Source organism: Dasypus novemcinctus, chromosome 22 (assembly GCF_030445035.2).
Source record: "Dasypus novemcinctus isolate mDasNov1 chromosome 22, mDasNov1.1.hap2, whole genome shotgun sequence".
In the NCBI taxonomy this organism is placed as follows: domain Eukaryota; kingdom Metazoa; phylum Chordata; class Mammalia; order Cingulata; family Dasypodidae; genus Dasypus; species Dasypus novemcinctus.
This window is the reverse complement of record NC_080694.1, coordinates 65,013,202-65,085,290: the sequence shown is the minus strand read 5'-3', so window position 1 is coordinate 65,085,290 and position 72,089 is coordinate 65,013,202. Positions and strand designations below refer to the sequence as shown.

At 43.4% G+C, this 72,089-nt stretch overlaps 1 protein-coding gene and 1 long non-coding RNA gene across 2 annotated transcripts; both read right to left on the bottom strand.

The window, feature by feature from the left end:
- Positions 1-23,462: 23,462 nt before the first annotated feature.
- On the bottom strand, positions 23,463-29,931 carry LOC101413764 (saoe class I histocompatibility antigen, A alpha chain-like). Its single transcript, XM_004475327.5, has 7 exons — positions 29,810-29,931; positions 29,415-29,684; positions 28,891-29,166; positions 28,058-28,333; positions 27,836-27,943; positions 27,418-27,450; positions 23,463-27,050 (listed from the first exon to the last, which is right to left on the bottom strand). Exons 1-7 carry the CDS (start codon positions 29,871-29,873, stop codon positions 27,046-27,048), a joined length of 1,032 nt encoding a protein of 343 aa, XP_004475384.1. The 5' UTR covers positions 29,874-29,931; the 3' UTR covers positions 23,463-27,045.
- Positions 29,932-30,410: 479 nt separating this feature from the next.
- LOC111759641 (uncharacterized) lies at positions 30,411-64,112 on the bottom strand. The gene is made up of 3 exons (XR_002793563.2): positions 63,930-64,112; positions 44,932-45,104; positions 30,411-33,957 (listed from the first exon to the last, which is right to left on the bottom strand). It is a non-coding gene; the product is annotated as an uncharacterized lncRNA (long non-coding RNA).
- Positions 64,113-72,089: the final 7,977 nt, after the last annotated feature.

The window sequence follows — 72,089 nt, the reverse complement described above, 5'->3', positions numbered from 1 at the left end:
TCATGGCCGATGGGGTTAACTACCAGGGCAGATGGTCCCTCTTTGGAAATGGTGTTTATGTGTGATGAATCTGGACTCAGATGGGATCTCCCTTCATAAGACTTTCATGCTAATGTGCTGGAGGTGCAGTTAATGTTGGGGTTTAAGATATATTTAGGGGATTTGAATCTCTGGACTGACAATGTGATAGCCAGATCCTGAGCCTCAACAGACTCCAGCACCTACAATCTGATTTATTGGACTTACCACACTCAGCTAAGATGGAGGTGAAGAAGGACAACCACCACACCATGGAGCCTAGAGTGATTACAACTGAAAATGGGAGGATTGCATCCAGCATCCAGGTGGAATCTGAGCCTCCTCTTGACATAAAGGTGCAATGGACACAACCAATCCAGTGTCCACATAGAAGAGGTGGCATTGGATTGGGAAAAGTGGACATAATGGACAAAGGGTATGGGGAAAGGCAGGAAGAGATGAGAGGTGGAGGCGTCTTCGGGACATGGAGCTGCCCTGGATGGTGCTTCAGAGGTAATCACCGGACATTGTAAATCCTCACAGGGCCTACTTGATGGAATAGAGGAGAGTATGGGCCATGATGTGAACCAATGTATATGAGGTGCAGAGGTGCCCAAAGATGTACTTACCAAATCCAATGGATGTGTCATGATGATGGGAACGAGTGTTGTTGGGGGGGGGAGAGGGGGGGGTGGGGGGTGGGGTTGAATGGGACCTCACATATATATTTTTAATGTAATATTATTACAAAATCAATAAAAAATAAAAAAATTAAAAAAAAAAAAAAGAATTACATTGAATTTGTATATCAATTTTAGCAGAATTGACATCATTAAGATATTTAGTCTTCCAATCCATGAGCATGGAATGTTCTTTCAGTTATTTAGGCTTTTTAAAATTTCTTTTAACACTGAGTTGCAGTTTTCTAAATACAAGTGCTTTACATTGTCGGTTAAGTTTATTCCTATTTGAGTTTTATCTGTCCTATTTTATTTTCCCCACTCTTTTGACACTTTTGGTTTCTTTTACTGTTATAATCTTCATTTCTAGACTCTCTTCCAAGACTTTCTCTCCTGTCTTTTCTTTTTAGGCTCTAGCACACCCTTTAACATTTCCTGAAAATCTGATCTCTTGCTTAGAAATTCCCTCAGTTTCTGTTCATCTGTGAATAATCTAATGTCACCCTCGATTTTGAAAGATAGTCTTGCTGGATATAAGAATCTTGGGGGAAGCTGACTTGGCCCCATGGATAGGGCATCCGTCTACTACATGGGAGTTCTGCGGTTCAAACCCTGGGCCTCCTTGACTGGTGTGGAGCTGGCCCACGTGCAGTGCTGATGCACACAAGGAGTGCCCTGCCATGCAGGGGTGACCCCATGTAGGGGATCCCCATGTGCAGGGAACGTGCCCCTTAAGGAGAGCCGCCCAGTGCAAAAGAAAGTTCAGCCTGCCCAAGAATGGCACTGCACACACAGAGAGCTGAGACACAGCAAGATGATGCAACAAAAGGAGACACAGATTCCCATGCCACTGACAACAACAGAAGCAGACAAAAGAAGAACATGCAGCAAATGGACACAGAGAACAGACCACTGGGGCAGGGGTGGGGGGAAGGGGAGAGATATAAAATAAAAAATAAATCTTAAAAAAAAAAAAAAAGAATCTTGGCTAAAAGTTTTGCTCTTATCATATCTTAAATATATCATATCACTGTCTTCTTGCCTCCATGGTTTCCAGTGAGAAATCAGCACTTAATCATATTGGTTATCCCTTACATGTTTATTCATTGCTTTTCTCTCAAAATTCTCTCTTTGTCTTTGTCATTTGACATTCTGACTAGTATGTGTCTCAAAGTTGGTCTCTTCAGACTTTTTTCAGATGCAAGTATGTTGTGCTTCTTGGACATGGATATCTATGTCTTTCAATAGGGTTGGAAAATTTTCAACCATTATTCCTTCAAATATTCCTTCTACCCCTTTTCCCTTCTCTTCTTTTTCTGGGACACCCATGACAGCTATGTTTGCAATTTACACATCTTTTGCTGTCATTTAATTCCCTGAGACCTTGTTCAATTATTTTCCATTCTTTTGTAATTTCACTTTCAGAAGCCATTTCTTCAAGCTCACAAATCCTTTCTTCTGCTTCCTCAAATCTGCTATTATATGATTCCAATGTTTTTTTAATTTCATTTATTGTGTCTTTCATTCCCATAAGATCTGCAATTTATCTATGTATGCTTTCCAATTCTTCTTTGTGCTCATCCAATGTCTTCTTAATATCCTTAATCTCTTTAGCCATCTAATTGAATCTATTAAGGAGATTTGTTTTAATATCTGTGATTAGTTGTGTCAACTCCTTTATGTCACCTGGAGGCTTAGCTTATTCCTTTAACTGGGTCATATCTTCATGTTTCTTGGTGTGGATTGTAATTTTTTTTTGGTGTCTTGACATCTGGCTTACTAGAGTATTTATTCTGGGTGCAGTTTTTCTCTTTAGTTTAGGGCTTCCTGCCCTTCCTCCCTTGCTGGTTGTGCAGTAGGAGCCAAGCATATAGTTGGTGCTATAAGCTGTGTAGGCTCAAGCTATCCTCATTATGCCAGGGACCAATGAGGTTTCTCCAAACTTTCTCCTTTGTCAGGGGTAGGACAGTCATAGCTGTGTGGAATAATCCAAGTCATGCAAGTCTAGACTGTAGTTGCCCAGAGAGACTGATGAGGCTTCATGCCCCTTTCTCCCCTGCCTGGGGCAGGTATGGAGCACAGGTATTGTCATTAATCTCTACAGTATGGGTCCAAGATAACTGCAGTTGCCCCAGTACACTTCCAATTATTCAGTCTGTGCCAGCCAAAGGTACCTGCAGTTATCTGGATAGGCTGTTACAGGGCCCGCCAGCCCCCTCCCTGCCAGAGGTGGGGCTGAAGCCTAGGCTAGGGCTGCAGGCCAATCTGGGTGAAAGAAACCCGTTCCTACCTTCACTGTGATTTTCAGTTCTGGCTTCCCCTCAAGCTGGGGGCAGAGCCAAAATGGCAGCCATTGGATTCTTTCTGACTTGGACAGACTAACACCATAGTATTCCTAGGGTCAATCACACCTTAGGCAGCCAAGCCCACCAATCAGTAGCCAAAATCAGTGTCCAACCATTTTATCCTCCCCTGTTTTTGGGAAATAGAGCTTCCTATTCCAGCCACAGAATAGCTCCTGGGGCAGCTTGCACTGCCAAAGTAGGACAATCACCAGCCTCTGTGGCTTGGCTAGGAATTTCCCAGAGAGGCTGGTGCCAGACCCCCAGCTTCCTCCCTCCAAGAGGTGGGGCTGGGGCTTACACTAGAGCTGCAATCTGATCTGGATGGAAAGAAGCTGGTCCCTAACAGCATGTTGATTTTCAGTCTGCCACACTACCCCTCCTGCCAGGCATGGAGTTAAGATGGCAGCTACTGGCCTCTTTCTGACTTGGACTGCCTCAAACTTTAGCTGTTCTCAGGATTATACTGTAGCCCACTGAATTTAGTCATCAGTAGCTGAAATTGGTGCCCAACCATCTCTTCCCCTCCCATTTTGGGGAGGTGGAGCTTTCAATTCCAGCCACAGAACAGCTCCCAAAGCAGCTTGTTCCTCAAGTGGAGGATGGGCACCAGTCTCCATGGTGAGGAGTGGTCTACTTTTTAATCTTCTCTGCAGATGCACAGTCACCTCCTTCCATTCCTTCAAGGATACTCTTCTGGCCTCCTGGAGCCCACAAACAGGTGCTTCAGCTAGCTCCAGATAGCTTTGGGTGTTTACTAACTGCCCTGTAGCAGGAGCTGACTCTAGGAGCTCCTTACTCCACTGCAATCTTGCTGGTTTTCTCAGGACATTCCCTTTTAACAGACCAGAAGACTACTGTTAAGATGACAATTCTATCCAAAGCAATTTACACTTTCAACACAATCCCAATAAAAATTTTAACAGCCTTCTTTGCAGAAATGGAAGAGGTAATTGTCAAATTGATATGGGAGGATAAGAGGATCCAAGCTAAAACCATCTTGAAAAAGAAGAATGAAGTTAGAGGACTTACATTTTCTAATTTCAAAGTTTATTACAAAGCTATAGTTATCACATCACTGTGGTCCTGGCACTAGAACGAACACATAGACCAATGGCATCAAATTGAATGTTCTATCTATGGCCTCCTATCTATGGCTAAATAATTTTGACAAAGGTGCCAAGACCATGCAATTGGGAGAGAAAATCTCTTCAACAAACTGTTCTGGGATAACTGCACATTTATATGTTAAAGAATGAAGATGGACCCCCTACTTGACACTGTATATAAATATTAACTCAAAATCTATTAAAGACCAAAATAAAAGAAAAAAAAACATAAATCTCCTAAAAGAAAACAGGGAAGCATCTTCAGGACCTTGTGTTAGGCAATAAATTTTAAGACTTTACCCTCAAAGCATGAACAGCAAAAGAAAAACAGACAAATTTAAAGCTTTTGTACATCAAAGGGCTTTATTACCAGTTAAAAGACACCTACAAAATGGAAGGAAATATTTGGAAATTGCGCATCTTCTAAGGGTTAATATCTTGAGCAAGTAAATAAATCCTAACCTCAAGAATGAAAGACAATCAGATGTCCCCAGGGGCCTTAGTCACAGGTTGGGGGCTGCAGTGGGAGGGGTTTTGGAGAAGAGGTGGTGGGAAAGGGGGCCCTTGCCCATCTGAAAGGCTTTCTTTAAAACAACTTGTAGTTCAGTCTGATGACAATGAATTCTCTCAGCTTTTGCTTATCTAAAAGAGCCTTTACTGTATTATCTTAACAATATTGATTTTCCAATAGATAAGCAAGATCTATCCCTCCATAGCTTTAGGTTTTCTTTAATTTCCCTTTGCAATGTGCTGTAATTGTCAGTGCAAGGATTTTCATCCACTGTATTAAATTTATTTCCAAATATTCTTTCCACTATTAAATAAAGGTTTTTTTATATTAGAAGATTTTTTAATTTACCAAAAAGTTGAAAGAGTTAATATAGGCAGTTGCAGTTTCCCTTCACCCAGTTTCCCCTGCAGTTAGTATTTGCATAAACATTTTAAATTTGTTAGAGCTAAGAAATAATGTATAATATATTATAATTGCTGAACCTATAGACTTTCTTGGGCTTTCACCAGTTTTTCCATTAATGTCCTTTCCTTTTTCTGTCCCATGATCCAATCCAAGATACCACATAGTGTTAGGTAAGTATTTTGTAATATTTATAACTATTGATAAATAGTTATAAATGGAGGATTTTTAACTTTTTTTTTACCATGTTTATTTGACATCGTGATTTCTTAGTCTTTAAAAAGTTGATACAATTAGGGGAAATAAATATTCCCTTCCCTTTTTTGTTGCTTGTGTGTTAATAGGGGCAGGAAGAATGGAATACAAGAGAATACATAAAGAGTCTAAGAAATGGAAAGATGGAGAAAAGAGATGAGGTTGAAGATAGACAGTGTTTATATGAATGCCTGCTCTAAATAAGCAGTCTGAAGGAACAAAGTGCAATATTGAAAGCATGAGTGTTTTCTTCTCACATGGATTGCTGAAAATGTGAAACAACATGAGACACACTGGGGATACATTAACTATACAGAATCATGGTACTAGTTTCCTATTAGACACATATATTCTTTTTTCTCAGTTTTTAAGTTCCAAGGTGATGTTATTAATGAAGGATTTTTAGTACATTATTCAGCAAATATTAATGTGAGCATATAAACCAATATTGGTTAGCAGAAAACACTGCTAGTTGCCATGTAAAGGCCATTCTTTCCAGTAACACTTAATCTTACATTTAGAACTCTTATCAGAAATATCTTGAAGTGCACTCCTCTTTCAGTTGGGATTACAACTCACCTTCAACACTAAATGCAGATTAAATAATGATCACACCTTGGTTAAAAGTTTGTATGTAACAGCCCCTTACTCTTATAAATCAAGATTTATAAGAGCTGATTTATGAGATAGTAGCTGTAAATAAATTGCTCTTGTTTAGCCTTTTTCTTCTCCCATTTCCTTAAATGTTTTATCCAAATTATTTGGTGCTCCATAAATGACTGCAGGGAAAGAGGCCTCAGTGCTAGAGACACCATCACAAACACTGGAATGTGTGCCGACAACCCTGCATGGGCATCAGTTCTACCCAATCTACAGGGGCAAAAAATGGAGGAGATTCAATGTCATCAAGTCCAGCAAGACTAGCACCAAGACGCTCCACAGGATTGAATGGCAAGAGTCATTGAAGAGTGAGCAAGCATTGCAGAGACACACTCAGGCACATTCAAAGTAGTGTGAGTGCATATTCCTGCTGGGGGGCACTCAACAAGAGTCTTCCAGGGAGAAGTTCAGAGGACAGCTCCCCATCTCCACCCATCACAAGCTTCTGTTTCTTCCCTGATAGCTGAACCTCTGAGGCACAGTCCATTCTCTCTGTGCTATTGTTGTCACAGGAACCTTCACCCTCACTGCACCAGCTAAAATACATTAGCTGAATGTGTCTGACATGTGCCCAGTTTGTCTCCTCCCGTTTGCTGCAGCCCAAGGAGAACCAACTCCTCAGAGCTGAGGTCCTTGTTCAGACACATCATGATGGGCACAGAGTGGGGAGGATGGTCATTTCCTTCCTGCTGCATTCACTGCTTCTCCTTACACTTTCTAAATGAATATTCTGTCCTTGTGCCCATGACAGATAATAACCTGTGATATATCATCAAGGTGGAGTTTTCCATGAAGGTGTGAGATACTCTGTGCCCACATAAGGTCCTCTACTTTCTTTTTTTTTTTATTTTTTTATTTTTTTTTGGTGTCAAAACTTACTTTATTTTTTTTATTATTATTATTTTTTAATTACATTAAAAAAAATATATGAGGTCCCATTCAACCCCACCGCCCCCGCCCCCCACTCCCCCCACAGCAACACTCTCTCCCATCATCGTGATACATCCATTGCACCTGGTAAGTTCATCTCTGAGCATCACTGCACCCCATAGTCAATGGTCCACATCATAGCCCAGACTCTCTCACGTTCCATCCAGTGGGCCCTGGGGGGATCTACAGTGTCCCGTAATTGTCCGTGAAGCACTATCCAGGACAACTCCACGTCCCGAAAACGCCTCCACATATCTCTTCCTCCCGTTCCCCACACCCAGCAGCCCCCATGGCTACCGTTCCCACACCCATTTCACATTTCCTCTGTGGACATTGGATTGGTTGTGTCCATTGCACACCTATGTCAAGTGAGGGCTTAGATTCCACATGGGTACTGGATGCACTCTTCCCGCTTCTAGTTGTAGACACTCTAGGCTCCATGTTGTGGTGGTTGACCTTCTTCAACTCCATGTTAGCTGAGTGGAGTAAGTCCAATAAGTCAAAGTGTAGGAGCTGAAGTCTGTTGAGGCTCTGGGCCTGGGTGTCATATTATCAGTCCAGAGATTCAAATCCCCTACATATATCTTAAACTCAGCACCAACTACAATTCCAATAAAGTAGCATGCAAGTCTTGTGAAAAGAGATCCCCTCTGAGTCCATTTCCATCACGCAGAAACACCAGCTCCAAAGAAGGGCCATCTGTCATGGCAGTGAACCCCTTCTGCCATGACCATAGAACCTGTGGGTCTCTTTATCCCTCAAAAGAACCAATACCTGGGGTTGTATCTACCTTATCTGTCTCTTAGACTCTGTTCAGTTGTACATAGGGGTATTCCTTCTGACAACCTCCAGACTCTTTTTTAGAGACTCACAGCCTTATAATCTCATTTCTCCTTTCCATTTCCCCCTTACATTAGGTCAAACCGCTTCCCGAAGTCATGTTATATATGTAGACAGGTATATTCTGCTGTTCCACATTGAATCTTTAATTCAAGGTCATTTTCTAGTTGCTTCTTCAGCTGGTATGTGGTAGTGATCCCTCGGTGCCAGGGAGGCTCATCCCCGGGTGTCGTGTCCCACGCTGGGGGGAATGCATCACATCTACACGCTGAGTTTGGCTGTGAGAGTGGCCACATTTGAGTAACATGAAGGCTGTCAGGAGGAAACCCCCAGGCACAATGCTACTCTAGGCCTTGTTCTTATTGCAGGTGCATAGGCTCAAAAGTGTAGCCATTAGTATCAAGAGCCCACTGTTGGGCCCTCCTTCCTTCCTGGTTCTTGCCGTTGCACCTGGAGGATTGCCGCTGCTCTCCCAGGGCCCACAACAGTGACCCCCTGGCCAGGAGCCCAGTACCCCCCCAGCTGTTGTTTTTAATTGTTTCCACTATGAGTATATATAGACATTACCATATACCCTGGGCATATGCCCTGTATAACTCCCTGTCAACCATATATATCCTGTCAATAACATCCCATATCAGTATTCCTCCGCTGCCATTGTTGAACCACTCTGTGATCCAAAACTTCCCGTAAAGTGAATCCCAACATAATGTCAGCTTCAGAAGAGTCTTAGATCACCAAAATTCATATATACAATATACAGTATTTCCCCAGATCCACCATAAAACCTTTTCCCTTCCACAGCAATAATCTTTTAACTTATTCATATCATATTTCCTGAAACTGATGTACAGATTCCGAAACTATAGTTTTCAAACAAGGTAACATTTGTGCTTACTATGTGGTCCATACTTTAGGTTGTACAGTTTTCTAAATTTTTTAGTTATCCTATATTTTGTCTTATGGTTTTCATTATTAGTCTGTCGTCCCCTATATGTTTTTGGTGTAATATTAGCTGTTTTATATTCATCCTTGTGTACTCTCACATAACTCCTCTTTTGCCCCCTTATTTACCTTTGTTCTATCCATTGCATGTCCATTTTCCCCTCCCCTTAGGGCCCACAACGCCTGCCAATCTAATGCCCTGGGAGCCGTCCTTTCTCACGAGAGATACAGTTCTCTCTATTCGACGGCATTAGTCTTCCCCAGGATATGGGTCCACCCCACCCAATGGTAGAACCCACCTTGGCAAAATGAGCCTTCAGCTATTCCCTCCGGAGTCCGTCCCACATCAGACCATACCCCCTGAGCGTCCTAACCAGGTGACCCTCCTATTTATACTTTGATACGTTTTACTCAACATTTAGTTCTCAACGAACTTCTGGCACTCTCCCATGTTTGTATGTTGCCCCTCCCTCCCACCTATTTCTTGGACCATATTACCCCTCTTCCCATCCCCAGCCCCCCTCAAACCCAGAAAACCCCACCCGAAGGTAACCCCTTGCCCCCATTTTGTCCCTTCTTTGTGCTCATACTTACCGCCAGCTCATCACAGATTCCACCCCTGCAGACATTAACTCACATCCTTCCTCCACCCCCCCGATTTCCTGTAAGCCACTTTTCCAGACTCTAGCTCTCTGAGGCAGTTAACTTATTTCATATCATTGAGGTCATATAGTATTTGTCCTTCAATGCCTGAGTTGCTTCACTCAACATAAGATTCTCAAGGTTCATCCATGTTATCACGTGCGATTGTAGTGTATTGGTTCTTACAGCTGAGTAGTATTCCATTGTGTGTATATACCACATTTTATTGATCCACTCATCTGTTGATGGACTTTTGGATTGATTCCAACTTTTGGCGATGGTGAACAATGCTGCTATGAACATTGGTGTACATATATCGGTTTGTGTCCTTGTTTTCAGATCTGATGTGGTATTGCTGGGTCATATGGCAAATCTATGGATAATTTTTTGAGAAACTGCCAAACTGTCCTCCAGAATGGTTGGATCCTTCTGCATTCCCACCAGCAATGGATGAGTGTTCCCCTTTCTTCACATCCTCTCCAGCATTTGTATTCTACTGTTTTTTTCATGGCTGCCAATCTTATGGGAGTAAGATGGTATCTCATTGTAGTTTTGATTTGCATTTCCCTGATAGCTAGGGATTTGGAGCATTTTTTCATGTGCTTTTTAGCCATTTGTATTTCTTCTTTGGAGAAGTGTCTGTTTAAATCTTTTTCCCATTTTTTAAATGGGTTGTTTATCTTTTTGTTTTTGAGATCTATGAGTTCTTTATATATGCAAGTTATAAGTCTCTTATCAGATATATGGTTGCCAAATATTTTCTCCCATTGTGTGGGTTCCCTTTTTACTTTCTTGACAAACTCCTTTGAGGTGCAGAAGGCTTTAATTTTGAGGTAGTCCCATTTATCTATTTGTTCTTTTGCTGCTCGTGCTTTTGGTGTGATATTCATGAAGCCATTTCCTATTACAAGGTCCTGTAGATGTTTCCCTACACTGCTTTCTAAGGTCTTTATGGTCTTGGCTCTTATATTTAGGTCTTTGATCCATCTAGAGTTGATCTTTGTATAAGGTGTGAGATGGTAATCCTCTTTCATTCTTCTACATATGGCTATCCAGTTCTCCAGGCACCATTTGTTGAATAGGCCATTCTCTCCCAGTTGAGAGGGTTTGGTGGCTTTATCGAATATTATATGGCTATATACATGAGGTTCTATATCTGAACTGTCAATTCGATTCCATTGGTCTGTGTGTCTCTCCTTATGCCAGTACCATGCTGTTTTCACTACTGTAGCTTTGTAGTATGTTTTGAAGTCAGGAAGTGTGATTCCTCCTATTTCGTTTTTCTTTTTCAATATGTCTTTGGCTATTCGGGGCCTCTTTTTATTCCAAATAAATTTCATAGTTAGTTTTTCTAGTTCCTTAAAGAAGGCTGTGTTGATTTTTATTGGGATTGCATTGAATGTGTAGATCAGTTTTGGTAGGGTAGACATCTTAATAATATTCAGTCTTCCTATCCATGAACAGGGAATATTCTTCCATTTATTTAGGTCTTCTTTGATTTCCTTGAACAATCTTGTATAGTTCTCGATGTATAAGTTTTTTACCTCTTTAGTTAAATTTATTCCTAAGTATTTGATTTTTTTATTTACTATTGTGAATGGTATTTGTTTCTTGATTTCCTCCTGATCTTGCTCATTATTGGTGTATAGAAATGCTACTGATTTTTGCGCATTGATCTTATAACCTGCAACTTTGCTAAACTCATTTATGAGTTCTAGGAGCTTTGTTGAAGATCTCTCAGGGTTTTCTATATATAGGATCATGTCATCTGCAAATAATGAAATTTTGACTTCTTCCCTTCCAATTTGAATGCCTTTTATATCTGGTTCTTGTCTCAGTGCTCGAGCCAGTACTTCCAAGACAATGTTAAATAGGAGCGGAGACAATGGGCATCCTTGTCTTGTTCCTGATTTTAGAGGGAAGGATTTCAGGACTTCGCCATTGTAAACAATGTTGGCTTTAGGTTTTTCATATATACTCTTTATCATGTTCAAAAAGTTTCCTTGTATTCCGATCTTTTGGAGTGTTTTTATCAGGAAGGGGTGCTGTATTTTGTCAAATGCCTTTTCTGCATCTATAGATATAATCATGTGGTTTTTTCTCTCAATCTGTTTATATGGTGTATTACATTGATTGATTTTCTTATGTTGAACCATCCTTGCATACCTGGATAAATCCCACTTGGTCATGGTGTATAATTCGTTTAATGTGTTGTTGAATACGATTAGCAAGTATTTTGTTAAGTATTTTTGCGTCTAGGTTCATTAGAGAAATTGGTCTGTAATTTTCCTTTCTTGTGGTGTCTTTGTTTGGCTTTGGTACTAGGGTAATGTTGGCATCATAGAAGGAATTAGGCAGTGTTCCTTCTGTTTTGATTTTTTGGAATAGTTTCAACAGGATTGGTGTTAGTTCTTTCCGGAATGTTTTGTAGAATTCACCTGTGAAGCCGTCTGGCCCTGGGCTCTTCTTAGTTGGGAGATTTTTAATGACTGATTCTATCTCTTTGCTTGTGATTGGTTTGTTAAGATCATCAATTTCTTCTTTCGTCAGTATGGGCTGCTTATGTATTTCTAGGAATTTGTCCATTTCCTCTAAATTGTCATTTTTGTTGGAATATAGTTTTTCAAAGTATCCTCTTATGATAGTCTTTATTTCTGTGGGGTCAGTGGTGATATCACCTTTCTCATTTCTTATTTTGTGTATTTGCATCTTTTCTCTTTTTTTCTTTGTAAGTCTCGCTAAAGGTTTGTCAATTTTGTTGATCTTCTCAAAAAACCAGCTCTTGGTCTTGTTTATTTTTTCAAGTGCTTTCTTATTTTCTATTTCATTTAGTTCTGCTCTTATCTTTGTTATTTCCTTCCTTCTTCTTCCTGTTGGGTTACTTTGTTGTTGTTTTTCTAATTCCTTCAAATGTGCAGTTAATTCTTCAATTTCTGCTCTTTCTTCTTTTTTGATATATGAATTTATGGCTATAAATTTCCCTCTCAGTACCGCTTTTGCTGCATCCCATAAATTTTGGTATGTTGTGTTATCATTATCATTTGTTTCAAGGTAGTCATTGATTTCTTTTGAGATTTCCTCTTTGACCCACTGTTTTTCTAAGAGTGTGCTGTTTAATTTCCAAATTGTTGTGTGAAGTCTGGGTCTCTGTCCCTTGCAAATTTCCAGCTTGACTCCACTGTGGTCAGAGATATTGTTTTGTATGATTTTGATCTTTCTGAATTCATTAAGCCTTTCTTTGTGGTCTAGCATATGGTCAATCTTGGAGAATGTTCCATGTGCGCTTGAGAAAAATGTATATCCTGCTGTGTTTGGGTGTAATGATCTATATATGTCTATTAGATCCAGCTCTTCTAATATATTGTTCAAATGTTTTGTTTCTTTAGTGATTCTCTTTTGAGATGTTCTGTCCAGAGTTGATAGTGGTGTATTAAAATCCCCCACTATAATTGTAGATGTATCTATTCTTTCACTTAGTTTTTCCAGCGTTTGCCTCACATATTTAGAGGCGCCCTTGTTAGGAGCATAAATATTTATGATTGTTCGATCTTCTTGACAAATTGTCCCTTTCACTAAAATATAGTATCCTTCTTTGTCTCTCACAATTGTTTCGCATTTAAAGTCTATTTTGTCTGATATTAATATAGCTACTCCTGCCTTTTTTTGGTTGTTGTTTGCTTGTATGATTGTTTTCCAGCCATTCACTTTCAACCTCCATGAGTCTCTGGGTCTAAGATGTGTCTCTTGTAGGCAGCATATAGATGGGTCATATTTCCTTATCCAGTGTCCCAGTCTGAATCTTTTGATAGGTGAGTTTAATCCGTTGACATTCAGTGTTATTACGTTTAGAGAGTTATTTATGGTAGCCATATTTTGGTTGGATTTGTGTTTGTTATATTTTGTTTGTATTATTTTATTTTCCCCTTCTATTTTTGTCTTTCTTGTTGCTTTTACACTCTCCTCCATCTTTGACTGTCCTGTTTTTTCCTTTCTTCCTGCAGAATTCCCTTAAGAATTTCTTGAAGGGGAGGTTTCTTGTTGATATACTCTTTCAGTTTCTGTTTATCTGTGAATATTTTGAACTCTCCATCATTTTTGAATGCTAGTTTAGCTGGATAGAGTATTCTTGGTTGGAGATTTTTTTCCTTTAGTACCTTGACTATATCATACCACTGCCTTCTTGCCTCCATCGTTTCAGATGAGAAATCAGCACTTAATCTTATGGAGTTTCCCTTGTATGTGATGGTTTTCTTTTCTCTTGCTGCTTTTAGAATTTTTTCTTTGTCTTGAGCATTGGATAATTTGACAAGTATATGTCTTGGGGTGGGCCTGTTGGGGTTTATGACCAGTGGAGTGCGCTGTGCTTCTTGGATATGTACATCTGTCTCTTTCAGTAGATTTGGGAAGTTTTCATTCATTATTTCCTGCAACACTCCTTCTGACCCCTTTCCCTTCTCTTCTCCTTCTGGAATGCCTATAATACGTATGTTAGAGCGTTTTGCGTTATCATTCAGGTCCCTAAGTCCTATCTGGATTTTTTCTACCTTTTTATTGACCGCTTCTACTATCTGTTTGATTTCCAATGCACTGTCTTCCACATCACTAATTCTCTGCTCTGCCTCTTCTAGTCTGCTGATATTTGCTGCAAGTGTATTTTTGATTTCTTGAATTGTGGTGTTCATTTCCATCATATCTGTTATTTTTTTGCGCATGTCTGCAATTTCCCCTCCAAGTGTTGTCTTCACACTGTTAACCTCTTTCATTACTTCATCAAATTTGTCGGTGATAAATGTTCTGAGATCTTTCATTGCTTGTGCGAAGTCCTGCCCCCCTTCCTGATTTTCAGTTTGTTGATTGGATTCAGCCATGTTTTCCTGATTACTGGTTTGGTTTGTAGATTTTTGTTGCTGTCTTGTCAACATTTTTTCTTGACGGGTTTAATCAGTTCCTTAGCTTCTTTGTCTAGTCTTGGAGATTAATTAGCTGTTGTTTTTGCGTAAGTGTTATATCTTCTCTTTGTCACTTTGTTCTTCTTATTCCAATTTCTTATTGCTAGTTAAGCTCACTTTAAAGGAAAGTATTAGTGCTGGGGAAAGTCAATTGTGTAAGGAAGGAAAAAGTGTGAAGTAGTATTGGTGATATATGTTTACAAAGCAACAATATGAGTTCTGGGAGGATGGAGGTTAGATCATGTAAATTGTGTAGAGTTATAGTAGTAGGAAAGTACCTATAATGAGGTAGACGACTGAATATGGGAGGAATGTGGTACGTACTAAGAGGCTATTGTTTTCGTGAGAGAGGGAAAGAGAAAAGAAAGGTAATAGTTTCAGGGACGAATACCAGATGGAAAACTAAACAAAGGTATTAGAAATTAAGAATTAGATTGTGGATCAAAGAAAGGGAGATGGAATATAGGAGAGATAGCAGATGGTGGAGGATATCAAGTTGTAGGAGAAAGGGGATAGTGTAGATAGGCTAAATCTATTCACAGAGAAATGAGGCAGTGGAGGGTGAGGAAACCCAGCAAATGTGAGGTATTTCCTGTAGGACCTATTGTATTGTTAAGGTAAAATAGTATAAGAAGAATATTGGGGACAAGAAAGAGAGGATTGAAAAAAAAAAAAAAGAACAACAAGAACAACAACAACAACAAAAAATAAAAAATAAAAAAAATAAAAAAAATAAAAAACAAAAAAAACACAAAGAACAGAAACCCTGCCGCCAGGCTTGGCTGGGCTCAGCTGGGCTCCGGTCCCCCGCCCGCCGCCCGCCGCGGCTCGGCTGGGCTCGGCTGAGCTCGGCTTCCCCGCCCACCGCCCGCCGCCGCGGCGCAGCGCGGCTCGGCTCTCCCGCCCGCCGCCCGCCGGGGCACGGCTAGGCTCGGCTGGGCTTGTCTCCTTCGCCCGCTGCCCGCCGTGGCACAGCGCGGCTCGGCTCTCCCGCCCGCCACCCGCCGCGGTGCTAGCTGCCTCGGCTCCGCCTACCCAAGGAGGGAGTCCTCCACACGTAGCTGGGATCTCCGTGTATATTTCACAGATGGATCCTCTCTGTTACCTTCCCTCCAAATCGATGTCTAGACACCTCCGGACCAGGAAAAATCCCGAAACAGCCGGTCCCAAAGAGTCTCCAACGCCTCCCAGCCGATTCCCCCCAGGAGCTAGTAACCGGAAGTTCACTCAGCCGCCATCTTGCCTCTCCCTCCTGAAAAGTCCCAAATTATATCTTATAGACCAGTCCTTTCCGTTACCTTCCCACCAAATCGATGTCCAGACACTTCCTGCCCTGAGAAAATCCTGAAAAAGCCTGGTCCCGGAGAACCTCCAGCGGTGCCCAGCTGCCTCTTCCCAGGAGAGACGGCAAGGCAAGCTCACTCAGCCACCATCTTGCCGGAAGTCCCCTCTATTTCTCATCACAGCTTCTCAAAGGGTAGGGCTTGACTCTCTTTGAACGCCTCTCAGGAGTACAGCAGTTCCCTTCCTTTAAAATCAGAAGCATTTCCACCATCTTCTTCCTTTTTAAAAGCCAACTTTATTAATTCTTCTGCTTTCTTCAAATAATCTCTCTCACCAAACTTGAGTTTTAAGTGTCCAGGAAAGAGGGTATGACTTTGCTTTTTTTCTTCTGTTTAATTCTGGTCACTGTCATAAGCAACAGTCCCTAGTTCTGAACAATTTGAGCAAAGATGGAGACCAAAATTTCTAAAGGGAAAGTTTTGACTGGAGGCCATTCCATTCCCTAATTCAACAAGAGAATTCACATCCATAGCAAATGATATCAGATCATGGTGGCTGGAAAAGCCTTCCCTACCACACTCAGGAAAGCTCTGTCAACAAGGCAATCAGGGGCAGTGGACTTGGCCCAGTGGTTAGAGAGTCCGTCTACCACATGGGAGGTCCACAGTTCAAACCCCGGGCCTCCTTGACCCGTGTGGAGCTGGCCCATGCACAGTGCTGATGGGCGCGAGGAGTGCCCTGCCACACAGGGGTGTCCCTGTGTAGGGAAGCCCCATGTGCAAGGAGTGCACTGCATAAGGAGAGCCGCCCAGCGTGAAAGAAAGTGCAGCCTGCCCAGGAATGGTGCCTCACACACAGAGAGCTGACACAACAAGAAGACGCAGCAAAAAGAAACACAGATTCCTGTGCCGCTGATAAAAGGACAAAGAAGATGCAGCAAATAGACACAGAGAACAGACAAACGAGGGGGGTAGAGGGGAGAGAAATAAATACATAAATAAACCTTAAAAAAAAACAAGGCAATCAGAATAAGCTTCAGCAAGACTAATCCATTAAGAACTACCTTTAATTACTCCAGCCTTGAAAAGATTTCCAAGCTGTTCACTATTAGAAGGAGTGGGAATATTTGCAGAAAACTGTGACCGATCTTCAGCAGTCTTCTCTCTTCAGTGCCTCTGCTGTTGCCACCCTCTGGGACCCTCAGCTGGGCAGTCCTGGCTGAAGGGCAACAGTGAAGTGGCCAGGGGCGGGGGCTTCACCATGGCACCTCTGCCCAGGGGAGGGTCCTTAAACTTTCCTTTTCTAGTTGCCATCACTAGGATATAGTAATAGAATTGATATTTATGTGATGAACTTGCATCCTGTGACCTTGCTAAATTCACTTCTTAATTCTGGTAATTTTGTGGGGTGGTTTGTGGTTTTCTAACATGTATTATCATGCTGGTTGCAAATAATGGCAGTTTTACTTCTTCCTTTACTATCTTTAGGACTATCATTTCATTTCCTGCCTTCTTGTACTGCTTAGGATGTCCAGAATAAGGTTAAATAAAAACGGTGCAAATGGACCTAACTACTTGATCTTAGGATTTAGCCTTTCATCATTGAGTATGAAGTTTGCATAGACTTTCACTGATGCCTGGATCCACGTGAAGGAAACTGCTTTTTTTCCCCTAGTTTACTGAGAGATTTTGTCTTGAAAAGGAGGTGCATTTTCACAACTGCTTTTCCTGCAGTTTGGTGACAGGTGTTTGTGCTTTATTCTATTAATTTGGAGACCTGAGATGAGTTGCAGATACTAACCCATCTTTGCAGTCCCAGCTAGTTCAATTAGGCATGATCTATAATATTCTTTATGTATTTTTGCATTTGATTTACTCACATTTTATATAGATATTTGAGCCCAGGATCATGAGGGACAGTGTGTACTTCTCTTTCCTTAAGGTGTCTTTGCCTAGATTTGAATGAGGGTCATGCTGGACTAGTACAGGATTTGGGAATTGTTCCTGCCTTTAATATGTAAGAGGGTTTTGTATACAATTGATATAATTTCTTTATTTTGTGGTTGATACAATTCAGCAATGAGAGCTTCTTTGCCTGGAGTTTAATGTATGGGAAGGTTTTCAATTACTAATTCCATTTTTACAATTGATAAAGGGAAGAATGAAATTTTTAAATTTCTCCTTTTGTAATTTGTGTTTTTCAAGGAAACTGTTCATTTCATCTAGGCTGTGAAATTTATTGGCATTTTCCCTTGCCCTTTTAATTTCTAAAGAGTCTATACAGATAACCTTTCTTTCATTCTTGATATATGTAACTTATGTCTTTTTGTCTTGGTCAATATAACCACAGGTTTATAAAGTGTACTGATGTTTCCCTAGCAAACAAGCTTTCAGTCTCATTGTTTTTCTCTGTTTTCTATTTCACTGATTTTGTGTCTTATCTTTATTATTTCTTTCCTTCTGCTTGCTTTGGACAACTGCAGAACTCACGTCTTCTGTTATCTTCATCTCAATTATCATGAATCCTTGTCTTATTGGTTGTCCAGTGTAAGAAAAACGTTGTTTCTTACATTTTTAAAAATTTGAAGTTGATTAGGTCAGGAAAGTTCATCTGGTTGCTGTTTTTACATCATGATCCAAAGCAAAATTCCAAACTGAGTTTCTAATAGAATTTGTTGTATTTTTTAAATTCAGAGAAGTATATTTGGTTCTTTCCCAAAATAGCTAGGTCATTTTAAGTTTCCCATGTTCTGCAGGAAGTTTCAAGATAATCGTTTGATTCTTTACATAAAATAATTTCTATATGTCATGATTCCAATACTGAAGTTTTATGAGGCTATGTTTTTGATCTATTTCTTTCTGATTCTTGATCATGTTGACATTTTAAATTTCATTTATAAGTTTCTTTTAAAGATTTATTTTATTTATTTCTCTCCCCTTTCCCCCCCCCCCCCCAACCCGGTTGTCTGTTCTCTGTGTCTATTTGCTGCGTCTTCTTTGTCTGTTTCTGTTGTTGTCAGCAGCACAGGAATCTGTGTTTTTTTTGTTGTTGTTGCATCATCTTCTTGTGTCAGCTCTCTGTGTGTGCAGCACCATTCCTGGGCAGGCTGCACTTTCTTTCACGCTGGGTGGCTCTCCTTATGTGGTGCACTCCTTGCGCTTGGGGCTCCCCTACATGGGGGACTCCCCTGCGTGGCATGGCACTCCTTGCATGCATCAGCACTGTGCATGGGCCAGCTTCACATGGTCAAGGAGGCCCAGGGTTTGAACTGTGGACCTCCCATGTGGTAGATGGATGCCATAACCACTGGGCCAAGCCTGCCGCCCTTATAATATTTTTGACACATAGGTTAAAAAATGGACTTCTCTAGAGGCTCTTGTTTCCTTCTTCCAATTTTCAGATCACGACAAATCCAGGATATTACATGCTAAATCAGTGGCTTGAAGTTATTTTGTTCCACAGGTGAGACACATTTGTACAATAAACCACAGGAGAGCTGGCTGGTGGTTACAATTTCTCAGAAACAGTTGCTTTTTCCTTCCCACCACTCAGCCCACACCCTTGGCTAAAAGGCACACTTTTCCTTGGGGGATGAGACAAATTTATTTGGTTCCTCCCTTAGTCTGAGGCTATGAACTTTGGATTCCCAGATTAAGTTTCCCATGTTCTGCAGAGACACACTCGGGCACAGTCATAGCAATGTGAGTGCGTATTCCTGCTGGGGACACCCAACCAGAATCTTCCAGGGAAAAGTTCAGAGGACAGCACCCAACTCCACCCATCACAGGTTTCTATTTCTTCCCTGATAGCTCAATCTCTGGGACACAGACCATTCTCTCTGTGCTGTCATTGTCACAGGAACCTTCACCCTCACTTCACAAGCTAAAATACATTACCTGAAGGTGTCTGACATGTGACCAGTTTGCCTCCTCCCACTTGTTACAGCCCAAGGAGAACCAACTCCTCAGAGCTGAGGTCCTTGTGCAGACCTGCCACGGTGGGCACTGGTGTACCTTCCTGCTGTATTCAATGCCTCTCCTAGACCTTTTAAAATGAATGTCTGTTCTGTCCTTGTGTCCACGACAGCTAAAAAACCTGTGATACATCATCAAAGTGGGGTTTGTCATAAAGGCTAGAGATACTCTCTGCCCACATAAGGTCCTCTGCTTTCTCATTGCAGCTTCTCAAAGGGTAGGGCTTGACTCTCCTTGAACACCTCCTAAGAGTACAGCAACTCCCTTCCTATAAAATCAGAAGCAGCTTCACCATTTTCTTCTTCCTTTTTAAAACCCAGCTTTATTAATTTTCCTGCTTTCTCCAAATAATCTTCCTTGCCAAACTTCAGTTCCAAATGTCCATGAAAGAGTATATGACATTCTCCTTGTTCTTCCGTTTTATTCTGGTCACTGTCAGAAGCAACAGTCCCTATATGGTATCTGAGTAAAGACGGAGACCAAGAGTTCTAAAGGGAGTTTTGATTGGAGGCCATTCCATTCCCTAGCTCAGCAAGAGAATCTACATCCACAGCGAGCAACATCAGATCACTGGGGCTGGAGAAGCCTTCCCTGCTACACTTGGGAAAGCTATCAAGGAGCCAATCCAAATAAGATTCAGCAGGACCAATCCATTCAGAACTGCCTTTAATTACTCCAGCCTTGAAAGGATCTTCAGGCTGTTACTATTAGAAGGAGATGGAATATTTGCAGAGAACTGTGGCCAATCTCTCTTCAATAAGTGTCATCAAGTTTCCAAAAACTGTTCCTTTAGCAAATGGAGGAAACAATTCTGAATGGTGGAATAAGTTTTTGTGAATTTGCCCAAGTTCTCTGTGCAATTTCTTAAAGTCACAGTATCTTCCATACTCTTCTTTTCTGGACATCTGGATTCCTTCCTGAAACAACCTAAGGTGACCGGACACACTGTGTAGCCACTGTGGTGTCACTGGGACTGGGTGACTGCAGAAATGGGGGAGATCCACACCCGCTCCTGGCAGAGCTCCTGCTCTCACCACCTCTGCCACTGCTGCCTGCTGGGACACTCAGGGCGACCCTGGGCCAGGCAGACCTGGCTCCAGGGAAGCAGCAAAGTGGTCAAGGGGTGGGGGCTTCACCACAGCCCCTCTGCTTAGGGGAGGGTCTTTAAATTTTCATTTTCTGGTTGCCATCACTAGTATGTAGAAATAGAATTGATTCATATGTGCTGACCTTGCATCCTGTGACCTTGCTAAATTCATTTCTTAATTCTGGTAAATTTGTAGGGTTTTTTATTTTTGTGTGTGGTTTTCTAACATGTATTATCATGCTGGTTGCAAATAATAGCAGTTTTACTTCTTCCTTTACTATCTATAGGGCTTGCATTTCATTTTGTGCCTCCTTGAACTGCTCAGACATCCAGAATAAGGTTAAACAAAAATGGTGAGAATGGACCAAACTACTTGATCTTAGGATTTAGCCTTTCATCATTGAGTATGATGTTAGCATAGACTTTCATGATGCCTGGATCCACATAGAGGAATCTGCTTTCTCTTCCTAGTTTGCTGAGAGATTTTGTCTTGAAAAGGAGTTGCATTTTTGCAAATGGTTTTTCTGCAGTTTGGTGACACGATGTTTGTGCTTTATTCTCTTAATTTGGAGACCTGAGATGAGTAGCGGATATTAACCCACATTTGCAGTCCCAGCTAGCCCAATTAGGCATGATCTATAATACTTTTTATGTATTTTGCATTTGGTTTACTCACATTTTGTGTGGATATTTAAGCCCAGGATCATGAGAGGCAGTGTTCTATACATCTCTTTCCTTGTGATGTCTTTGCCTGGTTTTTGAATGAGGATAATGCTGGACTTGTACAGGAATTGGAAATTGTTCTCACCTTTAATATGTAAGAGGGTTTTGTATACAATTGATATTATTTATTATTATGTTTGATACAATTCAGCAATGAGAGCTTCTCAGCCTTGAGTTTAAATTATGGGAAGGTTTTCAATTACTAACTTTCTAAAGAGTCTGTGCAGATAACCGTTCTCTCATTCTTAATATATGTAATTTTTATCTTTTTATCTTGGTCAGTCTAGCCAGAGGTTTATAAAGAATACCGACATTTCCCCAGCAAACAAGGTTTTAGTCTCATTGTTTTTCTCAATTTCCTATTGCACTGATTTGGTTTTATCAAAATTATTTCTTTCCTTCTACTTGCTTTGGACAACTGTAGAACCTGTGCCTTTTGTTATCTTCATCTTAACTACCATAAATACTTGCATATGTTGTCCAGTGTTTGAAAAATATTTTTTCTTACTTTTTTTTTTTTGGTTTTGAAGTTGTTTAGATCAAGAAAGTTCATCTGGTTGCTGTTTCTACATCATGAACCAAACCAAAATTCCAAACTGAGTTTCTAATTGAATTTCTTGCATGTTTTAATTGAGAGAAGTATATTTGGTTCTTTCACAAAATATCTAGGTCATTTTAAGTTTCCCATGTTCTGCAGGAAATTTCAAGCTAATCATTTTATTCTTTACACAAAATATTTTCTATATCTCGTAATTCCAATATTGAAGTTTTCTGAGCTTATCTTTATCATCTATTTTCCTGATTCTTGATCGTGTTGACTTTTTTCTAATTCATTTATATATTTCTTGCTATGAGCTGCACTTCTGCCTTGTGAAAGTGAATAAAATCTTTGACACAGAGATTAAATATGGAATTCTCTAAAGGCTTTTGTTTCCTTCTTCCAATTTTCAGATCACCACCAATCTAGGACATTACACACTAAATTCATGGCTTGAGGTTATTTTGTTCACGGGTGAGGGACATTTGGACAACAAACCACAGGAGGGCTGGCTGGTGGTTACAATTCCTCAGAATCAGTTGCTTTCTCCTTCTCACCACTCAGCCCCTGTCCTTGACTAAAAGGCACATTTTCTCAGAAATCTCTTCCTTGGGGGATGAGACAGATTTCTTTTGTTCCTCCCTTACTCTGAGGCTATGAACCTTTGGATTCCTAGATTTACAGGGTCGTAGACTGACTCCTATTTCACTCCCACAAGAAAAAGGTTTGGTATTAGCTCCTGTCTACTTTAGGGTGTGAGCCACAGAAATTAAAGATAGGATTTTGAGATTTGAAAATAGCTGACAGGATGATTGCGAGTAACCTCTCTAGATGCCTTTCTACATAGACTTTGGCCTAAATTATTTTTTCTTTAACACTAATTAATGGTCTTATGCTTTCCCTCTTATTTTAATTCTACTTGGTGAAAGAGACAGCCTTAAAAGCCCACCCACCATATTACTGAAAATGGAATTCCCTTAACTACCCATTAACTCCTTCCTGCCTAGTACTGGACACCAGGGTAGGTGCTGGAACACGGTCCATCTCCCCCAGTGCTCCTCAGAGTGGTCAGGGGCCAGCGCTGCTCTGTGGACCATTTACCAGCCACAGTGAGACCCAGACTGAAAATGAAACTAAGAGCAACAAGGAGCCCCTACCTTATCGTGTCCCAGACTGGAGACACGCAAACAAAGGGGGAGTGTTTACATCATGCCCTTGGGTCTGCTAAAAAGTGTGTTGACCAGCTGCTCATGACCAGACTTGGAGGAGCACTGTGTCTAAACCTGAGGAGTGTATTAGACACTTATGGGGGTTGCATAAAAACTATGAAGGTTATGGGTTCTCTCCACAGAAATATGCGCATGGACAAGGAAATATAAAAGGTATTTGAAATGTCAGTGCACACATACTCCTCCGAAGTCTTAGAGATCTGGGGTTTTTTAATCTGACTATGAGAAAAAGACAGGGAGAGATGTTTTCAGAAATAATGTATCCATCCAGCAATGCCCTCTACTTATTTGTGAAGATAACTGACAAAAACAAATAGTGAAACCCATGAAAGAATATAAGGGAATGCGCTGAAAGATGTCATTTATTAGTCACTCATTTAGCCAATCAAACCCAAGTGTCATCAAAGTACAAGATAAAGTTCCAGTCTGATCCCGGCTCCAGGAATTGACATCTGTCCTCACTTTCCATCCTCCATGTCCATCCTGCAGCACCTGGGCCTCTTCCCACATCAGGGAATTCCACACTTAAGGAGATTTGGTGGAAGCAGAGCCACCACCCGCCATGAAGAGGGAAGCTCACCTTCCCAACACGCTTGAGCTGGACACAGAGGAGCCTTGGCCTCCCCGTCAGACCACAGCAGACTCTGGCTCAGGACGCGCTGACCCAGTGATGCCAGGACAGTGCACAGTCCAGTGGGCAGGGGTGCGTGGTCTTTTACCTGTAGGTCCCACGTCCAGAACCAGGCCAGTGGGTAGCCAAGCCCCTTGCACAGCAGCAGTGGCCTTGGTTCCCACAGGGACCTGTCCTAGGGCGGGTTGTGGATTCTGACCCCGGCTATGTAGCCTCAAGCTCCTTGTTCTGTGGCTTTCCCCAAAATTAAGTGAGTCCCCGGATCACATTTATGAATTCCTTACATTGAAATTAGAAAACTCTAAAATCCATTGCTTGCACCAAGAAGTGTGCATGAAATCCATTAAGATACAGGAACATAGCAAGTATTCAGAGATTTAATTTACGGCGAACATTGAACTACTTTATAAATCCCCACCTGGCTATACTGCATTGTAGAGAATGTGCATGCATTTCCCACTATCACCCTCATAACCAATGACAGATTTCCTTTTCTTTTCCAGAAAGGACTTTTTTATATGGTTTAAGCACCATATGGGCCAAAACACTCATCATTGGAAGAAGAAGCTTCACCATCCAGCTGAGCCAGGACAGCCTAAGGGGCTTGTGATGAAACACTCAGGCTTCTCCCCAGACCCCCATCTCAGGACATGGGGTGAGAGGCGAGAAGGCACATTCCACCACCCCCAGCAGAGCTGGAACACAGACACATGGCCTCACTGGTCTGGGTTCTTGCTCTAAAGACAGAGCTGAAATATAGCAACTCAGCACCCCCTTGTTATGAACATAGAACCTTGTGCTCCACCCAGACCTTCTGGATCCTTGTGGGATGTCCACGAGGTTCCTGTGCACAGAGAATTTTGGGGCTCCCTGGTCTATGTGTCTTCCAGACACAGTGATAAAGCTTTATGGTCACTCCAGGGTGGTCCATGGATGGTTGAGCTCTGGGAGGTGCAGGGGTTAGTCCTTGTTCCTCTCCTTTTATAGCTAATCACACTCTGGGTAACCGCATCTTCTCCTTTGGTGCAAAATATCACTTATATGGCATTGCCCCCAAATCTGTGTCTCCAGCCCAGACACTTCTCTTAATCTACAGATTCATATATCCAGTGGCAACTGACAACCTCACTTATATTTCTGATGGACATCTCAGATTCAACTTTTCCTAAACAGAATGCCTGTAATGACCCTTCAACTATCCTCCTTCCAGAGCCTTTCCCACCTGCACTGACCACTCTACCTTTCTATTTGCAACTCTTCTTCTTCCAATAGATGAACTTTTTCATGTTTTCCTAATTGCTTGTTTTCTCACAGCCCAAATCTGATCCATTAGGAAACCCTATAATATTTATAAATATACACTTCTACTTCCCACTCTTTTGCCTGCTCCTATCCCAGGCAGAGCAAGTCACATCTCTTGTTTGAACACTGCACTAATTTCATCCTTTTTTCCCTACTCCCTCACTCCCCCTCTCCTCTCATTGCTGTCCTCAACACAGAAGCCCAAGTAATTGTGTAAGAGAAATCACAACATGGGTCTCCTTTTCAAAACATCTTTTAAGTCCATCTCACACAAAAAAGTTAAACTTTCCCATATCGACAAGGCCCCCAAGATCTGGCCGACCTCTGTTCATCTCCATGATGCTGCTGCAGCCACTCTGCCTCCTGCGACGTGCTGCCTGGTTCCCTGCTTGGGAAGACCTTCCCAGACATCCTCAGGGATATGCCCTTCATGATTTTCAAGCTTTCCTCCAAGGTCACAGCCCCAGTGAGGCCCACACTGACCACCCGTGTTCACAAAGAGCTTTCCATTTGACGAAGGCCAGAGATTTTGACTGTTTTTAGTTCTCAAAAGTTTCCCAGAAGCTAAAAACAGGCATCCTCCACAGTCCTCCACAAATACCAGGTACAGGGGTGGTCAGGGACGACCCTCTCCCCCGCCCCCGGGCCTTTGCTAACACAGCTGTGGTCTCCTGGCAGCAATAGCACAACCTCTCTACTCACCTTGACACTGAGGCCGCCAGGACTGTCCTCAGAAGTGCTGCTCTCCCTCCCCTCCCCTCCATCCTCTGTGACTACAGCCCAATTTCAACTTCCTCCAAGACAAGAGCAATCCAGGCTAAGACCCCATTGCCCACCTGCGGGTCTACACTAGGGTCTGCTCTACAAATCCATGGGCTTGGGCTGCAGCCAGCATTGGGGTCAGGGGAGCTGGGTAAGGGCAGAGAGGGAGGGCAGGTGGCAGAGAAGGACCAAACCACCAGGAGTTAAGTAAAGTTGAAACGTTGATTCTCCTCAGTGTTAATTCCTGAACTGATTCCTTATAAAAGATGAGGGAAAGTGAGGAAAGACCAACCAGGTAACAGCCCAGCAAGAGGCAGGAGTTCAGCAGTCTGGAAATCAGTTTCTTGTACCAGAGACGCTCATGGGCAGGAGCTGCCCTGGGCCTCGTGGGTCAGGGATGGTCAACATGACACCTGCTGGAGTCAGAGACAGGGACACAGAGCAGGAGGAGAGCAGACATCGTGGAGAAGAGCAAAAAAAGCCAAATTCCTCCATCATCAAAGAACATCATAAAGTGAACAAGAAATGAGGGGTGCGAAGGGCAACCAGGCTGAGCCAGGATGACCAGCCACACGAGCCCTCACTGCCCCAAGTTCTGCAGATGGGACAAGGCTAGGTGACGTCTGAGACCCTGTGACTTCAGGTCCTGAAGGGACAGAATCCTACTGCAGGGACAAGGACACAGGAGCAGTGAGCATGGCCCAGTCAAGGAATGGACAAGTCAAAGCCCACGTGGACAGAGCACGGACTGGGCACTGGTCTATCCACCCTCTACTCCTCTCAGCAACACTCAATATAGCAGACACACAGTTCTGGAAAGCTCTCAGGACAACTTAATTCCTCTCTTTAGTTTCAGAATCTTCTCCTTCAATTGATTCCTCAATTCCACCTAATAGCAAGGATTTGTAAAAGCAAAATCATAGCATGTTCACATTTTCAGGGGAAGCAGGAAGGGGCAGTTCAGTGTACCATGAAGTAAGACAGGGCTGTGGACGCTCCACATCCAGCTCTCCTGAGCAGGATGGTCGGTGGGGGCAGGGAACACAGTCAGTGTGGGGGACGTGGGGACAGGGGCGAGCTACCTCCCCATCCTCCAGTATACAACAGGAATGCAGATACACCGATGCCAGCTGAGGAAGGAAAGTCTTCACATCCCAAGGAAGGGGGTCTTGAAGTCACACGAGGGGCATGAACAGCTCTGGAATCTCTCCATCCCCCATGAGGCAGCTTTGTCACACTACAGAAGAAAATAATCAAGAGCATGTTCAGGTCGTCTCTGTAAATGGTGACGTCATGACCAGCCCTCCACAGTCCTCATATCCACGTCCAAGGAATCCCCAGGACGCAGGTGTGTCCTCTCGGCCCAGCCCCTCTCCCCTTTCAGTCCCCCAGGGTCTCAATTCTAGAAGCCACGAGAGACACATCAGAGCCCTGGGCACTGTTTCTGGCTGGAGAGGAACAAACACAGGGTCTAGTCAGAGCCACAGGGAGATGTGAGTCAAAGAAGGATGGGGTGAGCTGCCCTGTGGGCTCCGTCTACACTCCCCAAAGTCTCAGGTCAGCCTTGACCCTCCACACCACCTCCTCCTCCGTTCCCCACTTACAAGCAGCCTGAGTGTAGCTCCCTCCTGTTCCACCTGTGGAAAAATGAGTGAGAGCAGGACATGAGGTCCTGAGAACTAGTCCTGGATCCAGGGAAGATTCCAGAACCATGACTGCAGACCTGGGGCAGGATCAGGAAACACAAGGTAGGAGATGTGTGGGCTGGACCTTCTGCCCTCCTGGAGATCTGTCCTCAGCAGCCCCTTCCCTCTGACTGCTGGGAACAGGGGCCTCCACGTCATCACTGGGGACATTGTCCTAATTCTCTTACAGGTTTTAAAAGTAAGTGTAGTAACAGGCCCAGACTGGATGGGCACGTGTGTGAGGAGGGGCTTCTCGGCACCAGGAAGGGGCAGGGCACACTGCTACTCAGGCTGGAAACCCCCCTGGACAAGAAACTCAGACCTGCCCCTCCCCTACCTGAGCTCCTCCTCCTCCAGATCAGAACTCCAGCCACCACGGGCACTCCAAAGATGACCAGGGCAGCCATGATTCCCACGATGAGAATGGGGGGCTGGGAAGGTGGCCCTGAGAAGAGGGGAAGGTCAGGGGCCCTGACCCCAGGCTCAGCCCTGATCCTACTGGAGGAGCTGAGAAGGGCTCCTGCTTCCCTAGAAGAGGCCCCCACCTCGTCCCACTTACCCCATCTCAGGATGAGGGGCTTGGGCAGCCCCTTGTGCTGCACCTGGCATGTGTATCTCTCTTCCTCCCCAGAAGGCACCACCACAGCCGCCCACTTCTGGAAGGTTCCGTCCCCCGCAGGCCTGGTCTCCACAAACTCCATGTCCTGGGTCTGGTCCTCCCCGTCCCGCTGCCAGGTCAGCGTGATCTCCGCGGGGTAGAAGCCCAGGGCCCAGCACCTCAGGGTGACCCCCCGGTCAGAGATGGGGTGGCGGGTCACGTGTGTCTTTGGGGGGTCTGTGTGAAGGTCAGAAACTTCAGGAACTTTCCATTTCTCTCCTGGCTATTCTAACAGTGCTCATGTGACCCCCAGGAATGGACAGGACAGTTTTGGGGGGCAGTGGAAGCCCCACACACCAGCCTGGACTTGGGGTTCTGGGATAAGTCCTATTCTTGGAAGTTCTGGGGTCAGGTGAGACCGTCCAGTGAAGGAGGCCCCAGGTGTGTGATGTGAGCAGGGACCTCTAGACCCGACCTAGTGGAGGCTGAGGGGCTCAGAAAAGCTGCAGAAACAAGGCCTGAGAACGTCCTGGTGGTCCCCAAGGCTGACCTGCTGCCCAGGTGCTTCAGGGATGGTCTCCATCCCGGGGGAGGCTGGACCCTCCACTGTCCTGACAGAGGGCGGGGCCTCTGCGAGTCACTCAGGGTTCAGGGTCTGGACACCTGGGCCCACCCCGCCCCTGGGCCCCAGGCAAGAGAGTGTTCCTGCATCTACTGATTTCCCCCTCCCCGTGGACGCAGGTGAGGGCGCAGCCCAGCCCGAGGAGATCGGGGAGGGCCCCGGGCCCCTGTACCTGTGCGCAGCAGCGTCTCCTTCCCCCTCTTCAGGAATCTCTGCAGCCACTTCACACAGTTCTCCTCCAGGTAGGCTTTCTCATACTGCGCAACCCTCCTCTCCTCCCACTTGCGCCGGGTGATCTGCGCCGCCGTGTCCGCCGCCGTCCAGGAGCGCAGGTCCTCGTTGAGGGCGATATAGTCGGCGCCGTCGTAGGCATATTGATCATACCCGCGGAGGAGGCGCCCGTCGGGGCCCACTTCGCAGCCATACATCATCTGGTAGATGTGAGACACTGATCCCGCCCCCGCGATCAGTCCCTCCCACCTGCTCGCCCCTTGCCCACGGCCGCCCCCGGCGCTTACTGGTCAGGGCCCCTCTGGTCTAATCAGGAAACGAAACCGTGGAGAAGTCCCTCCCGCGATCCCGTGTGGGGGTCCCGGGTCGCGGCCTCGGGGTGCAGTGGGGACTCGAGACTCGGGATGACCCCGGCCCGTCCTGGGGATCCCGGTCGTGCGTGGACCCCGGGCCCCCGTGGCTCACCGGCCTCGCTGTGGTTGTAGTAGCCGCGCAGGGTCCGCAGGTACTCCCGGAAATCCTTCCAGTTTGCCTTGGCCCTCCGCGTCTGCTCCCCCCAGTACTCGGGCCCCTCCTGCTTCACCCACGGCGCCCGCGGCTCCAAAGTCGGATTAACCGCGTCGCTGTCGAACCGCACGCCCTGCCAGTCGTCCACGTAGCCCACGGCGAGGTAGTGGGTGTCCCCGCGCTCGGGCCGGGACACGATGGTGCTGAAATACCTGAGGGAGTGGGAGCCTGGGGGGACGGAAAGGGGCGGGGTCAGCGTGGAGGGTGAGTGCACCGAGACGCGGCTTCCAGGGTCCTGCCCCCCCAGGTCCCCTCGCCCCCTCCGGGGCAGCGCCCCCCGCCCCCGCACTCACTCGCCAGGGTCTGGGTCAGGGCCAGGGTCCCCGAGAGCAGCAGGAGGAAGGTCCCCGGCGCCATGGCCGGATCCCCGGGTCTGGAGGAACCTGAGTCCGGGCAGGTGGGGGCGGGCTCTGGATGGGCCGCGGGGCCGGCGATTGGCTTCTCCAGAACCGGGCCCGCAGTGGGAGGCCGCCTGGGCCCGCGTCACGAGGGTCGGGGCAGAAGGACCTGACTCGGGTTGGAAGATGGAAAATGAAACTGCTGGGACCCAGGACTCCCCCCTCGGCCTCCCCGCCCCACTCGCCAGCCTCGGGGGCTCCCTGAGAGCGAGACCGGGTCCTGGACTGGCCCGACCCCTCCCCTGCACCTGCACCGAGCACTCGGTCACCCCCTCAGTGAGGCCTGGTCCTGACTAGTCACAGCTTACACTTTAGTGAGGACCCCGAGGAGATTCTGGTGACATCTACTGCTACTGACCATATTAGAATTTAAAATGGAATTGAAAATACAGATTCCTATAGATTAATACTTATCCCAAAACTCATTACAGGTTAATAACTAATTCCAAAAGGAAACAATGTAATAAGAAGAGTTGATCAATTTACATTTGTGCATATCTTTCTTTGCTGACTCAATAGAGCACCCCTGGACTTTCTTCTTAGATTAAATCAGTTATTTGGGTTTGAAAAAACATTCAGGCTCGCATATAAATGTAGTTGGAAAAGAGAGGAGTATTTTTAATAGCCTTTACAGGTGAGTGGTGACATTCATCTATCGTACTATACTAAAAGCATGCAAGTGGAGTTTCTAAAAGTGAGTTGCAGTCTGAAATCTTGAATATTTCATCGTGTGATGTTGAAATCCTCAGGTCTCTCTTTGCACATTGAATGGATCTTGTACTAATGCATAAAGATTTCAATGTAACACTTTGGCCCACTGAGTTATGTAGATCTTCCAGTATAGACAGATTTCTTCACGTTTTTCCAAAAGGTGATATTTATTACAATTAACAGATCCCACCAGAAAATGTGTATTTGAAAGCTGTGAAGCTCAAGGTGATGGATACCACTTTTCAAGCATTCTAATCTTCATTTGAGAGTTTATGTTTTATCATTGGCTGAAGCCAGAGAGATAAAATATGTCAGATCCCATTTCTAATAAAGGATTTCTTCCCAGAATATGTAAAGAACCAAAGAAGACACACAGGTGGCCAATAAGCACCTAAAAACATGCCCAGCGTCACTGTCATTAGGGAAGTGCAGATGAGACCACCATGAGATGCCCCTGCACATACCTGTGCGAATGGCCAAATTAAACCAAAATATAATAAACTGGTGGATTAGTTTCCTGTTGCCAATGGAACAAATTTTCACAATAGGTTATATTAAACAACCAGAATTTATGTTCTCACAATTCTGGAGGTCAGAAATCCAAAATCAATGTCTCTGGTTGGAATCGGCCAGGCCTGGCTCCCTCTGGAGGCTCGAGCAGAGAGAGAACCTGTGTCTTGCCTCTTGCATTTCTGTGGCTGCCAGCTCTCCCTGGCTTCCCGGCTGCATGAGTCTAACCTTAAGGCCAACATCGTCAAATCTCTGCTCGGTCTTCTCATCACCTTCTCCTCTGGTCGTAGTAAAATCTCCCCCTACTTCCTTGTTATGAGATCCATGTGATCACACCTGGGGCCCATGGGAGTAATCCTGGCTAATCCCCCAGCTCTACATCAATTACATATGCAAAGGCCCCTTTTGCCATATAAGGTAATATTCACAGGTTCCAGGGATTAGGATGTAGAGGTCATTGTTGGGTTGGGAAGCGATTTTCAGTCTGTCACAAATGGTGATACCTGCACTGGCAAGGACGTGGAGACCAGGAACCCACACTCCCTGCTGGTAGGAAGGCCAAAAGGTGCATCCACCATGGAAGGCATTTGGCAGGTTCTTAAAATGCTAAGCATGGACTTAAATTACAACCCAGCAATGCCACTCCCAAGTATTTGCTCATCTAATTTAAAAACTTATATTTACTTAAAAACCTGCACAGAAATATAATAACAGCTTAATAATTCCCCAAAACTGATGCAACCACATTTACCTTCTCTATGTGAATGGATAAAACAGTTACTGGTTGTGAAGCAAGTGTAGCTCAGTAGTTTGAGCACGTGCTTCCCACGTCCAAGGTTCTGGGTCCAAGCCACAGAGGCTCATCAAAAAAAATAATAAAAACAGTGATAATCCATTGATCCATAATATACAATACTACTCAGCCATCAAAAGGAATGAGCTATAAATTCATGCAAGATCATAGATGAATCTTAGATGTCTGTTGCTAGTGAAAGAAACCACTCTGGGAAGACTGCATGCTGTCTGATTCCATCTACATGAAATTCTTGAAATATAAGACTATAAATACTGAAAGCAGATCCCTGGTTGCCATGACCTTGGAGACAGTGAAGGTTGTTTAGGTGAAGCAGGAGGTATTTTTAGGTCCCCAACACTAGGCTGTGTGATACTGTTGAGTGGATACATGACACTTTGTCTAAAACCATAAACCTTACAGCACAAAGAATAAATGTTAAGTGTGCAAACTATAAAAAGCTATCCTGGCAAATGAGAAGTCACAGGATGGCTTCAGACTGTGGCAGAAGGATCTAGTTGTGTTACAGGTACCTGGCATGACCTCACTGAAGGAGGGGTGAAGGAGCGACTGGACTGAGGACCTTTGGAAATGGCTAGAAGTTTTAAGAGTGAAGACAAAAGGAACTATGCATAAGCACTGACTGTAGTTGGCAAATTTCTCTCTCATGGGGTAAGGGCTAACAATTTTGAAGTCACTACCCATGTGTATGAGGACTGAACAATAAATATGTGGTGGGTGTTGAGAGCCAAATTTCTCACTGAGAATTGGAGGTTACAGATTTGCAAGGGAGAAAGCCAGCATGACATATATGATAGGGGATTAGAGTTGGAGCCATTGAATCTACTCATGTGTAGATTAATGTAGTTTAGTGTAAACCTTGATATATGTGTATGTATATGTATTATAGATGTGTTACACATGCATTGGTTACACATTTCCTAGTTTTCTCTGCTGAGGACCTAGAAGCAATGAAGCCCCAATAGCAATGAGCAAACCCAATGCCTAAACCTAGTTTCTAATACCATTATCTCCAAACTGAACTAATGGTCCTTGAAGAAAAGGCCGAATCTAGGGCTGGGATAGGAAATACACTGGATGAGTTTGGAGCATATGGGAGTGGGAGCAAGTGAGTATTGTCCAAAACATAAAACCATGAGGACATGTCAGAAGGACTCAGGAGCTAATTGGAAGGGCTCTCTATGACCAAAACTGGAACAATTATTTTTAAGATTTATTTCTTTATTTTACCCACTCCCCAACCACTCCACTGTCTGCTCTCTGTGTCCATTCACTGTGTGTTCTTCTGTGTCTGCTTGTATTCTCATTGGGCTGCTCTGGGAACCCATCCTGGGACCTTCCAGAGTGGGAAAGAGGCAAGCATTCTTTTGTACCACCTCAGCTCCGTGTTCTGTTATGTTTCTTATTGACTTTCCTCAGTGTTTCTTGTTGCATCATCTTGCAGTACAAGCTCTCCGCAATGGCCAGCTCGCCTTCGTGGGGTGACACTCCTGGGGGGGGCACTACTGCATGGACCAGCTTGCCTTCACCAGGAGGACGTGCACATCAAACCCTGGACCTTCCATATGGCAGACGGGAGCCCAACTGCTTGAGCCAGATCCATTTTCCAAAACTGGGACAATCCGAGCAACAAAATAAATAGCACAGAAATGGATTATAGCCGAAAGTACAAAATTAATATCCATGAGCCTGTAAATGACTGGATAAATAATTAAATGCAGCAAGAATAGACAAAGCTCCCAAACACAAGAATTCTCAATGATTCATGTAGATGCTCCACCCTCACTGAGTTGAGCATAAGTCCCCACACATTAAGTGTGGACTGCACAGAAGACGTCCTTCCAAAGAGGACAATGGAAGGGGGATGTGAACAGTCACTTCAGGATGGAGAATCCTGGGAATCACTGCCTTGGCCAGAAAACCCAGCTCAGATCACCAGAGATGAGTAAGGGTCATGCCACATCCTCTTCTTATTCTTTTGAGGTATGGCATCTCTGTGGACTTTTCCCTGAAATTCAGAGAGAGGCATTACACATGCTGACCAAGACTCCTCAAAACTCACAAGGTCACAAACAACAAGGAAAGTCTGAGAAACTGTCACAGCCAGAGGAGCTGAAGAGACTAAATGTGATGCAGTGCTGTGGGTGGGATCCTGGGGCAGGGAGAGGACATGGGGTGAAGCTTATGAAATCCACATGAACTTCAGGTTAGTTATTAAAAATGCATCAATACTGCCTCATTAGCAGAAGCAAAGTGCCAGAGGAATATAAGATGATAATAATGTGGGAAACTGGGGGTTGTCTGTGAGCTCTCTGAACAACTTTACAGTTTTTGTGTAAGTGTAAAATTATTCTAATATTAACAATTTATTTTTTTAAAAAACATCCCTCTGAAAAGGAAAAGAGAGTAATAAAAAATACTTTCTACTCTCCAGGGCTCCCAGGTGATTCATCAAGCGGGCTGGGTGAGGGCTCTGGGAAGAGATGGAAACCTCAAGGAGGCACAAGGGCTGCCGAGCGCCCCTCCTTTCCCACTCCCTGCACCCCTGGGAGTCTGACTCCAGTGGATTCCAGGGATGCTCAGAAGGCAACTTCACCCCCTTTCCCAGCAGTGCTGAACCCCCAGGTCCCCCAGCTCTGCCCCACTCAAGTCCGACCCCTCCTCACGTCAGAATCCTAGAGAGTGCGGCGGCGCCCCCGTGTGCCCACCGGGCGGAGGACAGAAGACCCGCGCTCCCATTTGCCCTCAGGGGAGCCCTCCCCGGGGTCTCCCTGCCTCCGGAGTATTAGGGCAAGTATCTGCACATCAGGGGGCGCCCGCGATCCAGGGCAGGGTCTGTGCGACCACGCTGACGTAGACGTTTCCTCCCTGGGGGTGACCGTGGACTCCGGCCTCAGGGCAGAGCACGATCTCCAGACCATTCCATCTGGTTCCTAGGGCCAAGGTGGACCACAAGCTGGGGGTCCCCCAGCACCAATTCTCCTGCCTCCTAGGAGAGGGCCTTGGTTGCCCACGGCCTTGACGCTTGTTTCTGCTGCTGCTTCCAGGCATGAGGGCGCCTCCTCCAGGAATCCGTCCGTGATTCCCCAACTCTAGGATCTGGGAAAGAGGGAGGATGAGCTCCTCTGGCATTGGCCTAGGGACAAGGGGGGCTCCTGAGAAGAGAAGAGAGGGAGGAAATAGGGACGACTGGGGGATGGAGGCAAAAACAGTGGATGGGAAGGAGCCAGGGAGGAGGGGGCAGCCTCGTGGACACAGTGAGGGGAGGGACGGAGTCTTCTCAGTGAGAAGCAGAGTGGGCTTCTGGCCAGGGCGGGGTGGATGTCTCTATTCTCACCTGGACGGTAATTACTCAGGTGTCACTCTGTACTTGGTTATAAGTTTTAAGTGTCAAGCATTTTTCCGTTTTGCAGGAATGGTAAAATTCAAACACACCCAGGAATAAAAGGAGAGTCAGGGTGAGGGACGGGAAGTGATTGAGGGGAGGCGGCCTCGCAGCTGGAGGCCCCGGAGATGCGGGTCCTGGAGGGCGGAGGGCAGGACGCGGCTTGGGGGCTGGAGACCCTCGTGGACGGCGGGGAGGTGGGCGATAAGACCCGCCCAGGCTCTGCCCACGCACTCCACGAACCCGAGGGCTGACCCCCTCCCCAGACCCTCGACCAGGCACCTGCCCACCATCCCCCACACCAAGGTGGACCTTCCCCCAGGCCGAGCGCAGGAGCCCGGCATCCCGGGCGCGGGTCGTTTCTCCTTCGGGGGCCTTAGCTGTCCAGGTCCCCTCGGCCTCGCCCCCGCCAGCTCCTTGTGCCAAAACCGTTTTTGCAACTTTCAAACATTTGTGGAAAAGTCTATCCTTTCGCCACTGGATTACGTGGAGTTGTCCTGAACACGTGTACCTGTGGTTCTATTTACCCTCTTCATTATGTTCATTGAGCTACCACTGCCCTGAGGCTGCTACTGGAGCTCAGCAGTAAGTTTTCAGATCTGCTCCATGGATCATCCACATTTATTCTTTTAAAAAACTTTTTAAGGCACTTAAGTGATCTATTTCATCTATGTATTTTTCTAAACACTAGAGTAACAGCTGAGTTAGTAATTTGAATCCAGTGAGATAAAAGTGCCTGACAGAACTTTCTAGGAAAATGCTTCCACAATTTATTGAGCTGCTGTTTTCTGTTATTTTTTTACTTTTTTTGAATTTCAAAATAGGTATTTCAAGAAACATTTTGGCTATTCAAAGTCCTTTGTGCTTCTGTATAAATTGTACTATCGGCTTGTCAGTTTATTTTTAAAAGCCTGCCATGATTTTGATTAGAATTGTATTTAAGCAATAAGCCAATTTGGGGACAACTGATTCCTTAATAATGAATATTCCAATCCTTGACACGATATTTCTCCACATTTATTTAGGTTTTTTACTTTCCCTTAGCAGTACTTGTAGATTTCAGTGGAGACATCTTGCACATTTCCTTTAAATTGATACCTATTTTGTTATTACAATGCTGCTATAAATTGAATTTCCAATTTTCTTTTCCTAATTTTGCATAGTGTATAGAAATAAAAATTACTTTTTAAAGTTGTCCTTGAACCTTGCAATCTTGCTATACTGACTCCTGGACTAGGAACATTGTTACCATAGGATTTGCTATGTGCACAATCACGTCACCTGTGGAATGAGACACTCTCTTCTGTTTCATAACCTCTATGCCTGTTATTTCCTTTGATTGACAGCATATTGTGTAATAGTAGTGGCAAGAACACAAATCCTTTCTCTGTTCTTGATCTTAAAAGTATTTAGTCTTTCACCATAAAATATGCTGATATCTGTAGACTTTTCATAGGTCCCCTTTACCACCTTGCACAAGTTGCCTTCTATTCCTAGTTTACCGAGAAATTTTATTATCAAAGGATAGTGGACTTTTAAATGCTTTTTCTACATGGAGTTGATCTTATTGATATTCTATTTTATTCTATTAAATGATAAATCAGATTAATTTCCATATACTCATCCCAACTTGCATCAGGGATAAAACTTTCTTGGTCATGATGTATTCTCATTTTAAAATTATTTTGGATTCAATTTGCTGGTATTTTGAAAAGGGTTCCTGAGAGACAGTGGTATACATTTTTTGTATTAATCAGGGTTCTCTGAGGAAACAGATTTTTATAAGAGTTGCATCACATGAGCGTAGGGATGGGGAAGTCCAAATTCTAATTTCCAAAGAGCAGGCTACAACCTGGGAACTCCAGTGAAGGTTTTGCACGGATTTCCCAGGAGAAGCTGACTGAAGTAGAGATGGAAATTCCCTCCTCTGACTGCAGAAACCATCTCTTCTCCTTTTAAGGCCTTCAACTGATTTGATCAAACGTCTCTCATTATTGAAGGCAAAGTCCTCAGTCGATTATAGATGTCATCAACCACAGATGTCATCAATATATTGATGATTTAAATCCATGAAATGTCCTCACAGTAACAATCAGCCCAGTGCTTCCTTGACCAAATAAATGGACATCACAGCCTGGCCCAGTTGACCCATGAACTTAATCACCACAGTTTCCTTTTGATGCCTTTCTCTGCTTTTGTTATGCCTCACAAAACGATTTGAGAGTGTGTTTTCCTTCTTCTCTATTTTCTCTAAGACTTACCACAGTAGTGATATAAATTCTTCCTTAAATATATGGTGGAATTCAACAGTAAAGCCATTGAGCCTGGAGTTTCCTTTGTGGGTTGGCTTCTCCCCATGAATTTAATTTCTTTAATTGGTACAGGGCTATTCATATTTCTTATTTCTTCTTGATTCGGTTTTGATAATTTGTCTCTTTAAAGGAATCTGTCATTTTGTCTCAGTTATCAAATATATTGGCATAAGTTGCCTTTATTTATCCTTTATTATTTATTTCATGCTAGAAATTTACATTTGAATCCTTTCTGCCAGGGTTAAGTTTATTTTGAAAAATATAAAATATGGCATTTCTCAGGTCCAAGTGTTTTGGAAACAGTTCCCAGCACTGCATCATGGCCTGACCCCCCCTAAGACCTGTCACCCCACTCTTGCTCCAGCCTCTCCCCAAGTCCCTGGCCTGATTCCACACAAGACAGGAATGGCAGAATGAGGAGGATATTGTCTATTTTTACCCTCTCTCATCCAAGAGGGACTCTAAGTAGCAACAACAGCAAAAACCACACAGAACAAGATTTTTAAAATTAAATAAGAAGCTAAATTGGGCTGATATGAAAATAAAGGTATAAAGTAAAACCAGGAATACATGTAGCACCAACATATGGCCTTAAGCTTTCACCCTCTTACTCCAGGGGTTCCCTGACTTGAGCTCTGAGTTTCCTGGGAGCCAACCCAAAAGGAAAGTGAAAGGACTCAAACATACACATTAGGCAGTTATTCACAAGAAGCCTGGTAATGTCTTCCTGCCATGGGAGAGAAGTTTCTTTCCTGGAGGTCTCCAAGAGAACACTATGGGATGTACTGAAAGTCTCAACATTATCCCTTTCACAGGTACAACAGTACAGGCATACCTCAGAGATGAGATGGACTCAATTCCAGACTAAAGCAATAAAGCAAATACCACAATAAAATAAAACACCATTTTTTTTTTTTTTGGTTTCCCAGTGCATACAAAAGTTATGCTTACATTACAGTGTAGTCTACTAAGGGTGCAATAAAGAGCTTTATATCTAAAATCAATGTAAATACCTTAATTAAAAATACTTTTTTCCTAAAAAATGCTAGCCCAGCAAGCCTTCAGCAAGTTGTAATCTTTTGCTGGTGGAGGGTCCTGCCTCAATGTTGACGGCTGCTGACTGATCAGGTGGTGGCTGCTGAAGGGTGGGGTGGGGTGGCAATTTCTTAAAATAAGACAAGTAAGGTGGCTGCATTGACTGACTCTTCCTTTCACTAGAAGTATCTCTGTAGCATGAGATGCTGTTTGACAGAACTTTACAGAGTGAAACTTTCAAAATTGGACTCAATATTCTCATACCCTGCCACTGCCTTATCAACTAAGTCTGTGTAATATTCCAAACACTTTGTTGTCATTTCAAAAGTGTTCACAGTATCTTTTTAAAAATTTGTTTATTATCAATTTTGTTTCAGACTCACAAAAATAAAAGAACAGAAAAAGGCTGCTCTACAAGTCATGGAAAAATTACTCCTAAAAAGTTCTTTTTCAGGCACTTCTATCTCACCTAATTGCAACTGCTAACTCAGCTGTTCCTCTAGTGTTCAGAAAGACACGAAGATGAACACAGATTAGTTGAATGACATAGTCAAGGTCTCCTTATTATTCCAAAATAAATCAAGAGAAAAATGCATTATCATATTCACATCTCATAAAACCAAACCCCATATTCTTTTCCTCACTTTAATAAAATTAATATAGTACCAACTTTGCTTTTGTTACAAAAACATTAGTATGTCGTTAACTATAGTCCATAATTACATTAATTACATATTCCCATGTATCCCCACATACTGAACACCCTGTAGTAGAACATTTCTGCTTTTATTTTATTAAACACAACTCTCATCTATTTCCACATATTGTTATATATTCCCAATATTATCCTCCAGCTGTTCTCTAACTAACATGAATCTTCCTAGACTACTAATTTCAGTCACACTCACATCCATAAATCAGCAGGGTAACAGTCACTATAATATGTTATCATCAAGTCCAACCATTGCACCATATTTATGGTGGACCTTATTAAACATTCTACATACATTCTTTTTTTAAAATTATTTATTATTTTTTTAAAAAATTACATTATGAAAAATATGAGGTCCCATTCAACCCCACCGCCCCCGCCCCCCACTCCCCCCACAGCAACACTCTCTCCCATCATCATGACACATCCATTGCACCTGGTAAGTTCATCTCTGAGCATCACTGCACCCCGTAGTCAATGGTCCACATCATAGCCCAGACTCTCTCACGTTCCATCCAGTGGGCCCTGGGGGGATCTATAATGTCCCGTAATTGTCCGTGAAGCACTATCCAGGACAACTCCACGTCCCGAAAACGCCTCCACATCTCATCTCTTCCTCCCGTTCCCCACACCCAGCAGCCACCATGGCTACCGTTCCCACACCCATTCCACATTTTCTCTGTGGACATTGGATTGGTTGTGTCCATTGCACATCTATGTCAAGTGAGGGCTTAGATTCCACATGGGTACTGGATGCACTCCTCCCGCTTCCAGTTGTAGACACTCTAGGCTCCATGTTGTGGTGGTTGACCTTCTTCAACTCCATGTTAGCTGAGTGGAGTAAGTCCAATAAATCAAAGTGTAGGAGCTGAAGTCTGTTGAGGCTCTGGGCCTGGGTGTCATATTATCAGTCCAGAGATTCAAATCCCCTACATATATCTTAAACCCAGCACCAACTACAATTCCAATAAAGTAGCATGCAAGTCTTGTGAAAAGAGATCCCCTCTGAGTCCAATTCCATCATGCAGAAACACCAGCTCCAAAGAAGGGCTATCTGTCATGGCAGTGAACCCCTTCTGCCATGACCATAGAACCCGTGGGTCTCTTTATCCCTCAAAAGAACCAATACCTGGGGTTGTATCTACCTTATCTGTCTCTTAGACTCTGTTCAGTTGTACATAGGGGTATTCCTTCTGACAACCTCCAGACTCTTTTTTAGAGACTCACAGCCTTATAATCTCATTTCTCCTTTCCATTTCCCCCTTACATTAGGTCAAACAGCTTCCCGAAGTCATGTTATTATATGTAGACAGGTATATTCTGCTGTTCTGCATTGAATCTTTAATTCAAGGTCATTTTCTAGTTGCTTCTTCAGCTGGTATGTGGTAGTGATCCCTCGGTGCCAGGGAGGTCTACATACATTCAACATCTTCACCCCCTTCTCATCCCACATTCCATCTCCCACCAATATACACTTCACAGTACAAATACGTAAGTCTAGTTATTATATTAAGTTAATATCAGTGAGACCATACAATATTCCTCCTTTTTGTGTCTGGCTTATTTCACTCAACATAATATCCTCAAGGTTCTTCTGTGTTTTCACATGCTTCCCCAACTGATTCCTTCTGACAGCTTAGAAATAGTCCATCGTATGAATATACCACTTGTTGTTTATCCATTCATTGGTTCATGGACACTTAGGTTGTTTCTATCCTTTAGCAATTGTGAATAAAGCTGCTAAGAACATAAGTGTGCAAATACCTGTTCACATCCTTGCTTTCAGTTCTTCTGAATATATTCCTAGCAGCGGGATTGCTGGGTCATAAGGCAGTGCTATATTTAGTTTCCTGAGGGACTGCCAGATCATCTTCCACAGAGGTTGCATCATTTTACAATCCCACGAACAGGGAAGGAGTGTTCCTATCTCTCCACATTCTCTCCAGTACTTGATGTTTTCTGTTCTTTTAAGCGTGGCCATTCGGTATAGTGAGAGATGATATCTCATTGTAGTTTTGATCTGCATTTCCGTAATATCTAGTTATGTGAACTTCTTTTCATGTGTCTTTTGGCTGTTTGTTGTTCCACTTTGAAAAAATGTCTGTTCAAATCTTTTGCCCATCTTTTAATAGGGTGGCTTGTCATTTTGTCATTAAGGTGTATAGTCTCATTATATCACATGGAGAGCAATGCCTTATCAGATACATGGTATCCATTTTTTTGCACATTGAGTTTCTGCCTTTTTACTTTCTTGACAAAATATTTTGAAGAACAAAAGTAGTTAATTTTCAGGCTGTCCCATTTATCTGTTTTTTTTTTTCTTTTTTGCTTGTGCTTTGGGTGTAACATCCAAGAAAACACCAAAAAGCACAAGATCTTGAAGATGTTTTCCTACATTTTCTTCTAAGAGTTTTATGGTTCTACTTTTACATTTAGGTCCTTGATCCACTTTAATTTAATTTCTGAATAAGCTATGAAATAAGAGTCCTATTTTTCTTTCATTGAGAAATGTATATCTAGTTCAACAGCACCGTTTTTGAATATGCTATTCTGACCCAGCTGAGTGGATTGACAGCCTTGTCAAAGATCACTGGATCATAGATGGAGGGTCTGTTCTGAACTGTAGAGTTGGCTCCATTAGTCAGTCCTTCTATCTTATGTCAGTGCCATGCTGTTTTTACCCCTGTGGCTAGATAATATGCTTTAAAGCCTGGAAGTGAGTGTCCTCCAACTTCGTTCTTCTTTTTAAAAGTATTTTTGGCTATATGGAGATCCTGACTCCTTCAGATGAATTTTATAATTGGCTTTTCAAATTCTACCAAGAAGGGTTTTGGAATTTTTATTAGGATTATGTTAAATCTGTATCTCAGTTTGGGTAGCATTGACATCCTAATATTTAGTCTTCCAACCTATGAACATGGAAATATCCTGCCATTTCTTTATTATCATTGGTTTCTTTTAGCATTGTTTTATGGGTTTCTGAATACAGATCCTTTATGTCCTCAAATAAATTTATTTCTATTTGACCAGGCAGAATCCCTATACACTGCCCCACCCCTCATGCATCTTTCCATATTAATGTTGTCCAAAAGTGTGGTAGTTTGGTGTCACTGATGAACCAGTATCTCTATAATTATATCACTAACTATATTCCATAGGTTACATTAGAGTTCAGTCTTTGTAGTGTACAGTTTTGTTTATGTTTTTATTCTGGCAACATATATACAGCACAAAATTTTCCATTTTAACCGCTTTCAAACCACGAAATTTATTATAGCACAAAGTTGTACTGCCATCCCTCCCACCTCTTACTAACACCCTTCCATCACCCATCACCTTAATCGGTAGTAAATATATTGTGATCCTCCTGGAGCCAAGCTCTGTGAGCCCCTCAAACCATGCCTGTCCTTCTACCCCTCACAGGCTCAAATGGAAACCAAGAAACAACAGTTGGAAGCAGCTGTTGAGAGGCTGCAGCTGGAGCTGGGGAACAGAATCGCCCCCTGCTGGCCAGGTCGAGGGAGCTGAAGCAAGTCCTGCAGGAGGGCAAGGACTAAGTACAGAAGGTCCCTGAGGAAGTCACTGGCTTTGCGCCCTGGTCAAGGAGCTAGAGAACTGTCGACTCCCTGCCACATGGGATAGAAGAGGGAGACAGAACACCCTTTAGGAGTATGCTAGAAAGAGAGGAGGGGCTGGGATTGTTTTCAGTGGGGGCACTGAGGGATACTTGAATCCTTTGGCCAAGAGAGGATACGAGGATGACGATGCGGTGACCACCCTAGTCACTGTGTCTTGTTAGGGTGTTGGGCTGAGTCTTGGGACTGAGATGGCTCTTCTAGCTGTGGGGTTCTTGCAAGTTTCTTAGTCTCTGTTCAACAGAGTATTAATAGCACTTCCTCACAGGGCTGTTGCTAAGATTATGAGAACTAACCCATGTAAACGCTTAGTGTGTTGCAGAGATTATAAGAACTAGTCCAGGAAAGCAGATGTGGCTCAAGTAATTGGGCTCCCATCTACCATGTTGGAGGTCCAGGGTTCAATATCCTGGCCCGTGTGGCAAGCTGGCACACCTGTGTGGTGTTCCATGCAAGGAGTGCCACCCCACACAGGAGTGCAGCCCTACCAGGAGTGCCGCCCCCATGGAGAGCTGATGCACCAAGATGATGCAACAATAAGGGATGCAGAGAAGAGAGAATAAGAGACAGCAAACTATGGAGCTGAGGTGGTGCAAGAGAATGATCGCCTTTCTCCCATCCTGGAAAGTTCCAGGATCAGTTCCCAGAGCTGCCTAATGAGAAGACATGCAGACACAGAAGAACACACAGTGAATGGACAAAGAGAATAGACAACCAGGAGAGGGAGGAGAAAGAAAGAAATAAACCTTTAAATAAAATAAAAAGAAAAACTTATCCAGATTAATGCTCAACATGTTGCAGAGATTATAAGAACTAATCCAGGTAAATGTTCAGTGTGTTGCAGAGATTCTGAGAGCTAATCCAGGTGAATGCTCAGTGCAGTCCTGGCACCCAGGAAGCCTGCAGGAGGTGATGCCTGCTGTGGTATCACCAGCGTCATCCTATCCAGTTAGCGGAGCTGGTTTGCATCCCGAGGCCTGACCGATAACTCAAGGGCCAGTCCCTGATCTCCACACACTTACCTGCTGGAGATAGAACACTTCCCAGGATGTAGTGGAGACAGGAACCAGCACAAAAGAACCAGCAACTCCCAGTGAGGAAAATCAATGTGAAAGAGCTCCAGGAGCAGGTCATCCAGCAGGTGGAGCTCTCTCAGGAGGAGCCTTTGAGCTGGTTCTTCAAGGAGGAAAGGATGTGAAGGACCAGGAAAGGGCATGTGGAACTAAGTTCTGCTCTTGTGCTCTTGGTAGGACATCAGGGTCACCCGGGGCAGGGGCAGGCTGTTCTTCAGCCCTTCCTCCAGGGAAGGGGGCATTTCCACAGTAGGAAGTTCTCACCACCCCCCACGAGGACAACTCCACAGAAAAGCATGGGTTCTCCAATATACACACCATCTCAATCAGTCACACAAACACCCAAGCCCACTAACGGGTTGTGTTCAAAGTTCACATCATTAAAAATTGATTATTTGGTATTGGGGGGACACTTCCCTGCTAGAAATAATTACAAATAATAATCATGTTTTAAGCTGGTACTGGAACATCTATTTAATCTATGAAATGATTAGTACTCAAGCCAGTGTCTAATACCATTTAAAACTTAAAATTCTAAAGGGAAATATCTTCTATAGAATATAATAAATCCGGAACCCGAGAGGACCAGAGGTGACTTCCACTCCTCTTTCCCACCCAACTCCCCCTTTTCCTCCAGAACTTTCAAATGCTGTGTGGAACGGCAGCTTCCAGGGTTTGGCAGGCTCTGGAATACAGGCGTTTTCCTTCCTCAGTACTACAGCATTAGCCGTCTGCCCTGGGAGGGGAAGAGAACACTTGCCGTGTGCTGTGTGCCCTCCATGAGTGAAGGGGCTGAACCAGATACCACTGAGTCAGGAGGTGCCTCTCACCTGCTTGTCCAGGAGTCTGGAAGGGCCTTGGAGCTCCTGGGAAAACAGCCCCAGAGGATGAAGTACTTGACAAGGTCACCAGCCAGTGGCTAGCAGGGGCCAACCAGGGGATTTTTCACTGTAATGTGTATTTCCTTTCCTCTCCATTTCATCTCCTCTTCAGTCCTCTCCCCCTTGGAAAACACAGCACACAAGTTAGAAAGCTGTTTGAAGGCTGCTTTCTGCCATGTGCCATAGCGCCCTCTGGAGGTGAGCAGAGGTGATGTCCGGGTCCCCCTCCATCCCCACTGGCCCCACTGCCCCTTCCCCTTAGGTCTAACTGAAAGCCTCCTGCCCTGGCAGCTGGGGAGAGAGGTGACGCCATCTAATTTTCACCACAGACCCAAGAGCTTCCTTTCCTGTGAGTTTAGCCTCACTCACTAGGAATTTGGACTTAACTGGCTTCCAACTGGTCTACACAGGAGAAATGAAGACTTTCGTGAGCCCAGAGCCCATTTCTCTGACCTTGTCAAAGAGATCCATACCCTCCATGGGAAAATACTCACCTCCCAAAGATGATGGGAATGTTCTCGGGTACAGGGGAAGGGGCCACAGCCCCATTCCCATGAACTGCCCTTTTGTTTTTCAGCATCTCTGAGTTTTCCCACCTCCCAACCCCAGTAAGCTTTCCCTCAGTGATCCCCATTCCTGGGGCATCCCCTCTGCTCCCCAAGGGCAGACCCTGTGTGCCCAACACTGCCCCTGGAGGGGGTGCACCTCTCTTCCCTAGACCCCAGAAGTCTTCTCCCACGTCCTCATGCTGCACCCAGCACCCGCTACGCTGCAGATGCCCATAAAGAGCACATCACAGCTCTCTCTCTATTTCAGCTTCCTTCACACAACTTGGTGCTCTACCTGCAAACAGATTCACGTAAAGAGCTAGGGCACTGGAAGATCCATTCCAGCCCATCAGACCACATCTGCACAGGAGCTCTGGAACCCAGCTGCTTGGGTTCTCTGTTCTGGCTCTCACTGGAGCAAAAGAGGCCACGTTATTGAAACTTTTAGCTCCCCAACATCTTCATATATCAAACAGGTAGAATAATAGCACATATCCTATTTTCAGGACATTGGAATTGTTCTAAATGACTTTGCAATGATGGATACAGACCATTATATATTTTCTCATAACTTAAAACATTGTGTGAGACACAGTGTAAACTATAATGTAAACTATAATCCATGCTCAGTGGCAATGTTCCAACGAGTGTTCATCAATTGTTACAAATGTACCACAGTAATGAAGGATGTTGTTACCATGGGAAAGTGAGCGAGGGGAAAGAAGTGGGGCATATGGGAATCTCCCATATTGTTAATGTACCATTTATGTTATCTAAAATATTTTTAAAAAATAAAAATAATCAACTAGAGTCAAATATACAGTAAAGTTATCAAAGTAAAGTACCCATATCCTATTTTCTCCCTTCAAACTCCAAGACATTTCTTGAAATTGTTTGTTGGAGTAATAGATCAGGTTTATTTGGTTGGTGGTGGGTTTTTTTTTGGGAGGGGGGGGCTGAGAGTAGTCATTTAGAACTACATTCTTTTTTTTTTTTAAATTTTTTCAGTTTCAAAGTGTCCATTTTCCACTGACAACACTTAAATATTGTGTCAGGAGAAAATACTTTACAATGCTCCAATATCAAGGGGTAAATCGGTCGCAGTAAAGAGGTGTGACCAGCAGGCTGTTTTGGGGGCTTGCAGGTTGGAAGGTGGCTGGAAGCTGATTAGGTGAAACAGAGATGGAGGAGTCTTTTGCAAGGCATGGAATTTTGGGTTTCTGACACGGTTATCAGTGCTTCCGGCTAGAGCCCCGCCCCCTATGCCTGGCTGCCGATCTGCAGTGGTACTTAAATCAGTCACAATAAAGAGACACCCCCAGCAGGCTGTTTCGGGGGCTTGCAGGGCGGGAGGTGTCCTGAAGTCAAATTGGTGACACAGTGACAGAAGAGACTCTTATGAGAGGGGGGATTTTGGGTTTCTGACACAGAGGTCAGAGTTTGCGGATGTAACCCCCCTCATAGGGCTGGCACCCAGCTGCAGGGATCCCTGAAGGCTGTGTTGCACTGCAGTGCTCCCAGGCTCCCTGTTAACCAGATTTGAGGTTGCCAGGTCTGTGTCACCTAAACCCTGGTGGACCACACCCCAGAGACTCACACCTCTTGAGTCTGCAAAATCACACACTTCACATCCCTGAATCCACCACACCCTGAGATCCAGCTGAGGTCCTTGATAGTCCAAGCCCTCGACTTTTGCGGTTGTTTTTCTTTTGTTTTTTGCTTTTTGTCTTTTGTTTGTTTTTTGTTTTCTCTTTCCTTTTTCTTTTTTTTTCTTTTCTTTTTTATTGTCCTGATTGCTAATATTGTATTATCTCCTAGTCTTTTCTATCATTGTATCCCCCAAGGTCTTTTTTCATTTATTTAGGGTTTTTTTTCTCTTTCTCTTTCTTCTTTTCTTTTTCTTGCTTGTTTCCCTGCCTTCTCTTTGCCCATCCCCTTTTTTTCTTTTTTTCCCTCTTTTTCTACTTATTTTATTTTATCTTAATTATACAATAGGTGCTACAGGGAACACCTCACATTTGCTGGGTTTCCTCATCCTCCATTGCCTCATTTCTGTGTGAATTGATTCTGGCCCCCTACACTATCCCTTTTCCCCCACATCTTGATATCCTCCATCATCTACTGTCTCTCCTATATACCACCTCCCTTTCTTTGGTCCCCAGATTGTCTAACATTTAATTTCTAATACCTTTGTTTTGTTTTCTGTGTTTTATCCACTCTCGATACTATGGTCTTTCTTTTCTCTTTCCCTCCCTCATGAAAGCACTGGCTATTTAACTCATACTGTATTCCTCCCATAGTCAGTCAACTACCTCATTATAGGTACTCTACTTACTGCTATAACTCTACACAACTTACTTGAGTCTAATACCCATCCTCCCAGATCTCATATTGTTGCTCTGGTAATATTTATTACCAATACTACTTTACACATTTTCCTTTTTTACACAATTGCCTATCCCTGGCCCTAATATTTTCCTTCAAAGTGAACTCAGCCAGCAACAAGAAATTAGAATAAGAAGAACAAAGTGACAAAGAGAAGATATAACACTTATGCAAGAACAACAGCTAATTAATCCCCAAGACTAGACAAAGAAACTAAGGAACTCATTAAAACCGTCAAGATAAAATGATGACAAGACAGCAACAAAATCTACAAACCAAACCAGTAATCAGGAAAACATGGCTGAATCCAATGAACAAACTAAACACCAGGAAGGGGAGAAGAACTTCGCACAAGTAATTAAAGATCACAGAACATATATCAGAGACAAACTTAATGAAGTAAAGAAAAAGTTTAACAATATAAAGAAAACACTTGGAGAGGAAATTGCAGACATACGCAAAAAGATAACAGATATGATGGGAATGAACACCACAGTTCAAGAAATCAAAAATACACTCGCAGCAAATCGCAGCAGATTAGAAAAGGAAGAGGAGAGAATTAGTGATGTGGAAGAAAGTACATCAGAAATCAAACAGATAGTAGAATTGATCGATAAAAAGATAGAAAAATCCAGCTACTACTTAGGGACCTGAATGACAATGCAAAACGCAGAAACATACATATTATAGGCATCCCAGAAGGAGAAGAGAAGGGAAAGGGATCAGAATGGGTGTTGCAGGAAATAATGGCTGAAAATGTCCCAAATCTACTGAAAGAGACAGATGTACATATCCAAGAAGCACAACGTACCCCAAATATCATAAACCCCAATAGGCCAACCACAAGACATATACCTGTTAAATTATCCAGCACTCAAGACAAAGAGAAAATTCTAAAAGCAGCAAGAGAAAAGAAAACCATCACATACAAGTGAAACTCCATATATTAAGTGCTGATTTTTCATCTGAAACCATGGAGGCAAGAAAGCAGTGCTATGATATAGTCAAGGTACTAAAAGAAAAAAATTTCCAACCAAGAATACTCTATCCAGCTAAACTAGCATTCAAAAATGATTCAGACTTCAAAATATTCACAGATAAACAGAAATTGAAAGAGTATGCCAACAAGAAACCTCCCCTTCAAGAAATTCTAAAGGGAGATCTGCAGGAAGAAAGGAAAAAAGAGGACAGGCAGAGTTGGAGGAGAGTGTAAGAGCATTAAAAAAGAAAATAAAGAGAAGGAAAAAAAAACAAAAGATGACAAACACAAGTTCAATCAAAATATGGCTAACATAAATAATTCCTTGAAAGTAATAACACTGAATGTCAATGGATTAAACTCACCTATCAGAAGATTCAGACTGGGACATTGGGTAAAGAAATATGACCCATCTATATGCTGTCTACAAGAGGCACATCTTAGACCCAGAGATTCATGGAGGCTGAAAGTGAATGGTTGGAAAACAATCTTACAAGCAAACAATAACCAAAAAAAGGCTGGAGGAGCTATATTAATATCAGACAAAATAGACTTTAAATGTGAAACAATTGTGAGAGACAAAGAAGGATACTACATATTAGTAAAAGGGACAATCTCTCAAGAAGAACGAACAATCATAAATATTTATGCTCCTAACAAGGGCACCTCTAAATACGTGAGGCAAACACTGGAAAAACTAAGTGAAAGAATAGACGCATCTACAATTATAGTGGGGGATTTTAATACACCACTATCAACTCTGGACAGAACATCTCAAAAGAGAATCACTAAAGAAACAAAATATTTGAACAGTGTATTAGAGAAGCTGGATCTAATAGACATATACAGATTATTACACCCGAATACAGCAGGATATACATTTTTCTCAAGTGCACATGGATCATTCTTCAAGATAGACCATATGCTAGGACACAAAGAAAGGCTTAATGAATTCAGAAAGATCAAAATCATAAAAATAATATCTCTGACCACAGTGGAGCGAAGCTGGAAATCTACAAGGGCCAGAGGCCCAGATTTCACACCAAGATATGGAATTTAAACAGCACACTCTTAGAAAAACCGTGGGTCAAAGAGGAAAACTCAAAAGAAATCAATGACTACATTGAAGCAAATGATAACACAACATACCAAAATTTATGGAATGCAGCAAAAGCAGTACTGACAGGGAAATTTATAGCCATAAATTCATACATCAAAAAAGAAGAAAGAACAAAAATTGAAGAACTAACTGCACATTTGAAGGAATTAGAAAAAAAACAACAAAGTAATCCCACAGGAAGAAGAAGGAAGGAAATAACAAAGATAAGAGCAGAACTGAATGAAATAGAAAATAAGAAAGCACTTGAAAAGATAAACAAGACCAAGAGCTGGTTTTTTGAGAAGATCAATAAAATTGACAAACCCTTGGCGAGACTAACAAAGAAAAAAAGAAAGAAGATGCAAATACACAAAATACGTTATGAGAAAGGAGACATCACCACTGACCCCACAGAAATAATGACTATCATAAGAGGATATTTTTGAAAAATTATACTCCAACAAAAATGACCATTCAGAGGAAATGGACAAATTCCTAGAAACACATAAGCAGCCTATACTGACGAAAGAAGAAATTGATGATCTCAACAAACCAATCACAAGTAAAGAGATAGAATCAGTCATTAAAAACCTCCCAACTAAGAAGAGCCCAGGGCCAGATGGCTTCACAGGTGAATTCTACAAAACGTTCCGGAAAGAACTAACACCAATCCTGCTGAAACTCTTCCAAAAAATTGAAACAGAAGGAACATTGCCTAACTCATTCTATGATGCCAGCATTACCCTAGTGCCAAAGCCAAACAAAGACACCAAAAGAAAGGAAAATTACAGACCAATTTCTCTAATGAACCTAGACGCAAAAATACTTAACAAAATACTTGCTAATCATATTCAACAACACATTAAATGTATTATACACCACGACCAAGTGGGAATAATTCCAGGTATGCAAGGATGGTTCAACATAAGAAAATCAATCAATGTAATACATCATATAAACAGATTGAAGGAAAAAATTCACATGATTATATCTACAGATGCAGAAAAAGCATTTGACAAAATACAGCACCCTATCTTGATAAAAAACACTCCAAAAGATTGGAATACAAGGAAATTTTTTGAACATGATAAAGAGTATATATGAAAAACCCACAGTCAACATCATTTACAATGGAGAAATCCTAAAATCCTTCCCTCTAAAGTCAGGAACAAGACAAGGATGCCCATCTCTCCCCTTCTATTTAACATTGTCTTAGAAGTACTTGCTCGAGCACTGAGGCAAGAACCAGATATAAAAGGCATTCAAATTGGAAAGGAAGAAGTCAAAATTTCATTATTTGCATATAACATGATCCTATACATAGAAAACCCTTAGAGGTCTAAAACAAAGCTTCTAGAACTCATAAATGAGTTTAGTAAAGTCGCAGGTTATAGGATCGATGTGCAAAAATCAGTAGCTTTTCTATACACTAATGATGATCAAGATCAGAGGAAATCAAGAAACAAATACCATTTACAATAGTAAATTAAAAAATCAAATATTTAGGAATAAATTTAACTAAAGATGTAAAAAACTCATACACCGAGAACTACACAAGACTGTTCAAGGAAATCAAAGAAGACCTAAATAAATGGAAGAATATTCCCTGTTCATGGATAGGAAGACTAAATATTATCAAGATGTCTATCCTACCAAAACTGATCTACACATTCAATGCAATCCCAATAAAAATCAACACAGACTTCTTTAAGTAACTAGAAAAACTAACTATGAAATTTATTTGGAAAGGAAAGAGGCCCCAAATAGCCAAAGACATATTGAAAAAGAAAAATGAAATTGGAGGAATCACACTACCTGACTTCAAAACATACTACAAAGCTACAGTAGTGAAAACAGCATGGCATTGGCATAAGGAGAGACACACAGACCAATGGAATCGAATTGAAAGTTCTGATATAGAACCTCACATATATAGCCATATAATATTCGATAAAGCCACCAAACCCTCTCAACTGGGAGAGAATGGCCTCTTCAACAAATGGTGCCTGGAGAACTGGATATCCATATGTAGAAGAATGAAAGAGGATTACCATCTCACACCTAATACAAAGATCAACTCAAGATGGATCAAAGACCTAACTATAAGAGCCAAGACCATAAAGACTTTGGAAAGCAGTGTAGGGAAACACCTACAAGACCTTGTAATAGGAAATGGCTTCATGAACATTGCACCAAAAGCACGAGCAGCAAAAGAACAAATAGATAAATGGGACTTCCTCAAAATTAAAGCCTTCTGCACCTCTAAGGAATTTGTCTAGAAAGTAAAAAGGGAACCTACACAATGGGAGAAAATATTTGGCATCATATATCCGATAAGAGACTTATAACTTGCATATATAAAGAACTCCTATACCTTGAAAATAAAAAGATAAACAACCCATTTAAAAAATGGGACAAAGTTTTAAACAGACAATTCTCCAAAGAAGAAATATAAGTGGCTAAAAAGCACATGAAAAAATGCTCCAAATCTTTAGCTATCAGGGAAATGCAAATCAAAACTACAATGAGATACCATCTTACTCCCATAAGATTGACAGCTATGAAAAAAACAGAAGAATACAAATGCTGGAAAGGATGTGAAGAAATGGGAACACTCATCCACTCCTGGTGGGAATACAGAAGGATCCAACCATTCTGGAGGACAGTTTGCCGGTTTCTAAAAAAACTAATCATAGATTTGCCATATGACCCAGCAATTCCACTGCTGGGTATATACCCAACAGAACTGAAAACAAGGACACAAACCAATATATGCACACCAATGTTCATAGCAGCATTGTGCACTATTGCCAAAAGTTGGGATCAACCCAAATGCCCATCAACAGATGAGTGGATCAATAAAATGTGGTATATACATACAATGGAATACTACTCGGCTGTAAGAACAAATACACTACAAACACACGTGATAACATGGATGAATCTTGAAAACCTTATGTTGAGTGAAGCAACCCAGGCATTGAAGGACAAATACTACATGACCTCAATGATATGAATAAGTAAACTAAGCTGCCTCAGAGAGCTAGTGACTGGAAGATAGGCTTACAGAAAATCGGGGGGTAGAGGAAGGATGTAAGCTGACATCTACATGGGTGAAATCTATGATAAGCTGGAGGTAAGTATATGTACAAGGAAGGGATAAAATGGGGGCATAGGGTTACCTTTGGGTGGGGCTTTGCAGGATTGAGGGGGGCTAGGGAATAGGCAGATGGGTAATATTGCCCAAGAAATTTGGGGTAGGGTGGGGCAACATATGAGCATAGGAGATTGTTAGGTGTTGGTTGAGAGTATAATGCTGAGAAAACCTTTTCAAAATATAATTAGGAAAGTTACCTGTTGAAGATACTTAAAGGGGATAATCTGATATAGGACAGACTCCTAAGGAATATGTGAATGCTCATTTTCCCAGAGTGGGTGATACCATTGGGTAGAGACCCATATAATGAGAGTGAAGGTAGACCCACATCCTGGGGAGGACTAATGCCATCAAATAGAGGGAACTGTATCTCTCAAGAGAAAGGGTGGCTCCCCGGGCATTAGGGCAGTTGAGCAAGTCAAGCCCTCAACACTGTTGCAATTATCTCTGAACATGGTTCTTCAAGAAATGAAGATTGATTGTCACTGTGGGCCCCAAGGGGAGGGGGAAATAGATATTGAATAGATGGAACCAACATTAACTGTGAGGGCAATAGAAGTGTTTCACAATAGTACACAAGGACGGATATAAAACATGTAATATTACACCAAAAACATATAGAGACCGACAGACTAATAATGTAAACCATAATGTAAAACATAGGATTACTAAAAATTTAGAAAATTGTATAGCTTAAAGTATATACCACAATGTAAACACAAAAGTTACCCTATTTGAAAGCTATTGTCTCAATACCTGTACCTCAGTTTCAGTAAATATGGTATGAATAATTTAAAAGATTATCGCTGTGGAAGGGAAAATGTTTTATATTGGATATGTGGGAGTACTGTATATTGTATATATGAAATACTGTGATCTATTGCTCTTGTGAAGAGAAGCTCAATAATTAGGAAAATAGAAAAGAAAAAGATAGGATGTAGAATTTTTCCATATCAGTATGTATTCTATATCTAACCTTTAAACTCATCACTATATTCCATTTTAGTATTAAGGGAACCTGGCATTATATTGGGCTTCACTTTTCAGGAAGTTTTGGATCACGGAATTGTTCAACAATGGCAGTGGAGGAATACTGGTATGGGATGTTTTTGACAGGGGACATATGGTTGACAGGGAGTTATACAGGGCATGTGTCTAGGGTGCATAGAAATGTTTGGATATCCTCAGAGTGGAAACAATTAAAAACAACAGCTGGTGGGGGTGCTGGGTTCCTGGCCGGGGGGGGCTCTGTCATGGTCCCCAGGGGAGCAGTGGCAGTTCCCCAGGTGCAACAGCAAGGACCAGGAAGGAATAAGGGTCCAACAGTGAGTTCCTGATACTAATGACTATGCTTGTGAGCCTATACACCTGAAATAAGAACAAGGCCTAAAGCAGCACACTGTGCCTAAGAGTTCCCTCTTGACAGCCTCCGTGTTACTCAAATGTGGCCAGTCTCGAAGCCAAACTCAGCATGTAAATGCAATGCCGTCCCCTCAGCGTGGGACATGACACCTGGGGATGAGCCTCCCTGGCACCGAGGGATCACTACCAAGTACCAGCTGATGACGTAACTAGAAAATGACCTTGAATTAAAGGTTCAACGCAGACCAGCAGAATATCCCTGTCTATATATAATAACAAGAGTTAAAAATGCTGTTTGACCTACAGTAAGGGGGAAATGGAAAGGACAAATGAGTTTATATGGCTATGAGTCTCTAAAAAAGAGTCTGGAGGTTGTCAGAAGGATTGCCCTTATGCACTCCTGAGCAGAGTCTCAGAGACAGATAAAGTAGATACAACCCCAGGTATTGGTTCTTTTGAGGGCTAAAAGGACCCACAGGTTCTATGGTCATGGCAGATGGGGTTCACTGCCATGTCAGTTGGCCCTTCTTTGGAGCTGGTGCTTCTGCGTGATGGAGCTGGACTCAGATGGGATCTCTTTTCACAAGCCTGTCATGCTACTTTACTGGAATTGTAGATGGTGCTGGGGTTTAAGATATATTTAGGGGATTTGAATCTCTGGACTGACAATATGATAGCCAGGCCCTGAGCCTCAACAGACTTCAGCTCCTACACTCTGATTTATTGGACTTAACCCACTCAGCTAACATGGAGTTGAAGAATGTCAACCACCACACCATGGTGCCAAGAGTGCCTACAACTGAAAGCAGGAGGATTGCATCCAGTATCCATGTGGAATCTAAACCCCCTTTGACATAGATGTGGAATGGACACAACCAAGCCAAGGTCCACAGGAAGTAGGAATACAGTGAGGATTAGAGTGGACTTAATGATATCCTATTCATGAACTATTGTGATTAATAATCTAGAAAATGTGGCATTGTTGTGGAAAAAGTGGCCATGGTGGCTGCTGGGTGTGGGGAATGGGAGGAAGAGATGAGATGTGGAGGTATTTTCGGGACTTGGAGTTGTCCTGGGTGGTGCTCCAGGGACAATTGCTGGACATTGTATGTCCTCCCATGGCCCACTGGATGGAACGTGGGAGAGTGTGGGCTATGGTGTGGACCACAGGCCATGGGGTGCAGCGATGCCCAGAGATGTACTCACCAGATGCAATGGATGTGTCATGATGATGGGGGAGAGTGTTACTGTGGGGGAGTGGTGGGGTGGGGGCGGTGGGGGTAAATTGGGACCTCATTTTTTTTAACGTAATATTTTAAAAAAATGAATAAAAAAATAAAACAAAAAAAATTGAATGAAGGGGGAGTGGATATAGCTCAGGGGTTGAGTGCTTGCTTGCCTATATGAGGTCCTGGGTTCAATCCCTGGTAGCTTCTGAAGAAATCTTTGGGCATGGGGAGGTTCATAATATCCCTCTGGGGGAGCAGATGTAGCTCAGTTATTGAGCATCGGCTTTCCATGTACGAGGTCCTGGGTTCAATCCCTGATACCGCCAAGACAAAAAAAGAAACAATCACTGCAGAAAGGGGAGCAGATGTAGTTCAAGTGATTGTGCACCTGTTTCCCATGTATGAGGTCCTGGGTTCAAGCCTCAGTACCTTCCTTAAAAAAGGAAAATAGGTACAAAGTGAGAAACAACATCAGAAGAGGGACATTGATGTTACAAAAACTGGGACTCACACTTCACTCAATGGGTCCCCCAGCTCCTCTCAACTCAGAAGATTATTTTTGATTGGACAAACAGTACCATTGAGTGCATTATTGCCTAATCAGCAGTGATTCTTTTACATTTTATTGAGGTGGTTGGCTGCTCTGGCTTGAAACATTTGTGTACTCTAGAAAATTAAGTGCCTTTGATTAGAATGTGAGAACCACTGTTAGCCAAATGCTCTAAGGCCTAAAGGAATTTAAGGACACATCATAGGGGCTGAAGCTAGGAGCACCTGCACATACCTGGGCAATATTGGGAAAGCACCGACTCTGCAGCCAGAATGGGCTGAGGGGTTGGGCAGGACTTCCTGCTTTGTAACTGTGGGGATCTTAGTTTGTGGACCTCTTGATGGCTCCCGTCTGTGCTGGGGCTTCCTGAAGTCCTGGGATTTGGGTGGGTGAAGGGCATGGCATGTGGAGGAAATTGTGGGAAGAGGTTCCATCCCCATGTCCAACTCTGTGCTCTTTCTCCCCTATTCAGAGTCTGAGGGATGCATGATACAGATGTTTCCCTAGAGTCCTTGGATCTGGCAGGATGTCTCGTGGCAGGATGTAAAATTAAGGAAATTCTACCCCCGGTAGTTCAAAACACTAATTTCAAGAAAAGGGAAGTGTGAACAAAAGTCCACTAAAATATCCCATTGGTAATTTTTTTATACTGCCTAAATGCTGAAATAATTTATATTTTGGGAGCATTAGTTTAAGCAAAATACATTTATGTATTTTTTATTTTTTTTTAGTTACTGAGGCCAGGGATTGAACTTGGGGCCTCTATGTGGGAAGCCAGCACTCAACAATTGTACCACATCAGCCTCCCTGAGTTGGTTTTTTCATGTTTTGCTTGCAGTCTTTTTTTTCAGGAGTCACCAGGAACCAAACCAGGGACCTCCCATGTAGGAGGTGGATGCTCAACCACCTGAGCTATAGCTACTTCCCCAAAATATACTGTTAAAATGATGATGATGAACAGGTCCCATCCCAAAAAATGGGAGATGTTTCTACACGGGGACGGGATAATTCCCTCCATCTGCCCCATGGTATAAGCCTCTCAGCCTGGGGTTGTCAGAGCAGATGCCCAGGGTCCCTCGGGATTGGGGAATGAATAATCATGGTGGGAGGGGGTGACCGTGAACCAAGGAGGTTAGTTACCGTGGTTGTTACCTTGTGTTGGAGGAAGAACGTGTATCACTGATATAAATATAGGGATTGCCAGGGATCGGAAGAGAGGGGGATGAATGGGTGGAACAGGGCACTTTTGGCATGGGGAGTTCCTTCAGTTTAATATTACAACAATGGACACATGGCATTACACATTTGTCAAGGCCTATTGAAGTATACATTGCAAAGTGCAAACCAAAATGTGAACTGTAGACCATGGTTAGCAGCAGTGCTTCAGTATTGGTTCCTCCGTTCTAACCAATGTGCCACCATCATCTAAGATGCCAATAATAGAGGTAACTGGGTGTGTGGATGTGGGGGGAGGCTTATATGGGAATTCCCTATACTTTCTATGTCATTATTTTGTAAATGGAATTTAAAACTTCCCTACAAATAAAGTTTAAAAAGCACAGATTTTCTAGTCAATCAAGCTTAAAAGCTACACATAATACCCACTTCTAGATACATACATCCTTTTAGAGCCACCCAGTGCACTTTTGCATGTTCAAGGCTCTGAGAAGTCCTGCAGCATATGAGCCTTTAAACTTTCCAAATGTACTTGGTTACAGGACTTTCTTTTTCCCTGTAACATGCTTTACATTCCATGGAACTTTCAAGTTGCAGAGCGCACCAGGGACCTGCTGTACTTCACTTCACAAGCTCAGAGCCCTCCTGACATAAAGAGCCCCCTGGAGGGCTGTCCTCCTTTAACTAGTAAACGCTCTTAGCAGACCCCAGTGCCGAGGGCTTGTCCTGGGCATCTCCTGCCTGCCCTGAGTTGAGCGACACCTCATGCCTGCATGCCGAGGTGACCCGAGGAGTGGCCACAAGCCCTCGGGAGCAGGGCAGGAGGCCAGGACCCAGCCAGGCTAAGCTGTGCCAGTCACTGCTCAGGCTCGGTGGTGTCCAGAGACTCTCGTGAGCCCACTCACCTGTTTTGTGAAGCAGGAGTCACGGCAGGGCAGAGGCCAAACCTCAGAATCCCCTGAGCAGGGCTTGTTCCTTCATCCATGAGATGCCCCTCCCTTGGCCTAAGTGTTTCACCTGAGCAAGAAAACCAGGTTGTCTCCACAGCCTTCCCAGGGCTTTGATTCTGCTCCCACTGCTTTGTCCCAGCTTCTGCAGGCTGGAGTCGGGACAACTCGTCAAGTCCCATGACAGGGCTCTGCAAGGGAAACTAGCTCTCCATCCCTCTGCCAGAGTGACAGGTGAAAATGCGTTGGTGAGCTTCACCAAAGGAAAAGGGCATATCTGGTAGCGTCTGACTTAAATACAGGCCACAGCACCCTTGAAATTCACTTTGGGGGTGCGGTTCCCAAAAAAGGCACATCCAGGAGAACATTCCTCTGCCAGCGTGTCTACAGGCACTGGTTCCTAATATTGCTCCTTCTGGTACAGGCAACTATGTAGCAAGCTTGGGGTGAGTAGCAGCAGGGAATAATTTCCTTGATGATACTGTAGAGATTCCTAAGAAACCCGGAGGAGACAGCTAGTCCAAGCAATGTGGCTTTAGCTATTTATTCTCATTTTCCTTGAGGAATAATTCTGGATTGACAGAAGAGTTGCAAACCTAGAACAGAGACTTCCTGTACCCTGTCACCCACCTTCCCTGCTGTTAGCCCCTCACACCCCTCGGCACATTTATCAACACTAAGAAATGAACACTGGTCCATGACTATGGCTACCTGCAGAACTACCTGCAGACTGACTTGCCAACTTGCCTGCAGACTCACCTGCAGACCTACCTGCAGAACTACCTGCAGACCCACCTGCAGATCCTATTCCCATGTCTCCAGGTTTTCCACCACTGCCTAAATCTGTCCCAGGACCCATTCCAGGCACCACACTGCATTTAAACCTCAGCCTCCTCAGTCGAGGGATTTGGTTTGGTTCAGGAAGTAGATGCCATGCCCCACTGCATGCAGGTGGATGAAACACCGTGCCCTGTGGCTCCAGCTCTGGGTCTGAGTGTGCGTTCTGCCCTCGCTGGACTTGTCCTGGGCTGGTCCCTCCACTCTCCATCACCCACACTGCCTGTTCACAGCATGGAGACACTGCCTTAGGAGGGTACAGGGAGACCGTGTCTGGACAGGCATTTTGGAGGCTTAAAGCCCTCCCCGATCGCTGGTCCCTGATATCAGGATTCTGTTGCGGCAACAACGATCATGAAATAGGCTTGGTTCCTGTGCCTAAAGTGGGGCAGCCTGGAGCCTCAGCTGCCCGGATGAGGTGCCATTTCAGCCTCAGATGTCTCCACATCCCCTTCTCTTCCCAGAGAGACACAATCTTCAGTTACTCTCTTTGGTTCCACACTTCCTTCAAGACCCCCAGCGAGGGCTCGAGGTGACTCTCCAAAACCAGCACTGAGAGAAGAGAAGAAGCAGAGCCAGGTGGAAAAGACATGGGGAGCTGGACTTGTTGGGGTCAGGATTCTACACCATCTCACCTAACACCCGTGGTGCCCACAGGGAAGGTGTCAGAGCACATTTCATATGTGAGAAAAGGAAGCACAGAAAAGGGAGACGCTGCCCCAAACCACAGGGCAAGCACGTGGCAGAGCAGCCTCAGGGCTGAGCTCCTGCCTATACCAAGTCCTGGTTCTCTGCCCGATGACTCAGGACTCAAACCCTAAGAAGGCCCCTAGGGAGGGTTGTCAAATAACAAAACACCCCCCAACTTTGGGTGAACGACGAGGGGACAAGCCCGTGGTGACCATGAGTGCCTGGTGGGGAGGGCCAAGGTGAAGGAAGGATGTGGCAGAGTATGTAGGAGTGTATACGGGGTGTGTGAGTGTGTAGGGGGGGAGTGTGAATGTTAAGGGTGTGTGTGAGTGTGTAGGAATTGATGGGTATGTGTAGAAATGAGTGTGAGAGAGTATGTAGACACAGGAGTATAATTGTGTCAGAGCAGGTTTGTATTTGTATAAGCATTCACAGGCTGTTGTGTGTGTGTAGGGGGAATATGTGTGAGTGTGAAGGTGTGTCTGCCTGAGTGTGTAGGGTGCACCTGTGTGTGTGTGTGTAGGGTGCACATGTGTGTGTCTGTGTAGGGTGCATAAGCATGTGTTTAGTGTGCACAAGTGTGTGTGGGCATGTAGAGTGCATGTGAGTGTGTAGGGTGAATGTGTGTGTGAGTGTGCAGGGTTCATGAACACGTGCGAGGATGTAGGTAGCATGAGTGTGTGTTAGTGTGTAGGGTATACATGTGTGTGTACACGGTGCACATGTGTATGTAAGTTTGTGGGGTACACCTATGTGTATGTAGGGTGGACATTTGTGTGCATTGGATGCACATGTGTGAGTTTGTAGGAGTGAAGAATGTGTGAATGTGTAGGGGCGTGTGTGTATAGGGGTGTGTGTCTGAGGGTGCATGGTGCATGTGTGTGAGTGTGTAGGTTCATGTGTGTGAGTGTGAAGGATGCACATGTGTCTGTCTTGGATGTACGTGTGTGAGTGTGTACAGTGCACGTGTGTGTGGTGGGGATGGCTCTGGAACCACAACGTCTTTCATCACAGCCCCAGAATGTGGCTGAACTTACACACAAATGTTGCAAAAGCAACGGCCACAGTAGGTGCCCACTCGTCATTTCAATGTTGTTCACTCCACAATAAGTCACTTATCTTTGCACCTTTGTGGTACTCTCTGTGGAGGATCCACATGAAGCATCAACGCTGGTTCCAGAGGAGAAAGCTCCACGTCTGGATGCCACTGAACAGGGTGAGAGCCCTGGGAAGGGAGACGGGGTGCTGGTCCCCATTTTACCAGGAACTGCCGGCTGAGCTTCGGCTGCTGGTGAGCTGTGAGGTCTCAGGTGAGCCGCTTAGCTTCTCTGGGTTTCTGCTCGCTCTCCATTAAACACGGCAGACAGAACTTAGCTCTCAGAGCTCGGCTCCAACTCCACAGCACCAGGTCACCTCGACGGTAGCCCGAGAGCCCTGTTTCCTCAGAGAACAAGCACGTGTCCTTGAAAAGGGCTCCTGAATAAACCAGGAGAAATGCAGGGTTTGCCAAAGGTAAACAGTTTCCTTTACTGCAGGACTTCTCAGAACCTTTGATTTCCCAATGTGGCTTGTGAAGTGATTTGCCGGAAAAACAACTCCCAGAATATGCCAGACTTGCCTGAACAGGAAAACCTTTCTTTGTGGAGCAGTTTTGAACACTAGTATTCCATGGAGCATACCTTGGGAAGTCTGCTAGCAGGTACACCAAAACTTATTAACGCCTTATTCTTTTTTATTTTCTTATTCTTCAGGTTCTCAAGGTCACAGAGCAGAGCCATGCTGAATACAACGCAGAAATCACCCAAACCCCAGTCACTGGCATGTGCTCAGGCTTCACCTTTACAAAACATTTCTCTTTACACGATGGCACTTCTCCCCGCCCACAACTCTGAGGACCCTCACCCCCATTTTCAAATGATAAAAGCCAGCCCGAAAGAGATGGGCCCATAACTGGCTCTACCAGGTTCCCCCATGCCCTTGATCAAACAATAAATACACTACATAATTTTATAAACAATGTGGCCACGGGGAGCAGTGACTCTCCCAAGACCCGCACCTCTTCTGCAGCGCCCCCTCCCCTGGTGATGGCAGCGGAGGCACCCAGCTCTGTGGGGAGCCGTGGGCGAGGGCGCCAGGCAAAGAGCCTGCAGAGCCGCTCTGGAAACCCCCAGGATGCAGGCCTGGGGCAGCTCCTGCGGTGCCCCCTCCCCGACCTTGCCAGGGACAGGCCCCTGGCCAGGTGAATCAGGTGCCCTCTACTACTCTGCAAAGGGCCCGGATGGGGGCGAGGGAGCCAGAGCAGTGCTCTGGAGGTGTGGCAATGCGGGAACTTGAGTCACCCTGGGTGACAAGTGGTGTCTGGAAACGGAGATGGAGAGCGCCAGGCAATGGCTGGCTGCGGAATCGGTCCCGTGCCCCAGGTGCCAGGAGGTGGTCCCTGCGCTCTCCCGCACCGGCAGCCTGCCTTCTCCCACGGCCCGGACTCCCCTCAAACCTGCCCTAACCCTGGGGCCTGCCCTTCCTCCGTGCAAAGCTCCAGGGGTGCCAGGCCCGGCGGGAGCGCAGCCCAGGGCGCTCACTCTTTAACCTGCAGGGGCGGCTGTGCTCCTCTGTTCTAGATTGGGCCGCACTGGGCTGGACCTGGCCGGGCTGGCGAGGTCTGTGCTGGACTGGGTCGCACTGAGCTGGGCTGTGCTGGGGTGGACTGCGCCCTGCTAGATGGGGCTGGACTGGACTGGACTGGGCTGCGCTCTGCTGGGACTGGGCTGAGATGCACTGGAGTGCGCTGGATTGGGCTGTGCCGGGGTGGCCTGGGCTGGGCTGGGTCCTGCTGGACGGGGCAGCTCTGGGCAGCGCTGGGCTGCGGCCCGGCCCCCGGCTCGGCAGCGCCTCTCGCTGGCGCTGCCAAGCTCGGCCTCGCCGGGAGGTGCCCCAGGCGCTCGCTGGCGGCCCACGCGGCGGGGGTGGGCGCGGGGCGGGCCGGCGGGTGAGGCTCCCCGAAGCCCCGCGACCGCTTGGAAGCTCCTTCTTTGGACAGTGAGGACCAGGGCAGGCGCGGAGGCGGGACCCGCTTCTTTCCATTGGCTCCCAGTTTTCTGTCGCTGAGCCGCTGGGGCCCCTCGCGGCGGGCGTCACGGTGGGGCGGGGGAGGCGGGCGGAGGGTCTCCTGGTCTGGGAATCCCTGGTTCCCGGCGGCTTCGGGGCGGCATCCTCGGCGCAGGCAGAGACCCTCCCTACACCGCCCGCCCTCGGCGCCCACCACGCTCCCCCGCTCTTTCCTCCAGGGGCCTTCAGGAGCGCCGGCAGGAGGCCTGGTCGCCGCCGCCAGGACCCCCGCTTGGCGACCGCCTCAACCGCGCCGGCCTGGGGGGGACCACTGAGGCCCCCAAAGTGCTCGCACCAGCACACCTTCCCCAGCCGCTCTGGAAGCCCCGGACTTATTTTTTTTTTTTTTTTTTTGCATGTAGGTTTATCAAAAACTTGGGCAGAAAGTGCAGAATTCTCGTATACCTCCCGCTCTCACGGTTTTCCCTATTATTAGCACTTCGCATTAGTGTGGTGCCTTTGTTACACCTGATGAAACAATACGATTATCATTGCCCCATTTACTGTAGTCCACAGTCTACATGACGGCTCACTGTACTGTACAGTTCTATGGGGTTTTTAAAATTATTTTTGTAACATATATTCAAGCTAAAATATTCCATTTGACCACTGTCAAGTATACGATTCAGAGGTATTTATTATATTCACATTGTGCTACCATCACCACATCCACTAGCAAAGCTTTTCCACCACCCCATCAGAAACTCTGCACAAATCAAGCATCTACTCTGTGTCCTACCCTTCCCTCAGCGCCTGGTAATTTGAATTCTAATGTTTTCACTATGCATTTGCATATTTTAATTATTTCATAGCAGTGGGATCATACATTATTTGTACTTTTATATCTGGCTTATTTCAGTCAACATGAATCTAAAAGGCTCACCCCTGTTGTCACCATGTGGTAGAACGTCATTCCTTTTATGGCTGAATGATATTCCACGGTATGTCTGTACCACATTCTGTTCGCCCCTTCATTTGCTCAGGCACATTTGGGTTGGTTTCATCTTCAGACTCCTGTGAATATGCACCAGGGTGCAAATACCTTTTTGAGTCTCTCCTTTTCATTCTTTGGGGGGTATACCCAGAAGTGGGATTGACACGTCATATGGAGAGTCTATGCTTCACTTTCTGAAGAGCTGCCAAGCTGTTCCCACAGCAGCTGCAGCATTTCACATTCCACCAACAATGTATGTGGTTTCCTATTTCCCCACATCCTTGTCAATGCTGGTTATTTTCCACTTCCCTAATCATAGTTCTATGATTAAGTGAAATGGTATCTCATTGTAGGCTTTTGCTTTCACTTTGTCTTTTTATTTAGTTGTAAACCTTGGAGTATATCCTAAAACCAAAAAAACAGCCCCATTGTTTTTAATGGCTATGAAACATATTATTGTTTGATAAACTCCCATTTATTTCATTTTTAAACATATCAATTTTATTGACTCATATTAATAAAGCATAAAATCCATCCAAAGTGTACAACCAATGCTGTTTGCACAATCACCTAGTTGGACATTCAATACTGCAATCATTATTAGAGTATTTTCATTATTTCAATAATAATAAACAAAAAACAAAGAATTCGTGACCTCTCAGTCTCTCTTTGCTGCCACTGCACTACACAGCTGCTATTTCTGGCTATGCATGCTCATTCAATAATTTTTTGAAAGCAGTTTTATTGAGATATATCCACCTACCATACAATCTGTCTGAAGTGTATAAACACTTTTAGTATAACCACAATGTTGAGCATTTATCACTGCAGAGAACATGTTAGAACAACTTCATTTCTCCAAACAGAAAAACTTCACGCCCCCTAGGAGTCACTTCTCAATCCCTCTATCCTTTCCCTACCCTACCTAACCACTAATCTGATTTGATCTTTATAAATTGACTTATATTTACGTTTTACATAAATGGAATCTTATAATATGTAGTATTTTGTTTCTGGTTTCTTTCGATTAGCATAATGTAATTCTTTGTGTGATATTAACATCTTCTAATATTAACATATATTTGTTCAGTTTCAAAGTAAAACAGTCTTATGAATGCAACATTATCCATATTCATATTTTAAATGAGGTTTTAATATGCTGTACAGTCCCATGCCACATTTTTCAGCTTTCCTTTTAGTAATATACATGACCATAGATTTATGCCAATCCTTATGCTGTTTGAACCACTGTAACTCTGTAGTATGTTTCAAGGTCAGGCAGTGAAATTCCTTCCACATCACTCTTCTTTTTAAAATGCTTTTGGCTATTTGGGTGTCCTTTCCCTTCCAAATGGATTTGGTGGTTGCCTTTTCTATTTCTGAAAAGTAGGCTTTTGGAATTTTGATTCGTATTGCATTGAATCTATAAATCCGTTTGGGTAGAATTGACATCTTGACGATGTTTAGTCTTCCAATCCATAAACATGGAATGTCTTTCCATTTGTTTATGCCTTCACTGATTTCTTTAATATTGTTTTGCGGGTTTTTTTTGCATTTGCACTACTTTGGTTAAAAAGATTCCAAAGTATTTGTGTTTTGCATTGCTATTGTAAATGGAATTTTTCCTGATTTCCTCCTCAGATTCTTCAATACTTTTGTACAATAATGCCTTTTGCTTGTTGATCTAGTATGCTGCCTCAATGCTGAACTCATCTACTAGCTCATGTAGCTTTGTCATAGACATTTCAGAGTTTTCAATATGTACGATCATGTCATCTGGGAATAGTGAGAATTTTACTTCCTCTTTCCCTATTTGGATGCCTTTTTATTTTTTCTTCTTCTCTAATTGCTCTCTCTAGTACTTCTAGCACAATGATGAATAACAGTGGTGAATGGGTGCATCCTTGTCTCAGTCCTGATCTTAGAGGAAATCTTTCAACTTTTCACCATTGAGCACAATGCTGGCTGTGGGTGTTTGATATATTCCCTTTATTATCTTGAGGAATTTTCCTTCTATTCCTATCTTTAGAAGTTTTTTTTTTTAAATCAGGAATGAATGCTGGGGGAAGGGTATTGGATCAACTGATAGAGCATCTGTCTACCACATGAGAGGTCCAGGGTTCAAACCCAGGACCTCCTGACTTATGTGGTGAACTGGCCCATGCGCAGTGCTGATGCGTGCAAAGAGTGCTGTGACACGCGGTGGTGTCCCCCACATAGGGGAACCCCACACACAAGGAGCGTGCCCTGTAAAGAGAGTCACCACATGTGAAAAATGTGCAGCCTGCCAAGGAGTGGCACTGCACACTCAGAGAACTGACACAGCAAGATAACGCGACAGAAAAGAGACACAGATTCTCAGTGCTGCTGACAAGAATACAAGTGGACACAAAATAGCACACAGCGAATGGACACAGAGACTAGACAACTGGCAGGGAGGGGAGGAGAAATAAAGAAATAAATATTTTTTAAAAAATGAATGAATACTGGATTTTGTCAAATGCCTTTTCTTCATTAATCAAGATAACCATTGGTTTTTCCTGTCAATTTGTTAATATGGTGTATTATGTTTATTTTTTTCTTATGTTGGACCACCCTTGCATACCAGGAATGAACCCCACTTGGTCATGATGTATAATTCTTTTAATGTGCTCTTGGATTCCATTTGCAAGTAGTTTGTTGAGAACTTCTGCATCTATATCATTAGAGAGGTTGGTCAGTAAATTTCTTTTCTTGTAGCATCTTTACTTGGCATTGGTATTCAGGTGATATTGGTTTCATAAAATGTGTTGGATTATTTTCCCTCCTCTTCAAATATTTGGAAGAGTTGAATCAGGATTGGTGGTAATTCTTTTCCAAATGCTTGATAGAATTCACCTGTGAAGCAATCTGTTCCTGGACTTTACTTTGTTGGGACATTTTTTAAAATATATTTTTTATTTCCTTTTAAATGGTACATAGATTACACAAAATGTTACCTTAAAAAATATAGGAGATTCCCATATACCCACTCTCCATACCCCACACTTTTTGTTGGGACCTTTTGGATGAGGGATTCAATCTTTCACTGTGATTGGTGTTAAGTTCTTGTATTTCTTGTAGCATCAGTGTAGGTTATTTTAGCATTTTCTATGATTATGTCCATTTAATCTAGGCTGCGTAGTCTGTTGGCATACAGATCACATAATATCCTCTCATGATGCTTTTTATTTTTTTGTAAGGTTAATCTTAACTTCCTCCTTTCCTTTCTGATTATATTTATTTGCATCTTCTCCCTGTTTATCATTGTTAGTCTAGCTAAGTGTTTGTCAATTTTATTGATCTTCTCAAAGAACATGGTTTGTTGATATTCTCTAATAATTTTTGCACCTGATTTCATTTATTTCCGTTCTAATCTTCATTATTTCTCTCCTTGCTTTGCTCTTCTTTTTCTATTTCTACCATTGTTCAATTACATATTTCAGTTTAGCTCTTCTTTTTTAATATAGGTGTTTAGGGCTATAAATTTCCTTCTCAGGACAGTCTTCACTGTATCCCATAAGTTTTGGTAAGTTGTCTTCTCATTTTCATTCATCTCAATGTATTTACTAATTTCATTTACAATTTCTTCTTTGACTCACTGACTGTTTATAAGTGTGTTGTTTAGCTTCCACACATTTGTGAATTTTCTCCTTTCCTGTGTAATATTGATTTCCAGTTTCATCCCATTAGATCTGAGAAGGTGCTTTGTGTAATTTAAAACTTTTTACATTTATTGAGAGCTGCATTGTGACCTAGCATGTGGTCTATCCTGGAGAAAGATCCATGAGCACTTAAGAAGAATGTATAGCAAGATGATTTGGGATGCAACATTCTGTATGTGTCTGTTAGGTCTAGCTTGTTTATCATACTCAAGTTCTCAGTTTCCTTGTTGGTGTTCTGTCTAGTTTTTTTAATCTAATGATGTGAGTGGTATTTTAGAGTCTCCGATGATTATCACATAGCTATGTCTGTTTCTCCCTTCATTTTGCCAAAGTTTGTCTCATGTGGTTTGGGTCATCCTGGTTATATGGATAGATAATTATGACTGTAAGATTTTCCTGGTGGATTGTCTCTTTTAACATATAATGGTCTTCTGTATGTCTTACAACTTTTTTGCAAAGTCTGTTTTGTCTGATATTAGTATATCCCTTTCTTTTTTATGGTTACAGTTTGGGTGGAGTATCTTTTTACAAACTTTCACTTTCAGCCAGTTTGTATCCCTGTCTAAGGTGACTCTCCTGTAGGGAGCATATGGATGGCTCTTCGTTTTTTTTACCCTTTCTGTCATCCTATATCTTTTGATTGGAGTTTAATCCATTCATATTCAACAATATTAGTGTAACTGCATTATTTACTTCCATCATTTGTTCTTTGTTTTCCTTGAGGTACACTGAAAAACCTGTAACTCCATCCAAGAGTCTGAACCTTCATACAGAAATTGGCATCAATGACTGTGATGATTAGACTATTGTGTCATCTCGGCCAGGTAGTTGTGCCCAGTTTTGTGGCCCTGCAGCAGGAGCTGACTCTAGGGGTGCCTTATTCCACTGCAATCTTGCTGGTTGTCTCAGGACATTCCCTTTTAACAGATCAGGAGACTACTGTTAAGATGACAATTCTATCCAAAGCAATTTACACTTTCAACACAATCCCAATAAAAATTTTAACAGCCTTCTTTGCAGAAATGGAAGAGGCAATTGTCAAATTGATATGGAAGGATAAGAGGATCCAAACTAAAATCATCTTGAAAAAGAAGAATGAAGTTAGAGGACATACATTTTCTGATTTCAAAACTTATTACAAAACTATACTTATCACATCAGTCTGGTCCGGGCACTAGGACAAACATAGACCAATGGCATCAAATTGAGTGTTCAGAAATAAACCATGCTATCTATGGCCAAATAATTTTGACAAAGGTGCCAAGATCACGCAATTGGGAGAGGAAATTCTCTTCGACAAATTGTTCTGGGATAACTGCACATTTATATGTTAAAGAATGAAGGTGGACCCCCTACTTCACACTGTATATAAATATTAACTCGAAATCTATTAAAGACCAAAATATAAGAAAAAAAAAACCCATAAACCTCCTAAAAGAAAACAGGGAAGTATCTTCAGGACCTTGTGTTAGGCAATAATTTTTTAGACTTTACCCTCAAAGCATGAACAGCAAAAGAAAAATAGACAAATATAAAGCTTTCGTGCATCACAGGGCTTTAGTACCAGTTAAAAGACACCTACAAAATGGAAGGAAATATTTGGAAATTGCGCATCTTCTAAGAGTTAATATCTTGAGCAAGTAAATAAATCCTAACCTCAAGAATGAAAGACAAATTAGATGTCCCCAGGGGCCTTAGTCACAGGTTGGGGGCTGCAGTGGGAGGGGCTTTGGAGAAGAGGTGGTGGGAAAGGAGGCCGTTGCCCATCTGAAAGGCTTTCTTTAAAACTACTTGTAGTTCAGTCTGATGACAATGAATTCTCTGTTTTTGTTTATCTAAAAGAGCCTTTACTGTATTATCTTAACAATATTGATTTTCCAATAGATAAGCAAGATCTATCCCTCCATAGCTATAGGTCTTCTTTAATTTCCTTTTGCAATGTGCTGTAATTGTCAGTGCAAGGATTTTCATCCACTGTATTAAATTTATTTCCAAATATTCTTTCCACTTTTAAATAAAGGTTTTTTGATCTTAGAAAAGTTTTTAATTTACCAAAAAGTTGAAAGTCTTAATATAGGCAGTTGCAGTTTCCCTTCACCCAGTTTCCCCTGCAGTTAGTATTTGCATAAACATTATAAGTTTGTTACAGCTAAGAAATAATATATAATATATTATAATTGCTGAACCTATAGACTTTCTTGGACTTTCACCAGTTTTTCCACTAATGTCCTTTCCTTTTTCTGTCCCAGGATCCAATCCAAGATACCACATAGTGTTAGATAAGTATTTTATAATATTTATAACTATTGATAAATATTTATAAATAGAGGATTTTTAACTTTTTTTTACCAGGTTTATTTCACATGATGATTACTTAGACCTTAATAAGTTGATACAATTAGTGGAAATAAAGATTCCCTTCCCTTTTTTGTTGCTTATGTGTTAGTAGGGGCGAGAAGAATGGAATATGAAAAATACATAAAGAGTCTAAGAAATGGAAAGATGGAGAAAAGAAATGAGGTTGAAGATAGTGTTTATATGAATGCCTGCTCTAAATAAGCCGTATCAGGGAACAAAGTGCAATGTTGAAAGCATGAGCGTTTTCTTCTCACATGGATTGCTGGAAGTGTGAAACAACATGAGACACGCTGTGGATACATTAACTATACAGCACCATGGTACAAGTCTCCTATTAGACACACATATTCTTTTTTCTCAGTTTCTAAGTTCCAAGGTGACGTTATTCATGAAGGATTTTTAGTATATTATTCAGCAAATATTAATGTGAGCATATAAACCAATATTGGTTAGCAGAAAACACTGCTAGTTGCCATGTAAAGGCCATTCTTTCCAGAAACACTTAATCTTACATTTAGAACTTCCTATCAGGAATATCTTGAAACACACTCCTCTTTCAGTTGGGATTACAACTCACCTTCAACACTAAATGCAGATTAAATTATGATCACACCTTTGGTCAAGGTTTGTATGTAACAGAGCCTTACTCTTATAAATCAACGTCTTGTCCAGATAGTAGCTGTAAATAAATTGCTGTTGTTTAGCCTTTTTCTTCTCCCATTTCCTTAAATGTTTTATCCAAATTATTTTGTGTTCCATAGATGACTGCAGGGAAAGAGGAGTCAGTGCTAGAGACGCCGTCATAAGCACTGGAATGTGTGCCGACAACCCTGCATGGGCATCAGTTCTGCCCAATCCACAGGGCAGATACAGGGAGATACAATGTCTTCAATCCACAGGGAGATACAATCCACAGGGAGATACAATGTCTTCAAGCCCAGCAAGGCCAACACCAAGAGGATCCACAGGACTAAACGGCAAGAGCTGTTGAAGAGCGAGCAAGCCTTGCAGAGACACACTCAGGCACATTCAGAGTAGTGTAAGTGCATATTCCTGTTGGGGTCACTCAACAAGAGTTTCCAGGGAGAAGTTCAGAGGACAGCACCCAACTCCACCCATCACAGGCTTCTGTTTATTCCCTGATAGCTCAACCTCTGAGGCACAGTCTATTTTCTCTGGGCTATTGTTGTTACAGGAACCTTCACCCTCACTTCACCAACTAAAATACGTTAGTTGAATTTGTCCGACATGTGACCAGTTTGCCTCCTCCCGTTTGCTGCAGCCCAAGGAGAACCGACTCCTAGAGCTGAGGTCCTTGTGCAGACATGCCATGGTGGGCACAGAGCGGGGAGGATGGTCATTCCCTTCCTGCTGTATTCACTGCTTCTCCTTAGACTTTTTAAAATTAATATTCTGTCCTTGTGTCCATGACAAATAAAAACCTGTGATACATCATCAAGGTGGGGTTTTCCATGAAGGTGTGAGATACTCTCTGCCCACATAAGGTCCTCTGCTTTCTCATCACAGCTTCTCAAAGGGTAGGTCTTGGATCTCTTTGAATTCCTCCTAGGAGTACAACAGCTCCCTTCCTACAAAATCAGAAGTAGCTCCACCATCATCTTCTTCCTTTCTAAAAGCCAGTTTTATTAATTCTTCTGCTTTCTTCAAATAATTTCTCTCACCAAACTTGAGTTTTAAATGTCCAGGAAAGAGGGTATGACTGCTTTTTTTCTTCTGTTTAATTCTGGTCACTGTCATAAGCAACAGTCCCTAGTGCTGAACAAGTTGAGCAAAGATGGAGACCAAAATTTCTAAAGGGAAAGTTTTGATTGGAGGCCATTCCCTAACTCAGCAAGAGAATCCACATCCACAGCAAGTAATATCAGATCATGGTAGCTGGAGAAGCCTTCCCTACCACACTCAGGAAACCTGACAACGAGGAATCGGAATAAGCTTCAGCAGGACCAATCCATTCAGAACTACCTTTAATTACTCCAGCCTCAAAAAGATTTCCAAGCTGTTCACTATTAGAAGGAGCGGGAATATTTGCAGAAAACTGTGACTGATC

Excerpts from the sequence above, each read along its gene's own strand:
- LOC101413764 (XM_004475327.5), bottom strand. The coding sequence starts at position 29,873 with ATGGCGCCGGGGACCTTCCTCCTGCTGCTCTCGGGGACCCTGGCCCTG. Across the intron at positions 29,685-29,809 it reads CCTGACCCAGACCCTGGCGA|GCTCCCACTCCCTCAGGTAT; the intron begins GTGAGTGCGGGG and ends CCGTCCCCCCAG. Across the intron at positions 29,167-29,414 it reads CTACAACCACAGCGAGGCCG|TGTCTCACATCTACCAGATG; the intron begins GTGAGCCACGGG and ends GGGCGGGATCAG.